Genomic DNA, 72,089 nt, shown 5'->3' on the forward strand with positions numbered 1-72,089 from the left:
TCCTACGCAAGTACGGGTACCAACATCCAGATGCAGCCTGAACAACGTTGAAACAAACAAAGACCTGATGCAAGACAACTTAGTCCTGACAGAAGAACTAAGAGACGCTGCCAAAATCAGGATGGCATCATACCAAAAAGCAGTTGCCAGGACTTACAATAAAAACGTCAGGGTCAGGGTCTTTAAAGAAGGAGACCTTGTTCTACGCAAAGTATTTCCAAATAAAAAAGAAAAATCAAGAGTAAACCTGGCTCCCACATGGGAAGACCCTTACTTAATTGATTCAATTGTTGGACAAGGAGCATACAGGCTCCAAACACTAGAAGGGGAAATGATCCCAAGATCCTGGAATGTAACTCATTTAAAACTATTCCATATGTAAAGATCAGGCTACAATCAGGTATAAATTCAATCACTACTCAACCCAACATGCTATGTGATGAACTACATGTTTTACATGCCTTGTCTGTATTTTATACCTGTTCAACTAACCCATCTATTTACTTTTTGAATCCTGAACAATTATACATAATAAAAGATTATATGCATAAATATTCAGGATTGAGGGCTACTCTACTTGTACATCCCTCAAAACAAAAATTCTGCACTTAATCGTGCCTAACGAGTTGGTAACCACCACCGATACGATGAAAGAGTCGACCAATCGTGCATGAAATAATTGCCTGACCGACTAGGTTTATCGCCACTTATTACAACCGGCTGGACGCAGCAAGACAGTGCAAGGGTGTTTTATCCCGACCATCGGTCTAAATGCCCTCCCGACAGCCGAATACCAAGCCCTCCAAACGGCTAGGCAGGGGACATAAGCCCTCCTGACAGGCCGGATTTTCCACCCCTTCAACCATTATAGCAAAAAACTATACTTGGTTGAAATACTCATGAGAAATTAAAATGAAAATAATGTGCAGGTTATTCAAGCAGAATAAAAGTGCAGATCATGCAAACGAAATACTTGACATGCCCAAACAAGATGAAACCCACAAAACAAGCAAAGACAAAAGCGAAATTAGCCAAAAGAAGGTCATCATGCCTATATTAATAAAAAACCTTTACCCCCTGGGGCAAAGGTGACAAAATATTCATAAAGGCCAGGGAGAGCCCCCCTGACCCAAAACAGGAAAATATAAATAATGTTTGTCCAGGGACATCCCCCCTGGATGGGCCAAAATACCAACTGAGAATTAAAATATATTATCGCTTCTCCTTAGAAGCAGCAGATCAACAACCCGCTCCCACTCTTAGCCGGCTCGGCCAAACGTCCCGCTCCCCTGGGAGTCGACCTCCTGTTCATTCTCCAAATTGTGCGGTCGGGATACTTTGAAGCAAAAAAGCCATCTCACTGCAGGGTCCCATTTTGCCCGACCTCGACAGTTCTCCGACATAGCAAATGCCCTTCCTTTGATATAGAAATAGAGGGTAGCGTCATCCAAATTAAACTCCAAGTCATCCCTCTCTTGGGTGAGCTCCTCATTTCTCGTCCGGGGCCTCCCGCAATGCCGCTTGCTCGAAGGCGCCTCGGTCTTAGCAAGATCCCTCTCACCGCACCCTTGTCAAGTCGGCGGCTTTAGCGAAACTAGGTCGGCTCACGCAAAATCCAAATTTCGGACTTTAGCCTATTATAATCTGATCTCATCGGTTCAATTCGCTACCAATGAAGTAGCCTGATAGGCATTATGGAGACAGGTCGCAGCACCCTGGTCAAAAACAAGAAAAGTATGAGTAATTTATACCAACAATAGAAAATTACCAAAACAAAACACACGTAGAAATTATTCCACTTACCTCCCTCACAAAGAGCCGGGCACCGACCAAGAGGTCGACGAGTGATCTCATCAAGCAACGCTGAGTAGCGATCTCAACAGGGTCAAGGGTGAGCATGACATCCGATTTAGAAGTCGCATAGTCCCCGATCTTCACCCTAGCGACCTCCATATTATCCAACCTGGCTCTCACCTCCCCGACCCAAGGCGAAACATCAACATCTTCAATTTTCCTTTTTTGGGCTGAAACTTGTCTCGGCGAGGGGCAGCAGAAAGTGCGAGTGACCTTGGCGAGATCGGATCGCTCGGTCAAGTCGATGACAGTTCGATCCCCGCTTCCCCGAGGACCTTCCTCCTTAATCTTAGCCAGTCTGGCTGAGAGGTCAGCCATACCAAACCTGGCAAGGCGAATAGACGACCTGGTGGCTGCAACACGAAATGCTATATCAGCAATATAAACCAAACATTATCAGGAAACCCCGTGTAATATTGTGTTGCAATACACGCCATTAATTAATCACACTTGCGACTTTGCGAGCGTTCTGTAAACCTCCGTGCTTTGTATATTGGAAAATAAATGGCCTCATGTTGACCATGACTGGCAAATATTTGTGGGAATTAGTCTTGCTGAAAACGGGTCGGAGCAAGTGACGGATAATGTCACTCATAAAACGGATAGGGGGGACAAGGTGGGGGCACCCTCATGTGATTCCCTCTCTCCTCTATTTGGGTCATTTGTGAGGGAACGGATATGTGCCGTCACAAATGAAATTTTGTGTATTTGTGGAAGGTTGTGGTAGATTTCTCTATAAAATTCTTTTAAAAGTAGTTACAATTTAAGATGATAAAATGGTTATTTTTTCTTTATCATAGAATGGTTAAGTTTCCTTGGTTGTACTATACGATGGTCATGCAATAACTATTGGTTAGCTTAGGTAGTATTATGTAGCTAATTAGCTATTGGATTTTGAGGTGATCGAGTAGCTTTTTGGCAATGAATGTATTTTACAAAGTATTTCCTAGAGGGATTTTGGCGAACTATGTAAGTACATGTGGCCTTGCTTAATTACGTCTTAACTTATTACCTCTCCCAAGATTCTTTTATGTTTACCCAAACGCAACTTGGATAACAAAGTTTAGTAGATATATTTCAATAATTATATTCATGTGTAAATAAGGAAACAATTGCACAATCCAAGACGTATATAACATGTGTTTTTGTTAGAACTTTTTGCGCTTTCGTACAGGAGTTATGCTAAAAACTTTCAAAACGTCTCATTATACCCGGGGTTATCCATCTATAGCTATAGACGGGCCAAATGTTACCACCTTAACGCCAAATGTCACAGTGTCATTTCTTAAGCTACAATAGGTAGTTTATCACATGAAAATGGTAATGATGACATTTGGCGTTAAGGTGGTAACATTTGACCCGTTTTACTTAAAGTAGGTGGATATTTGGCCCCGTATATAATGAGATTTTGTAAAAAACCTTATAGGTAGATTCGCTCATTTGTCCCCCTATTTCACATATACCAATGCTATAGGCATTGTCTTCATAATAGCAATGTATAATAACATGAAAAGATAAAATAAACCTTTCACAAGAATAAAATTTGATTACTACAACAATTAGAGTAAATCATTCGCTTTAAATGGATGAATATTGCTCCCACTAAATATAAATGTGATTTGTCTCATGTGTTAATAAAGCTACTGGTAATTTAGTTAATCAGCTAAGGAACTTTGTTTGTTTTATCAACGGAGGGAGAAAGACTCTTAGTGCAATTTGTTAATGGTAGCCGAGAGATCTTACGGGTAAAATGCGCAATAGTAATGTAAACCATGCGTGTTTGTTTAGGGACTCATTGGCTACTAACGATTTCTTCACTTACCATTTAACATTGTACTCCATAGTTACCTTTAACCCAATAATATTCTACTGTAATAACGTAAGATAATCTTATATGGAGTAGTTTTATTTAAGAACAACGTTGTTCTTTCAACGGCTTTGGATACTACGTGAAAATAATGTTGTCTATTATTAGAAAAACATCAATTTAACTAAAATTATGATATACTGAGTATAAAATTATATATATCCGTGCATTTTGCACGGGTACTAAACTAGTAACAAATAAAAATCAACACCCCATCGCATGGTAGATACTACTGAATATATTGATGTGTAGAAAATGCAATGTTTGTGAATAAATATGTTTTTGACATTATTTGAATAAATACAATAAAATAAAATCTCAATAAAAGAACACAACAGAAAGTTACAAAGTCAAGGCTACATATAATAAACGGATTAAACTTAATTACACATTTATAGAAAGGAAAAAAGTCATAGATTTATGAAGGAATAAAAAAATGAAATCTGATTAAAAAAACTAAAAAAAAAACTCTAAATTTGTTTTAACCATGAACAAAGACCATCGAAAATCTTCTGTGAAAAACATCAAAATCAGTATTAAAAAATAACGACGAAATACTTAAGAAAACAAAAAATTGTTGTAAATTATTGGTTTTTATAAAAGTACTATTATTAAGAATAAATTTGGGGATAATAATTACAAAATTTAAGATAAAAAACCTAAACATATATATTTCTTCAAGGTATGCATATACTCCGTATATAAGTACTATTTTTGAGATGGAGGTAAGCAAATATATAAGTTAATAAAGACGAGGTTGGCAGTAACTAAAAAATGGAGTATGGAGGCGTTGGGGGAATGATGGAGGGAGAGTATGTAGGTGACGGTGAATTAAAGCATGGGTTAATAATTTTTCACTACTAAGTACTATCATATTTATTTCACAAATTTTATTTATAGGGCTGGTAAATCATAAGGGCAGGGCAGCCCAATATTGTTTTTGTGTGTTCGATAATCACAAGTTCAAATTATCATTTAAAACAGGTATATTCATCTTACCATAAGACGGGTTAAATAGAATAGATAAGATGAAACAAACGTTCCTAGAAACTAGCAAAATAATTATCTTATTTAATGAAGTATTATTTGACCCTCTTACTCTTAAGACGGATATACCCGTCGTAAAAGACCAATTGTCATAGGTTATATATATTGAGTATAAACAATGTTATTTGGGTGCAGATGGTATATAGTAGTTAATTATTTAGAGGTAATACTTTTTTTTGAGTCAAATAAACTATAAGGGCAGTACAATATTAGGGATAATGGGATTTGAACTTGAGACCTATTGTTCGCTATACCTCATTCTTAACCAATAGACGAAGACATTTCCGTTATTTAGGATAATATTAGGATTTACAGTTTTCTTGACCACATTTAGAAATTGAACAATTATTTTTAAATACGTTTATTCAAAAAAGAGGATAATAAGTTATTAACAAGGGTTTGATACTCTTATACAACATCGCAACAGTTATCGTAGTTTGTTATCTAATCTTACATTGATAAGTTTCTCTATTAATTATTCACATATTACCATTCGATTCTTTGAAATTGCACTATTTAATTAAAGTATTCTTCGTAAATCATAAAAATTGTGCTATTCCAAAAAAAAACGGAGGGAGTAAAGCAGTAAAAAACATGAAATTTGATCATGAACATATCTAATTCATGAATATTAGCAATAAGTCCAACATGATTTTGCTAGTGAATTCACCTAAGGTTAATAACTTGGAATGTTGTCTGAAACTTAGAAAACTCTTCGACAACCATAATCTTCAATCTTACAATTAAATGGAAAATTGGAATGAAGAGCTTCATGATCGACAATGGTGACTTGAGATATTTTACTACCATCTCATACCTCTGCGGCTCTACGCTAAGTAATTGATTTTTCATATGTACATTAAAATTAAAAATAAATTAAAATCTGGAAAAAACAATTAATTTTAACACACTATGATGGATTAACATTAAACATGATATCCTTAATCACCCGTAAAAAAATAAGGGCAGAAAACAAACCTTGTTTACCAAATTATTCTTGATACCGTTGGTGGAACTAGAAGATATGAATTATAAGCTCAAAAGTTGGAGTACTCATAAATTTGTGGGGAAGATGAAAAGGGAGTTAAAATTAGACAGGAGTATAGAGCAAGTGACAATAGAAAGAAACCGTCAGAATCATGGTTTTGAAGAGATTTTTAATAATTAGAGAATATAATTTGGGCTTTTGTGGTTTGGACTGGTCTTATACTATAAGACCGTCCTTTCTAACAATTTGTGATATATATATATATATATATATATATATATATATATATATATATATATATATATATATATATATATATATATATATAAAATCCTGAGTTTGCACACTTTTCGTGAGTTACCCCACGTATATATACAATTGACCTAACAAAACCAATTGATCAAAAAAATTCATCGATAAAAAAAACAAACACGTCTCTCTGTCTCTTTCTCCCCTCCTCTCTCTCTCTCTCTACTTTCTCATCAAAATATCAGCTACTCTATTACGATCAAAAATCGCACAAAAATCGTCAAACCTGATAAAAAAATCATCGATTCTTTAGATTTTTTTTTGTAAAATCTCAAATTTACACAAAATTCATTCACTAGCTATTTCGATTTTGTTTTGCAAAATCGCACAAAAACTATCAATTTTTTCTGCAATTAATACTCAAATTTCCGAAAACCCTAACTATTGAAATCAAAACGAAGGTATGAATATTTCTTAAGATTTCTTATTTAATACTCGAATTACTTCAGTATTTGAATCAAATAACGAATTCTAATATGATTTATGTGTGTTTTTTGTAATCAAAACGAAGGTATGAATATCATTTATGATTTCATAGCTAACAATCGAATAACTTCAGTGACTTTCGTAGCTATTGGAATCAAATAACTTATGTGTTCTGATTCTACTCCGTTAGTATGCTTGTTTATCCTACCGTTGACATTTGATTGATGATTTATTATCATAATCCTGGAAAATTGTTTGTAATCTAGATTAGCACACCAACTGTTTGTTAAAATGTCTAGTTGACTTTAGAAACTCCGTTATTGTAATGAAGAAACGTGGTTATTTAATAGTTATTCAAATTCAGAACCTCAGTTATTGTAATGTACAAACTCGGTTATTGTAATGTACAAACTCGCTATTGTAATGTAAAACTCGATATATGTAATTATTGTAATGTAGAAACTCGAGATATTGTCTTATAAATCAAGTTATTATAGTTATTGTAATGTAGAAACTCAATTATTGTAATGAATAAATTGTGTTATTGTAAAACTCACAAATATTCAAACATTCATATGCAGTTGTTGTAACATTACATCTCAATTATTGTATTACTTTAACCCAGTTATTGTATTATTAAAACACAGTTATTGTATCGTCGAGTTACTTCTTGGATGTATATAATATATTCAATGAAATAATTCATTATTTTTGGTGATTTACAAGTTGAATCACGTTGAACACGGACAGACGTTCAATGGAATAATCGATGTATATATTTGGTCATTTAATAGTTAACCCGATTGTTTAGAAACTCCGTTATTGTAATGAAGAAACGTGGTTATTTAATAGTTATTCAAATTCGAACCTCGATTATTGTAATGTACAAACTCGGTTATTGTAATATACAAACTCGATTATTGTAATGTAAAACTCGATATATGTAATTATTGTAACGTAGAAACTCGAGATATTATCTTTGTATAAATCGGGTAATTATAGTTATTGTAATGTAGAAACTCAATTATTGTAATGAATAAATTGTGTTATTGTAAAACTCAAAAATATTCAAACATTCATATGCAGTTGTTGTAACATTACATCTCAATTATTGTATTACTTTAACCCAGTTATTGTATTATTAAAACACCGTTATTGTATCGTCGAGTTAATATAGCCATTCCCGATTTGTTGAGCGTGCTTTAGAAGAAGAAGGCGAGGAAGATGAATAAGAAGCTAGATGATAAAAAGCGGAAGAAGATGAATTGCAATCTGAATTTGACATAAACAACACTTTTTTACAGCATAAAAATAGAGTAATTACATCAGCGTCGTATAATAATTTCCGTAAATTATTACAATAACCGTGATGAACTTTACAATAATCGTGATTGAACTTTACAATAATCGGCCATGATTGAACTTGTGTACTTTGTCTCATACTTCATCCCTGAAGTTAAACATTAACAAGAAGTTGTCTTGATGGTGTCTTTTCCCCATTCATCCCAATGAGAACCATGTCTAGCTGATGAGGGTTGAACTAGCAAAAAGTGAAAGCTCGCTGAAAGAAATAAAAACAAAGAAGGGCGTGAGTTGAAAATTACTATGCAACTGAAATACAATAACGACCCATAAGTATTGAAATAACTGTAATATTCCGTATTTATGGTCTTGGGGGTACTCTATCGAGTAGCCCTTACTCTGTCGAGTAAGGGTATGTTGCAGAATAAAATAGTTTCTGACCTGTTGGGCACTCGATCGAGTAGTCAGGGGCACTCGATCGAGTAAGAGGGTACTCGATCGAGTACCTTGGGTACTCGATCGAGTGTCCCATTTTATCGGGGAGTTTTCTCGGGTTTTGTTAATTACGCGATTAAGGTATATAAACATATTCGTCTTTGTTTTAAAACACTTTTACAAAACCTAAAACCTGTTTAAGAGAGAAAGCAGTCAGTCCTTCTTCCTAATCGCGTTCTTGACAATTCCCGGAGTTCAGACGGTCAGTTTGCATCGTAGTTCGCGTCGTTGGATTCCTTGCGTCGAGGGTAAGCTTTTAGTATAATTTATATTATGTTTTGATAAGGTGGATGAAACCCTAATTTAGCAATTGGGGGTTTTTATGAGCAGTAATTGGATGGTAGTCTTTATATGTTATATGTTAGGAGGAGAATTCATAGAAGAGGCGTTTTGAGACAGCTGTAGATACCGTCTGCGTGTTGTGCTTTCCAGGTAGGATTTCCTACTCAGTATTAGTCCCATAATGGGATATTGGTGATGTGCTGTAGTTAGTTGATTGAATATGATGATTGTATTTGTGATTGTGGTTGTGTTCGTTGATGGCTCTCGAGATGCGTTCTCGGCTGAGTGGGGTCACTTGCGGGAGTGATCTCACGCCCTAGTTTCGCCTTCTGTGGAACCCGCCACAGAAGGGATGTGCACATTAATGAGCAGGGTTATCGCTCGTACGATGAGCGGGGCTTAGGTGGGAACGGCTGCGGTCCCCCACTGGCAGGGCTGGTCCAGTGGAGAGTCAGTGATTGAGACGGTTGGTTGGTTGGTGTGTGTGTGTGTGGCAGTTCAGCTGTCTATTTGTCTTATTGTTGTTATGTACATTGATTGTGTGATTAGTACTGACCCCGGTGTTGTTTTGTAAACCTGCGGTGATCCATTCGGGGATGGTGAGCAGATATTGAGCAGGTATTGAGATGAGTACTGGGATAGCTGGGATGGCCACGACATGACGATAGAGTCTTCCGCTGTAGTTTAGCATTTATTTATATTTCAGTTGAGAACAGCTAGTTTGGAATAATGTATCGTACTTTCAGTTTGGTTTCAAGGATTGTATTCATTCATTAAAGTATTTATAATAAATGTTGTTTCTGTTTTGTGTATTTGATTATCATGCCTCGGGCAACCGAGATGGTGATGTCTTCATACCTGAGTGGTCCTGGTAAGGCACTCGGAGTATGGGGGTGTTACAAATGGTATCGGAGCGACGATCCTGAAACCTGTAACCAATGAACTTAATGAACATAGGGAGTCAATTAAAATGAACCCGGGGTAAAAGTTGTAGGAGCTAGTGCAAAGGCTTGGGAGACGTCCTAAAGTCGCGAGGGGTCGCCCTACAACTTTGAACCGGTCACATGGGAAAGTGTTTGTCGAGTCATGTGTGTGCTTGATAAACTTGTTAACAATGTGATGAAGTGTGTTGGTTGTTTGGTGCTGAAATAGGAAGTTGAGCATGTGAAAGAGAAGAATATGTGAAACATGTTGATGTGGTAATAACATGTTGAGTGTTTACGATGTGGCTTTCATAGCATGATGGATTGATTTTGTTGATAAATAGAATTGTTGCGTAGCATATTGTTTATGATATCATGCGATTTTTATAAAGTTAGCAATGTTAGTATGTGACGTAATATGCGGGTAGCTTTTACGTATTAGTGATACTTGATCGAGTAAGACTAACTCGATCGGATAGGTTTTTGACGATTTTGGACCAGAATCGCGTTTTGGGGCACTCGATCGAGTAGCTAGGGTACTCGATCGAGTAGAAAATCACTCGATCGAGTAGCCTAGATACTCGATCGAGTGGGTTAGAGATCGAAAGGTCCGTTTGGTTCTGGAGTTTGGGTACTCGATCGAGTACATAGGGGCACTCGATCGAGTAGCCCGTTACTCGATCGAGTGGGTTTGGATACTCGATCGAGTAGGTTCTGGGCAGCGAGTTTTCGTGTTTTGAAGTTTAGTACGCATGTTCATGTTTACCCTTTCTTATATACGTATAGTTTCAAGATGCCGCCAAAGAGAAATGCCTTGTATGCGAGAGCTGAGCTTATGACCACTGATGACATCGTCAAGATGTTAGAGCACCAGGATGCTCTGACTGAGACCCTGAAGAAAGTGAATGAGGACAAGAATAAGGAAAAGGAGAAGGAAGTTGACCATGCTAAAGTCAGCCTTTATATTGCGAGGTTTAACCCGAAAGAGTACAAGGGAGTTGAGGAGCCTAACCTTCTTGATAGTTGGCTGAGGGAGATGGAAAACATACTAGACTTAGTCCACTGTCCTGATGAGATGAGAGTGGATCAGGCTGCATTTTATCTGAGAGAGGCAGCAGGCAAATGGTGGGACTCGGTGAAGGTGAGTGCTAAGGAATTGTATACCAACCAAGGGTTACCTGCTATACCTTGGGAGGAGTTTCGTAGGGCTGTGAGGAAGGAGTTTGTGCCGGAGCATGTGAGGAGTAAGTTGAGGGAGGAGTTTGATAAGTTTAAGATGACTGCTGAGATGTCTGTGGCTGAGTACTACAGGCAGTTCAATGAGAAATCTAGATATGCTGAGGACATGGGTTTGAGCGATGAGAACCTGGCTTTGAGGTTTGAGAGCGGGCTAACCACGAAAATTATGGATAAGTTACCCGTGGGAGTCCTTACTGATGTGAAGGAAGCATATGAGAGGGCTGGGAGAGCTGAGAGACTAGTGGAGATGGCTCAGGAGAGGTCTGGTGGTGAGAAGAGGAAGTCGGAGAGCGAGGGTGGTGGCCAATCTAATTACAAGAAAGGCAACCACAATCGATCCTAAGGGGTTTTCTTACGGATCGGGGTTTAGTCTTTGGGGCTTCCTTTGGGCGAGGCCGAGGGAGTGTGAGTAATAGCTGGGAGTGACTGCTTTGGTTGTGGTGGGGTAGGCCACAAGAGACATGAGTGCACGAGTGCACCGGATCTTTTCGAGACCCGCACAGAGCTTCGCGAGCAACGGACCAGGTGGGTCATGGCCAAACCGGGAGGTCGAGCTACCGAGTGGAGGCAACCGCAACGGCGGTAGTTCTTATCGAAGACACCGATGAACAACAACAACAATCAAGGGTCGGGGCTAAGCCGACCGCATCAGCTAATCTTGTCCGGGGAGGTGGGCGGAAGACCGATGGCAAGCTATTCATGATGGACAAGAAGGCAAAATGAGGAAGATGAGCATGTTATCACCGGTACATTCCTTGTTAATGGTATTCCTACGTTTGTTTTGTTCGATTCGGGGCTTCTCAGTCGTTTGTGTCTTCGAGTCATGTAAAACAGTTGGGTTTGAGAGTTTATGAGTCCGTTAATGAGCAAGTTTTCATACCTTCGGGTGAGTCCTCACTACCATGTGGGAGGTTGTTTAGAGATGTATCCTTGATAGTTGGGCAAGTTGATTTTCCTGTAGACTTGCTAGAGTTTCCTTTTAATGGTTTTGAGATGATAGTTGGGATGGATTGGTTAGGAAAGTATAAAGCTAAGATAGATTGTCATCAAAAGAAAGTGTCCTTGAGAGGTCCTAAGGGTGTTAGTGTGTCTTCTTACCGGGGTTTCTAGTCAAACCCAAAGTTAAGTTGATTGCAATTGTCACCTTGAAGTCTTATTTGAGGAAGGGATGTCCTTTGATCTTATGCCATGTGAGAGATGACCGGATAGAGAGTCCGACAGATTGATGAGATACCAGTGGTGGGAGAGTTTGCTTTGACGTTTTTCCCGATGAGATTCCGGGTTACCACCGAGGAGAGAAATAGATTTCACCGTTGAGTTGAAGCCGGGGACGGGGCCAATCTCTAAGGCACCGTTCCGTATGGGTCCTAAGGAGATGGAGGAGCTTAGGAAGCAGTTGGATGATCTGATAGAGAAGGGATACATTAGACCAAGTGTATCGCCGTGGGGAGCACCATTACATTTGTGAAGAAGAAAGATGGAACCTTGAGGTTATGCATAGATTACAGAGAGTTGAACCGTGTGACGATAAAGAACAAGTATCCTTTGCCAAGGATAGATGACCTGTTTGATCAGTTGAGTGGTGCAACAGTCTTTTCTAAGATTGATTTGAGGTCGGGGTACCATCAGGTGAAGATTAGAGATGTGGACATACCAAAGACAGCTTTCACGTCGAGGTATGGCCATTATGAGTATGTGGTGATGCCATTTGGGTTGTCTAATGCGCCAAAGATGTTTATGGATTTGATGAATAGGATCTTTAGACAGTTCTTGGACCAGTTTGTAGTGGTGTTTATAGATGATATCTTAGTCTACTCTAAGACTAAGGAGGAGCATGAGGAGCATTTGAGGATCGTGTTGCAGACGTTGAGGGAGCATGAGTTGTATGCTAAGTTGTCCAAGTGTGAGTTCTGGTTAGAGAAAGTTGCTTTTCTGGGACATGTGATATCTAAAGATGGGGTAGTCAGAGATCCTAAGCAAAGATAGAGGCAGTGACAAAGTGGGAAGCACCAAAGAATGTTGCTGAAGTTAGGAGTTTCTTGGGTTTAGCTGGATACTACAGACGGTTTGTGAAAGATTTCTCCAAGATAGCTAGACCGATGACAGCGTTGATGAGGAAAGAGAACAGGTTTCGTTGGGATGAGAGTTGTGAGACGGCGTTCCAAACATTAAAGGAGCGTTTGACCACGCCTCTCCGTCCTAGCATTGCCTGAAGGGAGCGAGAATTTTGAGGTTTATACCGATGCCTCGAAGAATGGGTTGGGATGTGTGTTGATGCAGAATGGTAAAGTGATTGCCTATGCTTCTAGGCAGTTGAAGCCTTATGAGGAGAATTACCCTACTCATGATCTGGAGTTGGGTGCGGTAGTGTTTGCTCTCAAGATTTGGAGACATTACCTTTATGGAGCAATCTTTAAGGTATTTTCGGATCACAAGAGTCTCAAGTACATCTTCACGCAGAAGGAGTTGAACATGAGACAGAGGAGGTGGATGGAGTTGATTGGCGACTACGACATGGAAATCATCTACCATGAAGGGAAGGCCAATGTTGTTGCTGATGCTTTGAGTAGGAAGAGTGTACATTCCTTGTGTACAGCTCTATCTTTGATGAGGTTGAGGGATGAGGTAGCGAGCTTTGGGATTCATATGATGCAGAAAGGAGATGCCATGGGTGATATGACAGTACATATGGAGTTTTATGATGACATTCGAGGTAAACAGGCTTTGGATCCTAAGATAGTTGAGTGGAGAGCTGGGGTAGAGAAAGGGGCAGTGTCCCGGTTTTCCATACATACAGATGGTAGTTTGAGGTTCGATGGTAGGTGGTGTGTTCCTAATGATGAGGAGTTGAAAAAGACAATCATGACAGAAGCACATTGCACACCATATTCAGTTCATCCGGGTGGAGACAAGCTTTACAAGGATTTGAAGAAAACGTTTTGGTGGCCTGGGATGAAGAAAGAGACAGCTGAGTTTGTGTCCCGTTGTTTGACATGCCAGAGAGTTAAAGGGGAACAGAGAAGACCACAAGGTAAGATTCAGTCTTTAGAGGTACCTGAGTGGAAGTGGGAATCCATTTCCATGGATTTTATTGTGGGTTTGCCAAAGAGTCAGCAAGGTAACAACATGATTTGGGTGATAGTGGATCGCTTGACCAAGTCAGCTCACTTTGTTCCAATGAAAGATACATGGACTAAGGCACAATTGGCTATGGCCTATCGAAAGAACGTGCTTAAGTTACATGGAGTCCCTAAGGACATAGTGTCTGACAGAGATGCGAGGTTTATATCGAGGTTTTGGAAAGAGTTGCGGAATCGTTGGGAACGACTTTGAAGATGAGTACAAGACATTTCATCCTGCGACAGAGCACAGACGAGAGAACAATCAAGACTTTGGAGGATATGTTGAGAGCTTGTGTGATGGATTTTGGTGGTAGCCGGGAGCAGAGGTTGGACTTGATAGAGTTTTCTTACAACAACATGCTTATCACACTAGTATTGGTATGGCACCGTTTGAGGCTTTGTATGGGAGGAGATGTAGGAGTCCAATCTGTTGGGACGATAGTCTTGAGGCAAGTGGTTTTAGGACCAGAGATGGTGCATGAGATGGTTGAACAGATTAAGATGATCAGGGAAAGGATGAGAGCAGCTCAGGATCGACAGAAGAGTTATGCAGATCTACATCGCCGGGATATAGAGTTTTAAGTTGGGGATAAAGTTCTTCTGAAAGTGTCTCCTATGCGCGGGGTTATGAGATTTGGAAAGAAAGGCAAGTTAAGTCAGAAGTTTATAGGGCCTTATGAGATCTTAGAGCGAGTTGGAGAGGTTGCTTATCGTCTGGCTGTACCTGCTGCGTTAGAGAGAGTGCATAATGTGTTTCATGTATCGCAGCTGCGGAAGTAGGTGAGTGACCCGTCACATGTGTTGGAGGCAGAGAGCTTGGAGCTAGATGAGTCTTTATCATATCTCGAGGTACCTAAGCAGATCCTAGACCGAAAGGTTAGAAAGACTAGGAGTGGTGAGACAGTTTTGCTTAAGATCCTGTGGTCTAACCACGAGACCGAGGAAGCTACATGGGAGGCCGAGGACATCATGAAAGAGCGTTACCCTTTCCTTTTTTATCAGGTATGTATGGTTACGGGGACGTAACCTTGTTTCTTTTAGGGGGGTAGGAGATGATCGCGAGAGTTTTTAAGAATCTATACACCTTTTATATGTTGCGTCGGGATGTTTGTCTTGAGTTGGCATCAAGTTTTTGTTTGATTGTTGAGTCGGGAATGTTGAGGGAGTACCTTTGTTTTTGTTGTGGTTTGAACTTCGGGGACGAAGTTCTTTTTAAGGAGGGAAGACTGTAATACTCCGTATTTATGGTCTTGGGGGTACTCTATCGAGTAGCCCTTACTCTGTCGAGTAAGGGTATGTTGCGAGAATAAAATAGTTTCGACTGTTGGGCACTCGATCGAGTAGTCGGGGCACTCGATCGAGTAGTAGAAAATACTCGATCGAGTACCTTGGGTACTCGATCGAGTGTCCCGGTTTATCGGGGAGTTTTCTCGGGTTTTGTTAATTACGCGATTAAGGTATATAAACATATTCGTCTTTGTTTTAAAACACTTTTACAAAACCTAAAACCTGTTTAGAGAGAAAGCGATCATCCTTCTTCCTAATCGCGTTCTTGACAATTCCCGGAGTTCAGACGGTCAGTTTGCATCGTAGTTCGCGTCGTTGGATTCCTTGCGTCGAGGGTAAGCTTTTAGTATAATTTATATTATGTTTTGATAAGGTGGATGAAACCCTAATTTAGCAATTGGGGGTTTTTATGAGCAGTAATTGAATGGTAGTCTTTATATGTTATATGTTAGGAGGAGAATTCATAGAAGAGGCGTTTTGAGACAAATTGAGATACCGTCTGCGTGTTGTGCTTTCCGGGGATTTCCTACTCGGTATTAGTCCCATAATGGGATATTGGTGATGTGCTGTAGTTAGTTGATTGAATATGATGATTGTATTTGTGATTGTGGTTGTGTTCGTTGATGGCTCTCGAGATGCGTTCTCGGCTGAGTGGGGTCACTTGCGGGAGTGATCTCACGCCCTAGTTTCGCCTTCTGTGGAACCCGCCACAGAAGGGATGTGCACATTAATGAGCAGGGTTATCGCTCGTATGATGAGCGGGGCTTAGGTGGGAACGGCCGTCCCCACGCGGGGGGTCCAAAGGAGAGTCAGTGATTGAGACGGTTGGTTGGTTGGTGTGTGTGTGTGTGGCAGTTCAGCTGTCTATTTGTCTTATTGTTGTTATGTACATTGATTGTGTGATTAGTACTGACCCCGGTGTTGTTTTGTAAACCTGCGGTGATCCATTCGGGGATGGTGAGCAGATATTGAGCAGGTATTGAGATGAGTACTGGGATAGCTGGGATGGCCACGACATGACGATAGAGTCTTCCGCTGTAGTTTAGCATTTATTTATATTTCAGTTGAGAACAGCTAGTTTGGAATAATGTATCGTACTTTCAGTTTGGTTTCAAGGATTGTATTCATTCATTAAAGTATTTATAATAAATGTTGTTTCTGTTTTGTCTATTTGATTATCATGCCTCGGGCAACCGAGATGGTGATGTCTTCATACCTGAGTGGTCCTGGTAAGGCACTCGGAGTATGGGGGTGTTACAATAACCATAAAAACACTCTAAAATAATTGGATCTTTTAGAGAAATAAAAGCATATTTTGTCAGAATGAAGTAACTAAGCAAAATGAAATACAATAATCCAACTAATGCATTGAAATAACTAAAACAACACAATACAATAACTGGTTATTTCAGAGAAATAATAATGTACCAAAAAAACTCAACTACATCAAAGCGCACCATTGTTAATATAAGATACTCTAAACAACCTCATTGTTCAGCCACCTATCTACATTCATAATAGTTTGATTGAACAACCAGAAACAACAACATCCAATTCAAAAATCAGGTGCAAAAACGCAAAATACAATTGCAAAACCCTAAAATTATTCGAAAACGAAAAACAATGTCATTTAACAACACAAATACAATAAATTGAACAACATAATGAAGATAACTGAATAAATTAAATATTACACACATAAATTCAAAAAAAAAGAACAAGAAGATGAAATGCAAAATTGAAAACATTCAATCGGAAAAAAATTGCGAAACTGTGAAGATAGAGAAGATGAAGGAGAAGAATAATTGAACACATTCAACCGAAAAAAATCGTTACAAAAAAGAAAAGAGTTACCTGCAAAATACAATAACTGAATTAGAATAATACAATAACTCGGTTAAAGTAATACAATAACTGTTATTTACAGATGAACACAATAAACAAGAAATAACTACAAAATACAATAACTGAGTTTGAATAATACAATAATTCGGTTAAAGCAATACAATAACTAACACCAGCAGACAAAGTAACTACAACATACAATAATTGAGTTTGAATAATACAATAACTCGATAAAAGTAATACAATAACTGTTGTTAACAGATTAACACAACAAACAAAACGTAACAAATCAACAAAAATGAAACGGATATTAGATAAGAACGATTATGAAAACGCACAAATCGGATCTAGAAAAACAAAATTAGTACTTACATATATTGAAATTGAAGAGAAATACGAAGATGAAGCGAAATAGACAACGAAATCAAATGACGAAATCTCCTTAATTGATGACAAATTCGAACGAAGATGATGAAGATTGAGTATGAAGATTTAGTTTGTAGCCTGCAACTTGAACGAATTTGAATGAATTTGATGAAGAAGAAATTTGATAATTGAACAAAATCAACGAAAAAAATAGTATAAAAGAAGAAATTTATTACCTAATTAGACGAAATTGAAAAGATGAAGTAGAACTGAACACGAAAAACAAGAAAGGCGGATAAGATCGAAGAAACAAGCACGAAAATCTGGAATTGAAATCGCAGTAGACAAATTGATGAAGATTGATTTCATAATTTTTATTGACTCTTTTTTTTTGTTCTGGTTTGTTACAGGGTGGAGGGAGGAGAGAGAGTGCTTTTTCTAATAATAGGGGAGATTGAGGGAAAAGGGGGTATTTATGGGTTAAGTAAGATCTAATCTCAGCCATCCATCTTAGATTAGATTAGTGATTCAGATTCAGAGGGGTAACTCACCAAAAAAACCAAACTCATATGATCCTATTTCTATATATATATATATATATATATATATATATATATATATATATATATATATATATATATAAGATCATCTAAGTCCTCCTCTTACACTTGAGTCCATGAGTTCCATTGTCTACCCTTAGATCATGTTATTGAATGGCTTAGATTAAAAGTAAAAAGCAACTAATAATAATATTTTAATGGCTAAAATAATTACCTCTCTCCTCCTACCACTCATAGGGTGGGTATTAGCATGCATGCAGCAGGTTGTCAATCAAAACATCACATACACACGTCCTAAAAACTTCCCCCCACTTACCATCTCTCAATTATTCAAAATTAATTTTCCCCCAAAACATTTCCCCCAAATTAAACCACATTCATTTGAAGACGAAACTTCTCTAAAAATCCCCCAAATTTATCGCTTTTTTGCTACCTTATTATCGTTTTTTTCTCCATTTTCTTTGCTCACTTGCAAACCGCCATTGTCGTCCTTTCAATCACTTCAGAAGGTAATTTTTTTTGGGGTTTTTATAGTTTTATGATTTTTTTCTGGGTTTTTAGAGTTTTATTATTTGTTCTCTTCATTAATTTAGACGTTTTTTTTAATTTATTGGACATTGTTATGCTATTGGACTGTATTTGATCACAGTACTTTGTCGCCATTGTTGATGTACTGTTCTATTTGATCACTGTTTTTGGTTTCTTCATTTTGATTAGCCAGTTATTTTTAGCACATTTAGGACATGTAGGACAGTTATTTTTTATCACTGTATTTTGTCAACTTACGTTTTGAGCATATATGTTCATATTCATTAAGATTAGTCATATTTTTTGCAAAAATCCTACTTTTGTTGCTTACAATTACTCTTTCTTTGTTAAAATTACAGTTTATCCATTTTTTGTTGGAGAAATCCCACTTTTGTTTACCCTTTTGTTAGAATCACACTTTTGTTTCTAAAATAACACTTTATGCTGCTACAATTAGACTTTTGTCAGCTAAAATCACACTTTTTTCTGTTAAAATGTCACTGTTGCCTGTTAAAATAACACTTTATTTTGTTAGAATTACACTTTCCTCTGCTACAATCACACTTTTGTTTATTAAAATAACACTTTGTGCTGCTACAATCACACTTTTCTTTTGCTGATAGTTTTCTGTTGCCTGTTAAAATAACCATTTATTTTATTAGAATTACACTTGTGGCTGCTATAATTACACTTTTGATGCTAAAATAACACTTTATGCTGCTGCACTCACACTTTTCTTTGCTAAAATTACAATGTAGTCTGTTAAAATAACACTTTATCTTGTTAGAATTACACTTTTCTCAGCTAAAATCACACTCTTTTCTGTAAAAAAATGTCACTGTTGCGTGAAAAAATAACACTGTATTTTGTTAGAATTACAGTTTTGTAAGTTAAAATAACACTTTATTCTGCTACAAATCCCACTTTTGACCCTTTTGTTAGAATCACACTTTTGTTGCTAAAATAACACTTTATGCTGCTACAATTAGACTTTTGTCATCTAAAATCACACTTTTTTCTGTTAAAATGTCGCTGTTGCCTGTTAAAATAACACTTTATTTTGTTAGAATTACACTTTCCTCTGCTACAATTACACTTTTGTTTATTAAAATAACACTTTGTGCTGCTACATACACACTTTTCTTTTGCTGATAGTTTTCTGTTGCCTGTTAAAATAACCATTTATTTTATTAGAATTACACTTGTGGCTGCTATAATTACACTTTATGCTGCTACAATTTTAATTTTTCTTTTTGTCTTATTATTTTTTGTATGTAACAATTAATTTTGAGTAATGTTAACAGATGTCAAGTGGAAATGAGGGTAAATCAGGCAAGTCCAAAAAAGCAAAGGTGCCTGTTAAGTTGAGTAAGGAGCTTGTTGTTGCCAAACCAGCCAAACCAGACACGAAGAAAATAGCAAAGGTGGCTGTCAAGTGCCGGCCGAAGCAGCTGGTTGAGCTCGTTGAAAAGCTTAATGATGCACAGCGAGATGCGGTACGGAGGATTGGTTTCGGTGGTATTCTGGAGCTTAAGCTCAAAACATATCCGATGGGTTATGTTAAAGATTTTCTGAAAGCATTCAGTGATGAATCGTATATTTTTCGGACCAAGGATAAGGAGTTCATGGTCACCAAGCATGACGTGTATGACTGTTTTATGTTACCACTTGGTCCTAAAACTCTTGATCTAGTACCTACGGGCCGCCAAAAGGATTCTCAAGCGCCGGAGAACAAGCAATTGAAAGATAAATGGCGAAAAGCGTACAACATAAAAGGGGTTAATGAAGGCATTAATTTAGGAATTGTCTTCCAAGATATTTTAAAAATAAATACAAAAAGGAGGTCCGCACTCGCAGTCGTTTGTTCTCGCTCGCAATGTCATCATTCCTAACTCCAACATCATACAAGGGATTGACTTCAAGCTTTTGAGAGTCGTTGAAGATGTGGACTCGATTACGGAGTACGATTGGTGTACTTATGTCTTTGGAAAATTTGGTCAAGGTCACGGCAGACATCGGTGAAAATAAACAGACGCCGGGGTGTATCCCCTTCTTAATGATTACGTACTTTCAACGGTTCGATTTCCGTGGTGAGAGTTGTCCCCACACCCCGCCCCTCATTAAGCACTCGGGACCGCAGACGCTTTTACGACGGACTACATGGTGAGCTTGACAAGAACCGTTTGGGTCGGCTAACTTGGTCCGTGGTCAAGTATCCTCGGTGCCTTCAAAAAGAACTGTTAAGCATTGGTGGGGTGCCTAATGACAGCCAAGTGTTGGCCATTGGAAATGTTTTTAGTGATGCGGCATTACAAGTGACTTCAACTTCATCGGGAAGAAGTTCATCGAGATTGAACTCCCTTCCGGTGTGTCGATGATGACGAGGAGTTGAAAGCTCGTCTTTGTAGATGTAAGTGCTATTTTAATGTTTTAAAGTTACTTTTTCTTTCACTACAATTACACTACAATTGTAATTGCGATATTAATCAGTAATTGCTTAAATTACAAGGTTGTCAGTTAAAATTATACTTTTTAAAGTTAAAATTATACTTTTGTATGTTACAATTACACTTTTGTCCGTTAAAATAATACCTTTTAAAGTTAATATTTTATCATTGTAGCTTGATTACACTTTCGTCCGTTAGAATTATACTTTTTGACCTTAGAATTACAGTTGTTAAGGTTAAAATTATACTTTTGAATGAACACTTTTGACTGAACAATTGTCCAATTATCTTTATTTTAATGTAGGATGTGCATGAGCTTTACTTGAAGATGCAAAGGAATGCTACTGTCTTCTATTCATGGTATGCAGATGCAGCCATGACGCTCAAAAGGTTAACAGGAGGGATGAACCATCCTAGTGACCCCGTCGCTACACAATGCACGCAATCATTCTTTCAAAGCCAAAGGATGAAGGATTATGCTGTGGAAATGCAGAGATAGCTGAACGAATAAATCGTTAAAGTGAAATCGCACTGTTCGCAACAAAGTCCAGGTGATCGATATCAGAATGATGAGGTAGATGACGACGGGTACGAGCAGCATGTTGGTGACTATGATGAAGAGGAGGACAATGGTGATGAGGACGAGGGAGATGACGAGGATGTTGATAATGCTGACGATGAGGAGGATGGTGATGACATGGAGGATGATGGATCCGATAATGAGAAAGAGGTGACTGTAGATGTTGGTACAGACCGTGAAGGCACGGTGGCCGCCTCAATTGTTTCGGATGAAGCAGCTAGTAAGAAAGCATTGGAGGTGTCTACACAACAGATAATGGAGGCCGTGCAATTTTACGGCTCGGCTGAATTTACGGACTCTGCTCACAGAGACGAGTACAGTAGGGACACCGACGTGGATGTTGGTAGTACTCGTGAGATTTCCGTTATTTACAGAAGGAGGAAGGACAATAGAAAGCAGGTGGTTGTTAACGAACCACCAAAATTTGACCGGGAAATTCTGGAAGATATATATTCAAAAGAAGAGCTTGATGAGGCTGAGAAGAAGTTCTATGCGAATGCTGCAGCTGCAAAGGAAGAAGAGCAGACGATGGATCTGGACGTGCATGTGGCCGGGGATAGTGAGATAGCTGACAATAAGAATGAGGCCGACGAAGAGCAGACGATGGATCTGGCCGGGGATAGTGAGATAGCTGACTATAAGGATGATGCCGACGAAGAGCAGACGATGGATTTGGACACGCATGTGGCCGGGGATAGTGAGATAGCTGACAATAAAAATGGGGACGATGGGCCCACCGACGCTGATCCACCCGTCACTCAACTGCTGATTTCGTCTGCGGAGATTATTGAAGCAGATCGCCGAGCAGAAATGTCGGCCAGAGAAGACCATGGAATGGGAGAGGTAAGAGAATTGGTGAATGTGGCCTCCGACGCTACGGGAGCGGTTGTGCATGTGAGTGAAGTCCTGAATGCCGAGGCGGTCAAGGATCATGACAAGATTGGGAAGGGTAATGCTGAACCTGGTCTCCAATGTTCAAGTTCAATAGTGGTTTCTGCAACACTAGACGATGCTGTACAAGTGGACTCTAAATCTTTGGAATTTAGTGGGCACGATGCGGGGAGACCGAGAAGGCGGATAATGCTTTGGCGGAAGTTCATAACACGAAGTTCCCCCGCCACTCGCCTGTTCTCTCATCGCGAGATATGTGATGCGAGAGCGCGCACAACAACATTATCAAGAGGGTGCAGGAAACGGCGGAGGCGCAACCACCGCCGAGCGGTTGTTAAAGGAAAACGAGCGGCGGAATGGAATCAGATATGCGTTGCGAGCAAAGGAATTTATGGACGTAGAATGGACAAGTACTGTATATTCTTCTGCGGACGTAAACGCGCTGTTCCAGGAGCACCCAATATCTGTGCATGCTGAAAATGAGGAGGGTCGGAATAATGATGAGCCAAATTTGGATATAAGTTCTCAGACAGTGGTAGAGAAGATGGTGGATGGGGCTGCACTGCAGGATCACGGAGGTAATGCCGTGGATGAAGTTATTTATTTAGAATTACATTTTTCTCTTTTAAAGTTACACTTTTGTTATTTACAGTAACACTTTTTTGGCTTAGAATGACACTTTTCTCTGCTGCAATTAGACAATTGTTAGTTAAAATCACACTTTATTCAGTTAGAATTACAATTTTCTCTACTAAAACTACACTTTGTTAAGTTAAAATTATACTTTTGTAGCTTACAATTACACTTTTGTCTTCTAGAATTAGACTATTTTTAGTTAAAATTAGAGAAAATTGTTGATTACAGCCTTTTAAAAATCACTTTTTGAAATTTACAGCCTTATATAATTTTTTTTGAAAATTACAGCCATAATATTACTTTTCTTCTAAAATTGCACCAACTTGAGGTTTTCGGTGAATTTTGATGATGTTTTTATGATTTTTGGGGTGATTAATTGGTTTGTATTAAGGAGAGGTAAGAAATCTGGGTAAGTAGGCTCTCAAATAATAAAGGGTACATCATAAAAACATCATCAAAATTCACCAAAAACCTCAAGTTGGTGCAATTTTAGAAGAAAAGTAATATTATGGCTGTAATTTTCAAAAAAAATTATATAAGGCTGTAAATTTCAAAAAGTGATTTTTAAAAGGCTGTAATCAACAATTTTCTCTTAAAATTACACTTATTTATGATAAAATAACACTCTATTTTGTTTGAATTATAATTTTGTCTACTAAATTATACTGTCTTCTCTGCCACAGTTACACTTACTTACTGATGATGAAATAACACAATTTTGATTACAGATGCGGCAGTTGAGGATGTTGCCGGGAAGTCTTCGGAAGGGACTATCGAGAGAAGAGAGGAAACAGCTGACGTAGTACCAGAGGCAGAGAACGCCGACATTCCTATCCCGGTCCCGTACGTCCCTCACAGTGATCTGAGCTACCATCCTTTTTTACTTCACTCGAGTGAGCCCTTACCATGCATGGATCATGTCATTGAGAACCTTGGGTGTTCTATTGATTGTGGGGCTCCTAATCCTGATTTGTGCTTTGCGACGAGAAACCTAGCATTCAGTCAGGAGCTCCTAGTGCCAATGTTCAGTGACAGGAAATATGTGATTGACTATGCGTTCAATCAGTCGGACGTGTTTAACGAGTTGTAAGTGTATTATTCTTTACAAGAGGCTCTTAACATTGCTAATTATATATATATTTGTTGGCTTAGAATGACACTTTTCTTAATTACAGTGTTTTAATTACAGTGTTTTAATGTGAATGTTTCACTTTAGTTCTTTGAATCCACAAAAGTGTAATTCTAACCGTGTGAAGTGTAATTTTAAGGGACAATAGTGTAATTTCGGGTGACAATTTAAACACATTAATCATGTTCACTATTGCCTTTTCAAGGAGTTACTGTTGCGTATGCTCGGGACGTTTGAGCAACCAGGCACACAATCGGACAAAGAACTATGACGACTGCCGATCCGGGACACCTTCATCGTCGACAGTGACCGCACCGTTAACTTGAGAACCGACTTGCTATTTGTCCCGTTCTGCATTGACGACCATTTTGCATGCGTATGTATCAATCACAAATCAAATACAGTCGACTTGCTGGACGGGCAAAGGCATTCTGACTTGAAGAAGTCGCAGTTTGGCAAAGCAGCGCGTTTAATTGTAAGTTATTGTCGATCGCTATCTTCCGAATGCTATCTTTTTTGTTCAATCAGTTTTTTTACGGTAATTACGTACATTTGCAGTCTAGCGCAGTGAGTGATTATTTAGAATCACGGGATAAGGAAAAGAAGAACACTAGGGCACGGGAAATCACGGCGCTATTTGGTGATCCAGCTGGTAGCAATCCTCGTTCTGGCAGACATGAACATTTTGCGCGAAGGTGTGCTTGAGAAGGTCAAAGCTTTTGTTAGCACGAAGGACAAACTGTGGAAGGTATTACAACAGAAGCGTAGACAGCCCCGTGCCAATGTGAAAAAATAACAACCTTAATTTAGTAGTTCTGTTTTTGTGGGAATATTCCCTTGGCTATGTAAACACTTATTTCATACTTTGCATTATTTGCATATGTTAGCAAACTTAATGTAGACAGTTAGTTTTTGTGTAAATAATCTTACGACATTCTATAAAAGAATGCCTTTTCCTCTCAAGCAAGATGCAGCCTCAACTGTCTTTCAATGTATCTACTTCAACAATATAGAGTACTATGTTAGTTAAATCAATCAGAAGAAAGTGTGACTGTAATACACAAAAGTGTAATTCTAACCGTCAGAAGTGTAATTCTAACAGGCCATATCAGTGACAGATTTACCTTACATTACATAAAATATAAATGTAATTTTAAAAGGCAAAAGTGTCATTTTAGTAGTTTTATTTATGAAAAGATAGTAATGTTGTTTTACCTATCTGAAAGATGTTGCAATAATAATTATGTGTACTTTGAAGAACATAATTTGTCATAATAGTCAAGAGGGAAAATTTCAACGTTCTGACTTTGCACATTATAACTGTGTCGTCTAATAAAGAATACTGCATCAAAATACATTCTAATACCAACGGCGACCACTTGTCTTCCTGGCAGTTTGATGTCTAAACACAATACGAAACATCATGTCGTACCTCGTATTTTGTGTAGACATCCCAAAAAATTGTACTACTTATTACGTCTTAAATTCATTATTCTAAGATGCCTTCTTCTTCTTCTTCTTCGTCTTCTTCTCCTTCTTCTTCGTCTTCTCCATCTTCTTCTTCTTCCGACGAGGTTTCGACGATTGCGAGTCCAAGCGGGTGCTCTGCGAATGGATTAGGCGATTCCTTTTGTCATGGTTAGCTAATCGCTTGCAATTTTTACACATGCGTTTTGGCTTCCTTGCCAAAGCAACTGCTTTTTCCTTCTTCGACAACATTCTCTTTCCGCTCCCTTTGTTCTTGGATTTCTTGGGCGGCAAAATGGTTATCTCCTCACTAGGAGAACATCCAAGAATTTTCTCCAACTGTTGTCGTTTATTCAATGATGATCCTAATGGTGAGAGTTTCTCCTTAAACTGTCTAATTAGACAAGAGAAGTTATCGACATCATTCTTCAATTTGCCCATGAGCAACCCAACTGTCTGATGAATCTCCGACCACATTACTGACATCGCAATCTGTTTTCCATCTATTATATCAACGTCCTCAGTTGCTTCACCATTACAATCGAACATTTTAGACAACCTTGCATCTTTACACCATCTTTTAACAATACATTGTTCTGGAATCCTCTTCAGTCCGTTTGATGAGTAAATCCATATGACATGCCGGCAAATAATGCCTTTCCTCTCAAGCATTCTGCAGCTACAAGTGGCTTTCAGTGTATCTAGTTCAACATTATAAAGTAATATGTTAGTTAAATCAGTCAGATGAAAGTGTTGCTGTAATACACAAAAGTAGCATTTTAATCAATAAAAGTGTGATTGTAACGGATAAAAGTCTAATTTTAATCAATTTGTAATTCTAACTACCCACAGTGTAATACTAATCAATAAAAGTGTAATTTTAACGGATTAAAGTATAACTTTAGCAACCCAAGGTAATATTTTAACAACCCAACGTATAATTCTAACAACCCTAGGTGTAAATCTAATCAACAAAAGTATAATTTTAACGGATAAAAGTATAATTTTAGTAAACAAATGCCACAGAATGATACCTGGGCAGTATGTGACCTCATAATTTCTCTCCCTGCTTGCATCTCTTACAGTGGTCACTTCTAAAGAGCCACACTCAGTGAATCCTCTACTTTTACAAGTACCAATTGAGCACTTGGCCTCTTCTTTAAATTCCTCGAATACTTTATGACTGTACACTTCTGCCCCGTGCACTTCAATAGCTAGATGCGTTGATATTTCAGGGAAACGTGTCACATTACGATTGTCAATCTGTTTCTGTGTATGTCTTTGCTGGTCCATCGCGCTGTCAAAACGCATCGTAAACTCAACTAATGTGCCTGACTTACTCTCAAATCTCTTAAAAAAACAATTTTCGCTCTCTGATCTTTGGGTTGTCCTCATAACACCTCCCATATCTAGGTCCCTACAATGAGCCATAACCCAGTGCCTCCTTGTAGCGTACATTTCTTGGAACCAGTCAATGTTATTAACATTGTGTTCCCTGCCAATTTCCTCCCATTTTGCATCGAACTCTGCCGGTTCAATGTCTTCATCCCATATTATGGCATTCAATTTCTTTAGAAACACTGAATAATCATCTCTCGCCATTCCATACTTACTTGGAACCTTGTTCATGATATGCCACATACAATAGCGGTGGCGCTGTTGTCTTGAACACCAACGGACCTTTGCTTTAAGAATACCAAAGATCCCGATCGGTGATAATATACTTAGGCTCTTTGCCACCCATCGCACCCAGAAAACGGGTGAACACCCATTTAAACGAGTCTGCATCTTCATGAGCAACAAGCGCTCCACAGAAAGTGACTGACCGTTTATGATTATCAACCCCCGTGAAAGGTGTGAATGACATGTCATACTTATTGGTGGAATACGTCGGATCGAATGACACTGCATCCCCAAAAACTGAGTAGTTCCTTCTAGCGATCCCGTCGGCCCAAATAGCTTTACTAAGGCTACCGTCAGAATCAACATCATAGTCAAAGAAGAACCCTGGTCTAGTAACAGCCAATTCCTTAAAGTGGTCCACGAACATCTGACCGTCCCGTTCATGAATGTAGCATTTCACATCCCTGTGAAAGTTCTTAAAAGAATTCAAACTAGCACCGATGTTTTCAAACCCATTAACATGTTCCTTCAGAATCTTGTAAGTCTTCGTAGCTCCTATCTTTAGCTGTTGATTAATGACAATCTTTTAGATGTACAGATTTTAATCATCAAAAACATAATTAAAACAGATACAAATAGAGCAGTTCAAAAAAAGAAAAGTGTTGTTTTAACAATAGAAAATGTAATTTTAATCAAGAAAAGTGTAATTCCAATCAACTCAGCCTTGAATTATAAAGGATTATCATTTTGTGATAGTGTGTTATGTTGCATTACAACTTTTGAAACTCTCTATCTCTTGCTGATAGAGAAAACAGATACAAATGTATAAGTTCAAAAAAACAAAAGTGTTCTTTTAACAAGAAAAAATGTAATTGTAGACGCAAGAAGTGTCATTTTAGTTGACAAAAGTGTAATTCTAACAAATTAAAGTGAAATTATAACATAAACAAGTGTAATTTCAATCAAGACAAGTGTAATTTTAATTAACTCACCCTTGAATTATAAAGGATTATCATTTTGTGATAGTCTCGTTATGTTGCATGCCAACTTTTGGAACTCTCTATCTCTCGGCGATACGAGTTCATGGTTGTGCCCACCGTGGAATCACAATTCGTTAATTCCCCTTCATCAAGAACAGCCTAATCCTCGCTTTGCAACCAACACGCCCGACTTTGTGTCTCCTACCCGAGTCCCGCCCGCCACTACACTCCAATTGTCCCTTCGTTTGAACCCCTCTCGGTTGCAAACCAACGACTTTAGATTTGATCTCCCCTCCACGCCATCTCTTAGTCGTGTACTTACGCACATCAAAACCACAAGCAACAAAGATAAATTCTATAAAATGTCACCGCTTCCTCTATTTCCGTGAATTCCCGACCAACATACGGGGTGAACTTAGCTTCAACATCTTTGCAAAATTCTTCTTCGTTCGGCTTTTGTTTTCCATTGTGCTCAATATTATCTGACAATAGCGTAAGAATTATCAATTGTTTTGCATATATTTGTTCAAATTATATATTTCTTAAAATTACACTTTTCGTAGTTATAATTACACTTTTGCCTGTTAGAATTACACTTTATACTATTACAATTATAGTTTATAAACTTGCAGCTTTTCTGTTACAATCAACCCTTTGGTTGTTAAAATTACACTTTTCTGTGTTATAATTATACTTGTTTTTAATAGAATTACAGTTTGAAAACTTACAGAAATTGTCTTTTGCAATCACACTTTTGCCTGTTAAAATTACAAATCCAATCTGTAGAATTATGCTTTTTATTATTACAATTACGCTTTCAAAACTTGCTTTTCTCATTAAATAAACCATTTGGTTGTTATAATTACACTTTTGTATGTTACAATTATACTTGTAATTATTACAATTACAGTTTGAAAACTGACATATTTTGTCTCTTACAATAACACTTTTACCTGTTAAAATTATACTTTTATCAGATATAATTACAGTTTTATAAGTTATGCTTACGATATTGACAATTTCAATTTAAGATACAAATATTACACTTTTGAAATTCAATTCTACCATAATAATTACAATAATACTTAGGTGGCTTACATTAACACCTTTTGCAGTTAAAATTACAATTTCATCGAATGCACTGTTATAAATTTCAAGCCTGACTCTATGATGTTGAACTTATTATTCACAGAGTTCAACTTCCATCATGGAGCAGTTTAACTTATTATTCACAGAGTTGATATTTAACTCCACAATGATGGAGTTCATGATAAAACAGTGGATTTACAGATTTTACATAATAAAATACAAGCTTCAAAAATAACCTAAAATACACTTCCTCATCATATTTAAAGAACTGTTAATATCTAACCTAATGTTTTCATAACAATATGATATATAAACTAACATGAAGAAAATAAAAAAAAAAACAATCCAATAATTACCATGGCCAAATGGAACCATTTGCAAATCCGTCATTTTTTACGTTGGACGTTGGTCTTGTTGTTTGTTTCTCAGCTTCGAGGATAATAATGGAAGATACTCAAGGATAATAATGGAAGATGAACAAGGAAGCTGATATAGGAAGATGGGAAATGAAGAAAGTAGGATTTGCTCTCAATTTTCGCCAGTCTGATGAGTTTTTTTTTTTCAAATTGTGTTTTGGTGGAGTATGTCTAAGAAATGTGTTGAGGAAGGTTGATGATTGATTATGCATGTGTTTGTGTGTGCACAGTGGGTAATCGCAAATTGTACTGACACAGCCCTTCTCTCTCCTGCTCACCCTATTTCTTTTTTTTTTTCACGCCTATAATGGCCTTAAAGTAGGCAAATCTCCACTCTCCATTCTTCTAATCCAAGGGCCCTAAAAAAGACTTAGGGACTCAAAAGATATTAAGGACTTAGAAGAACTTATCACATATATATATATATATATATATATATATATATATGAGCAAAGTTCTTCTAAGTCCCTTTTTTTTTTGAGTCCATAAGTCCCTCCCACAACCCTTGGATCATGCATGGTGGAAGGTTGAGATTGAAAGCAAAAAACACACTTAACACTAATTAATTCACTTCTCTCTCTAGTTTTAATAATACATTCACTAATTCATTATCATACACAATTAACACCATATTTTGTCTTATACTTCAAAGTTTATGAAAATTTTGTTAATATTTTTCCTGTTTCGATTTTTTTCGTTTTTTTTTCGAGACAAGTTTTCGACATTTTAGGATTTTACGAGTGTAATTCTAACAGCAAAAAGTGTAATTTTAAGGAATATTTTCGAAAATTTAGCGTTTTACAAGTTTAACTTCAATCTTTTCCGAGTGATTTTAACGAATAATATTTTGAATTTTTGTCATTTTATCACAAGTTATTGTAATTTAGCATTTTACAAGTGTTATTTTAATGACAAAAAGTGTTATTTTAGTCCAGGTAAGTGTAATTTCAGTCCAATGTGATTGTTATTTTTAGTCAAGGAGAATGTAATTTTAGTCCAGAAAAGTGTAATTATAGTCCAGAAAAGTATAATTTCAAATCCGAGAATGTAATTTTAGTCCATTGAGAGTAACATTAGTCCAATGAGAATATGAGAATATGACCAAGTCCATGGAGAATGTAACATTAGTCCAATAGTAGTAAGTGTAATTCTAGCAGAAAAAGTGTAATTTTAGCCTAAAAAAGTGTTATTCTAGCAGAAAAAAGTATAATTTTAACAAAAACAAAAAGTGTAATTTTAATGGAGAAAAGTGTAATTTTAACAGAAAAAAGTGTAATTTTAATGAAGAAAAGTGTAATTTTAACAGAAAAAAGTGTAATTCTAACGGAAAAAAGTGTAATTCTAACAACAAAAAGTGTAATTTTAGCCGAAAAAAGTGTTATTCTAGCAGAAAAAAGTATAATTTTAACAAAAACAAAAAGTGTAATTTTAACAGCAAAAAGTGTAATTTTAATGAAGAAAAGTGTAATTTTAATGAAGAAAAGTGTAATTTTAACAGAAAAAAGTGTAATTCTAACGGAAAAAGTGTAATTCTAACAACAAAAAGTGTAATTTTAGCCGAAAAAAAGTGTTATTCTAGCAGAAAAAAGTATAATTTTAATAGAAAAAAGTGTAATTTTAATGGAGAAAAGTGTAATTTTAATGGAGAAAAGTATAATTTTAACAAATTATATGAGAAGTACTTAGTAAATGCAAGACTAAAATAAAAAAATTCACAAAAAAAAAACAAGAATGCGATTTTTTTTTATGTATAGAGAAAAGTTGTAACAAGAATGCGATTTTTTTTTTATGTATAGATGATAATAAACAAGAATGCGATTTTTTTTAAAAATATACATAAAAACGAGATCTGAAAAAAATAGATCTATTACCATCTATACATAAAAATGATATTTAACTTTAATAATAGGAAAAAATGTAATTTTAACAGAAAAAAGTGTAATTTTAATAGAAAAAAGTGTAATTTTAATAGAAAAAAGTGTAATTTTAATAGATAAAAGATTAAAATCTAAAATTTGAAAATTTTAACAATAATGTAAGATCTATTTAATAGATCTAAGATTATAATACAAAGATAGCATAAAATAATTAAAATTATAATTTAAGATCTAATAATAAAAAGGAGATTTCACCAAATAAAAACAGAAAAAATGAAAACGAAAACCCGAGCCACCACCACCCCACAACAACAATTAACCTTCGGATCTGTTAAAAAAAAAAAATATATAAGATCCATCACCGACAACACCCCCAACCATTAAACACCCAAAAAATCGAAAAAATTCACCCGTTTTTCAATCAACCAGCCTGAAAGATGGATTTGTTAAAACAATTAAATAAAAATGAAAAAAATCGAATGGTTGTGTTTGAGGCAGATCTGAGAGAAATAGATTTAGATCCGTGGTGAGCAGCCGGCGTGTGGTGAGCAGGCGACATTAATTTTGTTTGTTTGTTTGGAGGCGGGTATGAGGGTGTCGGGTGGTGGAGTTGTGTGCACTGGTGGTGTCGGATGGAGGTGTGTGGGTGGTGGTGGTGTCGGCTGGTGGGTGTGGGTGGTGGTGGGTCGTTGGGTTGTGAGTATGTGGTGTCGGCGGGTATGGGGGTGTCGGGTGGTGGCAGTGAAGAGCAGAGAGGAGGGGAAGATGAAGATGGTGGGTGGTGGGGTTGTTGTCGGGTGGAGGCAGGTGGGTATGGGGGAGGCCGTTGTCGGGTTTTAAGGGGTAGTGGTAGGTGGTGATTTTTTTTTTTGGTTTTGATTTATTTGGGTTTTAGAGAGATGAGAGATTTATTTGGGATTTTAGAGAGGGGAGAGGATGATATTGTGAGGGATGAGTGAGAAGTGTGTGTGAAAAAAAATGTTATATAGTGAATTAATATTTAATTAAAGTGGATTAGTAAAGTAGAGAGGGGAAGTGTTTAAGTATGCATTAATCCCTTTTTTTTTGCTTTCAATCTCAGCCCTCCAACCCCCTCATCCAATGGCTCTAAAGAGAACTCATGGACTCAAATGTAAGACATGGACTTAGATGATCTTTACACTATAAATATATATATATATATATATATATATATATATATATATATATATATATAGGATCCTGTGCGAACCTAAAGTTCGGTGCGAACTGTGCGAACTAAAAATCCCAACCCCTTACTCAATCAGATTTAGACACTCCCGTTATTTTCCTTTCTCCCACTAAAACTCACTCTCACTCTCTCTCATAACTAACGACGACGGCGACGGATCTTCGTCTTCTCTGCGACGGTGACGGCTCTACGTCTGCTCTGCGACGGTGACGGCATATCTTTCTTCGATCCTTACTGTATGTTTCCCCCTTTTGCAACCCTAATTTTTCCCGATTTTCATTGTTCAACTGCAGTTGTGATTATTTTTCCCTTTTTCATTACTATAATAATGTTAAATTTTCATTTTCACAAGCTATTAGTTGGTACAACTGTTCAATCCTTTATTGCTTTGTGCATTTGTTGATACAATTTTAGTTCCGATTATTTTTCAAATCGATTGTCCTGGAACCTAGGTAGTGAAAGCCTGAATTTATCTTGTCAAGCTACATAGAATCCTTTATGTTGTCGTATACACTCATTCGTTATGCTAGATACACCCTATTAACTTGTATATTTCCTCAGATTTCATCTCATTCTCTGTATTTTTGTCTTGGGGTACGTAGATACAGTTTGAAATGCTTTTAGAAACACACCTTCAGCTGGCTATATACACTTTACTTTGTCATTGTTAGACATTGTTTACAATGTTGATTTTTGCCTTACTTTTCTTTTTTTCATTTGTTTTTTTGTATTCCTGTCTAGAGAAAATATTGGCCAACATGGACAATGTAATTTACCTTTGACTCAATGAACCAAAACCAAAAGCGTCGTCTATATACAAACCCCGCAATTTATTTGCTCAACCTAGATACAATCCTTCACATATGTATATACACTCAATTCTCAAGCTAGATACACCCCTGTTAACTTTTGTTTGGGTAGCTAGATACAGTTTGAAATGCTTCTAGAAACACACATTTAGGTGGCTATATACACTTTTTAGTCCATTTTTTATATTCGTAAACTTACACACATTTTCGTAATTTTTTGTGTCACTAATAGTTCTATTTTCAGTTGTTTCATATCCAAGTATGCCAACTTGGTGCAATGGTTGTGTTGTCAATCTTCTTGATGAGGATCAACATCGTTTCGTGCCCTTTATGTCGTGAGAAACAATCACTATGGGTTTCTCGTTTTCTCCGTTAAAGGACGTTATAGTGACTGGCCGTCACTATCAAGCATATGATTCTGTGTTTAATAATCAAGATCTTATGCATAAAATCTTCTCTAAAATTGATCTTCATGAAGATAAAGCACATATGGCGCTCGTATGTCAAAATTGGGCTCAATCAAGCTTCGATACACCCAAGTGCACCTGGTGTTAGCATGGCTTATTGGCTTATCGTAGACATAAATGATGTGAATGGTGTTCGCATTATTCGTAGGGGTCCTAGAATAGTCTTCCAAACATGCAAATGTTTCTTAACGGAGGATATGATTGCCAAATTCTTAGTGCATTTTCAGCAAGCAAAAAATCCATCTCAGAGTACTCATCTTAATGTTCTTGATGATGTTGCACGCGCCAAAGTGAATGAGTCGTTGCATGCTTTAGCCTTCCGAAGAGGAACGAGATAGAGCCATTGGCATTGCTGCGGACTTACTAGTCACTCGTGACAACATATCTTTTCTTGATTTACCTTTGATGTTGTATATATAGCTCATGTGTTCCCACTTTTTATAATTAGGATTTTGCATGTTAAGGTTTTAACGTGGCCCTTTAGGTAGCTGTCTACTTGTTTATTAATTATAATCTGATGTATCAACCTTCTTAGTTTAACATTTTGGATAATATTAAATTTCATGTAATCCCTGTACTTTATTTTCAATATGGAATGGTTCACTTTTTCTATGAACTTGTTATGTATTTCCAAATGCAATGTTCTTTACTTATGAGTTTTCATTGACTTTTACATCTGTTATACTTCCTTCTGTTGTTACAATTTTATTTTGTTACATTTTTTAGGATACCCTGCCCCTACTTTTCTTTTTGTATTCTGCCGCTCTTAACTAGATACACTTTTTTGATGTTGCTAGACACACACCTTCACCTAGCTAGATACACTTTATCCCCTCTCCATTACTAACGAGTTCCGCTTTAGTTAATAACTAGGTACACATCTTTAATCACCGCATACACTTGTTTTAGATCCGCGATACACACCCATAAGATAAAGTTGGCTAGATAACCTTTTCTCTATTGATTTGTTTTAAGATACATACACTTTGTGAAGTCACTAGTTACACATCTTCGGGCTGCTACATACACTGTTTTGCCAGCTAGATAGACTTACCTTAGTTCTGAGATACATGACTTTTGGCAGTTACATACACTTTTCTAAACTGCTAGACACACATATTTAATCAGCTACATACACTGTTTGAATGTGCTAGCTACACAACTACGAGATAACGCAATATAATCTGGAGATAGAAGATAAACTTGGCTAGATAGCCTTTACTCTGTTTATTTTTTTAAGATATATACACTGTTTTGAGCTGCTAGTTACACGACTTTGGGCATTTACATACACTGTTTTTGATCTGATAGATATAGACCTTCAAGACAAAGTTGGCTAGATATCCTTTACCCTGTTGATCTGTTTTAAGATAGATACACTTTGTGGAGTCACTAGTTACACATCTTCAGTCTGCTACATACACTGTTCTTAGTTCTGAGATACACGACTTTTGGCAGTTACATACACTTTTCTAAACTGCTAGACACACATATTTGATCAGCTACATACATTGTCTTAATGTGCTAGATATACAATTACAAGATAAAGCAATATAATATGGAGATAGAAGATAAACTTGGCTATTTAGCTTTTACCTTGTTTTATCTGTTTGAAGGTATATACATTGTTTTGAGCTGCTAGTTACACATCTTAGGGAAGCTACATACAAGGTAAAGAAAGTAGTTGTCGGGTTCACGACTTTGGGCATTCCCATACACTTTCCTACAACACTAATCTCTTGTTTTACATATACAGAAATGATGGATTTAACGATCAGCAATCATGGTGCGAGTACAAGCAAAGAACAAGCTATTACTGAGGCAAAACTATGTAAGAGAACCACTAAAAGGAAGAGAAATGATGATGATGGTGGTGGACATTGTTTTCTACGTACTCGTATGTCTCCTAAAATGCTGATGTCATTTATCAACAGTGGTTTAAGTGAGAAACAAGTATCTGATATTAAAGACATGGGATTTGGTGGCCTTCTCACTCTCAAGACAGATATGGCGCCGAGTGCTCTTGGTCATTGGCTTGTTACCCGTTTTAATTCTGCGTCTTGCTCTTATATGAAAGGTCAGTTTTATATAACAGATGAAGATATTCATTTGACGACCGGTATTCCAATCAGTGGAAATGAAGTCCAAATAGCTTCCTTAAATGATAAAGATAAGGATTTTCTTGAGTTGAAGAGTAGTTGGATGAAACAATTTGATAAAGAACTGGCACATGGAGACTAAGGACATCCTTAGTCTGCTTATCACGCAAAAGGAGGGCGGGGAGCAGTTTAAAAGGAACTTCATTGTATTTGTTGTTTCTACTTTTCTTATGGGTGTAAAGGGGACCCTTGCAAGTCTTCGAGTCCTGAAATGTCTTAAGGATGTTTCATCTGTTCAAATGTTAAACTGGAGTGGGTTTACCGTAAAACATTTATTGAAAGTGTTGACTCGTGGAGAAGTTCGAAGAATGATTGGTTTGGAGGTCCCATCATGGTTTTTGTCTTTTGTTATTTAGATAGGGTGTGCTACAAGTTTTTCTCAGTTCCTCGTGTCTTCCCCACGCTAGCAAATTGGACAAAAGTTAAAATTTCAGAGAGGCTTAAGAATGAGATGCAAGATGGGTTTGGAACAGGAGCTGCTCTTCCTCGGATTGTCAAGGGTGTAGTTAAGGAGATAAGTTTCATTGTTCCATCAGCAGTGCTGAGTATTCTAATCAAAGAAAAACAGAGTCCGGTGATGAATTGAAGGCTTCCTCAAAGGTGGTCGACGATACTAAGCGGATAAATGCTATCAAGGTTAGCGCAGAATCCGCAACTATTCTTGCAGATTCTTATGCAATGTTCACAAATTCTTTGAAGCGACCAAAGTTGTTCAACCTGACTCTAAACTTTTACAACATCTAGCTTTAATGGATGAAGCTCTTGGTGCATGTCTTGTCCTTCATCACAACCAACGATGACACCGAAAAAGATAAAGAAAAGGAAGCAGTTTCTAATTCAGATGAACATGACACTCATAAATCTAATCCATGGTCTAAGCTAAATGGCAAGTCATTTGAATCTGAAGATGATTTGTGGGCAGCTGTTGTAAAATTAGAAACTGCCTTGGGAAAACGGCCGGTTAATGTTCAAAGTAATGTTAACAAGAAAGGGAAATCTACTATCAGTTTCTGCCAGTCACAAGAGGAGTTGTGTGAACCGTTGAATATTGATAAAACAGCTAAAGCTTCAACTTTGTTCCGTCGATCACCAAGGTTTACACACCAGTCCCCTTCATGTAAACTACAAAGTTCAGAACCACCACAAGTTGTTGAGAAAAAGTTACATGAGGATGGTTTACACATTGCAGACGAACATATGGAGAGTAATGTTCTGAAGAAATCAAAATCAGTTAACCTTTTCGATTCCAAGACTCCACTCCGGACTTGCCAAAGTCAACTTCTCCTATCCTTCGGACTCTCGTCACAAAAGGACTTGTTTGAACCGCTGAATTTTGAGAAAAGAGCAGAAGCTTCAACCTCAATCCGTCGATCACCAAGGTTTACACACCACTCCCCATCGCCTTTTACACCACCTTCATTCAAACTACTAAGCTCGAATCGAAGAAGATGTTGTTAAAAATATGTGTGATGGTTTACAAGTTGGAGATGAAAACGTTGTAAAGAAAGCAAAATCTGCTAACCTTGTGGATTCCATCATGGTGCGTATGAAGAAAGCGAGAACTGCTCCATCCGAAAAATTGTCTAAGTCAACTTCTCATATCCTTGTGGAATCTGAGTCACAAAAGGAGGAGTCTCAACCGTTGAATGTTGAGAAAACAAAGACAAGCGGAACCTCATTTCGTCGATCGCCAAGGCTTATACACGACTCCCCACCAGTGTTTACTCCTCCTGTGTGTCCATCACCTGATCCCTTAACCCCAACTGAATTCCCACTAGTTATTAGCTCAGAATCACAAGAAGATGTTTTGCAAAAGATCGTTGATGATGCTTTAAATATAAATGTAAATGTGGAGCCACTTGAAGTTGTACCACTTTTTTCTTTGCCCCCAGATGAACCAACAAGGGCTAAGAGGGTTAGAGTTCGAGACAGAGCTTTTCGATCTCCTTTTCTTCAAAGAAGTATCAGACTTGATGGCAAGGTGAATAAAAATGAGAGAGAAGCACTGGACTATGTATTTTCAAATTTTCTCGATGACAGTTTGTACGGTACTTCAAATTTCTTGCTAGATACATTCCAAACAATTCTTCATTTCATATTTATAGTTAGGTAGATACAGTCATTACTTTTCTTAATTTATTTTCTCATTTCATTTTGATTGAACAATTATGTATGCATTGAGATCCTGTTCAAAATTGGTACAGACATTTCAGTTACTCGGGCAAATTTGAAGATGCTAGTATCAGGTGATATAGTGCCTAAACAAGTGATACATGCCTGGTGTTGCGTTTTGAATAAATGTGAAACAATTAGAGCACATACTTCACCTTCTAGGTTGTATCTCCCACTGTCTAGTGAAGTAAGTTCTCAAATTGATGACAATTTTACAGGGGCATCTTTGGTAAGTATTTACATTTGCTAACCTTCTTGTATGGTTTTCTCGATATAGACATTTTTAAGAAAAATATTATACAATTGCATATCTTTGTGCCTATAGTTTCTGAGAAGCCATTTGCAATGTGTTTCAACTTCCTAACAAAGAAGTTGGAAATCTTGCATTTGATGAGGCCAGAGATGGTAAATTTTGCACCAAGTATTGAGCCTACGGTATCCACATTTCAGCCTACTTGTTTTGTTGATGCTATCATACGATATTAATATTATTTGCATTTTTGAGAAATGTTTGAATTTATATATCCTATGCAGAAAGACTTTGTTATTAAATGCTTTCTCAAGAAAATGCCGTCTATAGTAGTCATCCGTGACATGAAGCCAGAGGAGATTATTCTGAGGTCAAATCTTGGTAATGGAAGTGATTCATGAATTTACCTCATGCGGTTGTTGGAGAAATACAAAGGAGAAAGAAGGACTTGTGTGTTGGGACTCCAAGATGTAAGTTGCTTTACAATGTTTTTCCCTATTTATTTACTTGTATGTATATGAGTAGTATAAATCAATGTTCCTTGTTTTGTAGAACAACCAAGTTAAGGTTTTTGGTACAAGGGCATGCTATGAGTTGTTGTCTTTTCTTTGGTAATCAAGACTTCCAAAATCTAAGAAAGAATCCCGGAGGTGCCACCAAGGATACCCACAATGTCGGTTGTTAGACACGAAATATTGGCTCGGGTAATCAATGCCCGCAAGGATGACATGTAATTTCTAAACTTTTATTACATATTTGTTTGATTTTTGTTTTAGAAGTTGTGCTAATTGTATTGGTTTGTAGGTATTTGGATGAAATTATCGTGGCCCTTGAATGGATGAATGTCTGTAAAAAGCAATGAAAAGTTTGCAAAATCGTCAATGGATAAGGGATACGGTTAGTATATAAACATTTTTCATTTAATCGACCAGATAGGTGATCAAAATTTTGTAACAATATTTACATTTGTAGGTGATTGACATGTTTGGTGTGATGTGTACATATAATCGACCGGATATTCTCAGTACTTGCCTTCAACTGTGAGGGTATGTATCTAAGTAGTACATTTTGAATTTACTTTTTACTTTTCCCTTTTTTACTTCATTTTTGTGAGGAATCATATGTCATCTCAACTATGTTCCAAAAGAAAAAACAGATGTCATATATTTGTTAGTATAGTTTATTAACTTATTTTTTTAATTTGTCAGTATGCTAAGCCACAATTAAAGGTTAACGAGGTAAACTTTGTTTGGTTCCCTCATCTTAAGATGCACTACACGCCAAAAGATGGAGCTACTATTGAGAAGGTAAAGTTACTAATGTCCAAACTGTGATAATATATGCATAAAATACTAATTACCATGCATATCCTAGTTACTTACCTATGTAAATCATTTTGCTTTTATGTAGGTTTTTTTCACAATCGGCAAAGATGGTAACCATTGGTTAGCTTGTGTGTCTGATCTCAAGGAGGAGAAGAACTACATTTTGGACTCTCTCAAGAAATATAAGAAAAATGATAAGAAAGTCATGGAGGAATATAATACTTATGTGGAGGATATTGTATGGTCGCCATTTTTTATTTTAATTCAGTCTAGAAGTCACAATCTAAGATATTCATACAAGTATTTTTGTTGATTGTTTGTTGTTCACAGATAGTCAATGTTGCAAATCGGACCGAGCACCAATGGTTACAAGCGCGTCAAGGCCATCGGTTTGTTTCCTCAAGTGAAGGATGTCCCCAAAGCAAGCAAACACGTTAGTTTGTTATATATTTTTGTGTTATTTTTTGCTTAATGTTAATTATTTTAATATCATTTTCAATATCATATGTTGCTTGAATAGTTTTGACTCATGGAGTATATGTCATGAAGTTTCTGGAAGGTGCAATGTTCAATACAGATTTGTGGACGGACAAGAAACATTACAAAGTGAGTTTAATGGACTTGATAATTCATATATGTTTTATCTTAAATTTTCTGCCATTTTATCTTAAATTTCTGTCATTTCTGTCCCATGTTTTAAGAGATTCGACCAGCTTTACATTACCTGTTGTAGACGGACTGTAATGATACCCTAAATGCACCCATGCTAAACCGTTATGTGGGAAATGCACCCTGTCTTTAAGAAAAGCACATTAGCGTTAATACACTCAGGGAAGAATTATGGGAACAACTTTAATATCCCTAGTCCAGTCAACAGAATCACTAACAATGAAGACTGCTTGGACCCTGGTGGAGGATATGTACTTCATTCGGGCTGCCATTTTATCTTAATTTTCTGCCTTTTTTTTTGTTTTGCAGGACTTGATTGCTTATCGTCGACAAATTATGTTGCAGCTGATAAAATGGGAGAAAAACACTTCTCAGGTATCCTTTTTCTGTATTTTTATATGTTTGATTTGTCATCTTAGGATTCGTTCAGGTTGGTACAGTTTTTTTAATTGCTAGATACACTCCTTCAGGTTGCTACATACACTTTTTAAAATTGTTAGATACACTTTTTAAACTAAAAAAAAAAAGTCAAAAACTTGAACAAGGGGTAGTTTAGTCATATTAGGTGCAGTAGCAGAATTAGGATTTCGTAGTCAATATTTTTTCATTGTTCAGGGAGATGATCTCCCATGATAGTCTCTCGTTTCGCGTTATCTTTGCTTGTAAGTTATAAGTCTTAATTCCGTTAGTCTCTTGAAAGACGTATCACGTTTGAATTATTGTGTCGGAATGCTCAGTAATTAATTTAATGGTCAACTGAAAGGAAGAAACAGTAGGAAGGAAAAGACTAAAACTTCAATCATGAGGTGATGAGAAAAAGAGGGAAGAGTGTGAACCTTGCGGTTTTCTGAGATGCCTACTGTCAGCCAGCAATTGCGATTACGTTTTTTGATATGTAATCTTTATAAATTAAATATGAAGTTCCGTTAGTCTACTGAAAGACGTATCACTTTTTTCAGGTTGGCTACATTATGTTTTTTGAACCGCTAGATACACTCGTTAAGATGGCTACATACACTATAGTCTGTCCCTACATATACCTTACACTTCCATATGTTGCTTTAAAATAATTCAACCTCATGTCATTCTTTTTTTAATCTCCAGGCGATTTTTCACAATGGTTGATGATGAAGATTATTGGATCATTTTTTTTAATCAAGCCTTATTTCAAAGGATTCGGCATCAGTTCACATTTTTATTTTTCTTGCAAGAGTGGTTGTACTTTGAAGAGGTTGATTAAGTCGGGGTGACTTTTGTCTAGTATTTCACATTTTTTAGTTTCCTTGTGCTGTTTGTATCCTTTCAAAGGAAATAACTTGGAACATCGGTGGGCAACTAGATACACTTGTTTGGACTGCTAGCTACACTTGTTCGTACTGCTAGATACACTCCTTCATTATTTTTGTGGATACACATCCCCGACTTTGTGGATACACATAATGTTCCTGGTATAGGCCATTGGACAGTTACACTTCAAAATAAAAGTAAAAGGGCAATGGCTGGCTGCCGGAGATTAGGATTTTGCCAAAGCTCGGAGAAAGGGAAGCATAACATCCGGACATCCGGTTATTGTTGGCGAATACTTAACCAACCGGCTAATTGAAATTCTGTTATTAGTATTAAATTATCATACGTGACACTTTTGATCAAGTTGTCTATAAAATCGAGTAATGAGAATGAGGAAAACTTGGACTATAATGCTTGACACTTAATAACAAATAAACAACACAAAAAGTGAAGAAATTTGAAATGTAGTACAGAGGAAAAAAACAGATATGGAAAGTCGAGGCAGCGATGAAGAAGATGTGATATAACAAAGAGACCTGACATTCGATCTGGTAACTCAAAACATACTTCAAAATAAAAGGATGTGTGGATACACATACCCGGCTATGATTTAAAGATTCCGTTACTATTGTCCTCGGTTTGATTGCCTACTACTCCGTAATAGTTTTAAATTGTAAAATTTGGATTGTAGCCCATCTTTGAAGTTATAAAATATAACCAACATTATAAAAAGTGCAGTACAAATTAATAATCCGGAAAGTAATTGCGGATTTCAAAACGAATATCACTGAAAACATCATTATCACCTTCAACCCAATCCACCGGGTCGTTTTCCCATGCAAGCGGAACTGTCCTGAACTCAAAGGAAGGCCCCTGAGCATACAAATATGCGACCAGTCCCAAATCATCTCTATTAGCAACCCATAAATATGGTCCTGACGGAGGTTTAACGTTTTCAAACCACCACCTCGAAGCTTCATTATTAGAAAAAGCGCGCTCCAGTTTGCGAGCTTGACGGAAGCATTCGCGCTCATCTCCCGCTCCAAACTCAATCATTGCATGTCCCTTGAACGACCCATTAGAAGAAATAGCCGGGTGGATAGCTTGAACTAAATTTAATCCAAAGACCCGAATAACTTCTACTAATCATCAAGATCATATGAGAGAGTTTCCTTTCCAAACCCATCTCGTGTGCTTGGCAAATTATAAAGAATACACATCACAGGTTTGACGTACAATATTTCGGAATGGCGTCCGAAACTTTCTACTGAATCAAAGGATTCTACATCAGATTCATAGGATGCATCAGATTCATAGGATGCATCAGACATAATTAGTTTATAGTATAAGAATGGTTGAGAGGGAATTCAGTATAGATTAAGTTTGAAGTTTTTTGAAACAAACACATGAAAACCTATTTATATAGAAATAATTAAGGCAGATGCAATGCATCCGATGAATCTGATGCATAGAAACGTTTGGTGCATCCTATGAATCTGATGCACAGAAATAATCTGATGCATAGAAATAATTAAGGCAGATGCAATGCGTCCAATTAAGTTTGAATTTTTTTGAACAAATGAATGTTTGGTGTGAAACCAAGAGAAATGTGTAAATGTGTGGTAAATAGAAACGTTGTAAATAGTCAAGGTTTTTATCAAGTTGTTTTTATAAAGATCAACCAAAAAGAATCCAAAAAGAATTGACACAAATTCTTACTTAAGACGGGCACTATTCGTCTTAAGTTGTAGACGGATACTATTTTGTGAGACAAAATGCCCAAATAGAGGATAGTGGGAGGCACATGGGGGTGCCCCCACTTGTCCCCCATATTCGTTTTGTGAGTGTAACTACCCGTCTTAAGATTCGACCCGTCTTAAGCAATACCTACTCAAGAATTGAAACTACACCAATTCACTATTCCCATGGTTTCATCAATTTTTTAAAATAAAGAACTTAATCTTCAATTTGTATTTATATTTTATTTTTCATTGTTCAGGGAGATGATCTCCCATGATAGTCTCTCATTTCGCGTTATGCTCCTTGTAAGTTATAAGTCTTAATTCCGTTAGTCTACTGAAAGACGTATCACGTTTGAATTATTGTGTCGGAATGCTGTAATTAATTTAATGGTCAACTGAAAGGAAGAAACAGTAGGAAGGAAAAGACTAAAACTTCAATCATGAGGTGATGAGAAAAAGAGGGAAGAGTGTGAACCTTGCGGTTTTCTGAGATGCCTACTGTCAGCCAGCAATTGCGATTACGTTTTTTTGAGTTGTAATCTTTATAAATTAAATATGAAGTTCCGTTAGTCTACTGAAAGACGTATGTTTTTTGAACCGCTAGATACACTCGTTAAGATGGCTACATACACTATAGTCTGTCACTACATTATGTTTTTTGAACCGCTAGATACACTCGTTAAGATGGCTACATACACTATAGTCTGTCACTACATACACCTTAAACTTCCATATGTTGCTTTAAAATAATTCAACCTCATGTCATTCTTTTTTTAATCTCCAGGCGATTTTTCACAATGGTTGATGATGAAGATTATTGGATCATTTTATTTTAATCAAGCCTCATTTCAAAGGATTCGGCATCAGTTCACATTTTTATTTTTCTTGCAAGAGTGGTTGTACTTTGAAGAGGTTGATTAAGTCGGGGTGACTTTTGTCTAGTATTTCACATTTTTTAGTTTCCTTGTGCTGTTTGTATCCTTTCAAAGGAAATAACTTGGAACATCTGTGGGCAACTAGATACACTTGTTTGGACTGCTAGCTACACTTGTTCGTACTGCTAGATACACTCCTTCATTATTTTTAGAAAAGGATGTTCGATACAAACGCCATCTTTGTAGGAGAATTCAGAACTTTTTGTCCATTTTTTCATCTAAGAATATGAAAAATTTAAGACTAAATTTATATAAAAGAGATGATGTGTTTTCCTAGTTTATATAAACAAGTATACAATGACGCATTGTGACCATACACTTTTCCTGGACTTTGGTAGTTACATTCCACGAGTCCATAATAAAGAAAAAAAATGATTTGGTTGGAGTAATTTGATGTTCAAGAGTTTATTGAAATGATGTTGCATCTTAAATTTTGGCTTTTTCAATTTTTCGAATCCTATTTTTTTAATCGCTAGTTTCACTTGTTCAGTTGGCTACATACACTTTGTTTGCCTCCTAGTTACACTCCTTCCGCAGCTACATACACTCTAGTCAGGCCACCTCCCTATTTGAATACAATGTATACACTAACCCCCTCTATACTCCGTCAATCCATAGTCAGTATAAAAAACAAAAAAAAAACAACGTAAAAACGTAAATAAAAAAAAAAGTTGGAAGTTTATACAAAACCAGTCTTTCCAAAAACTACATAAACCAAAAACCCATTGAAATCGGTTTTTTAAGTGAGTACATAACATTACAAAACATAACAGACTTTTTTGAGTGACATCTACAAATGCCACATAAACCAAAAACCCACTGAATTCAGTTTCAAGGGAGTCGACTCGGGCAATTTCTACTATCATGGTTACTCATTTCACCGCAAGCACGGCATTTTCTCAGAGGCTTTGCATTTTCCAAGACTGCCTTTTCCTTGTTTGATGTTATCCTCTTTCCCGATCCCTTATTCTTGCACTTCTCTGGTGGTAAAACAGTAACTTCAGTTGGAATTTTTGACCCAAGAAGCATCTCAGTCTCAGCTTTCTTATCTTTTGACTTTCCCGACTTAATTGAAATAATCAACTTTTCATTGAAACTCCGGAGCAATTGAAATAGCGCATCAGAATGTTTCTCACTATCCTCAACAAGTGAGACTGCACTAAATACCTCCGACCATAATTCACTTATATTGTTCTGGCGACTTTCGATTGACACACAATCAGCTAGTACAGTTTTTCCAACAACAGTAGAAAGAGGGTGGGAGGTTGCAGATTTGCTCCATCTAAGTGCTAAATACTCTTTAGGTATATGATAAAACCCCCTATCTTTCAACACCCATAAAATGTGCCTACAGAGTATCCCAATTCTTTCAAACATCTTACAAGAACAAGAGAACTTATTATCACTTAAAATCAATTTTGTATTCCTTGTCTTTCTCACGATCAATTATTGAAATATTATCATTCGCACCACTTGCATTTGGTGATGGTAAATGCCCACAAGTATAACATGCTGCTTGGACTTCTACTTGGAAAATATAAAATATAATGATTGTGTAAAACTCAGAAGCTTGCTTTTCTAAAAGGAGAGGGGTTGTCAATTTTGGATAACAATTCTTATCATCAGCCATTACCTTAGAATATTTCCATCTCTGAGCATCCATTGCTGTTTGGAAATGCATCCAAAACTCGACAAGTGTGACATGTGGGTTGGTGAAGTTTCCAAAGAAGCTATTTTCAGACTCTGATCTTGATGTTGTGTGCAAAATCCCACCCAAATATGTGTCTTTAATGTAAGCATGAATCCAAAGAGCACGGTGCTTAAACATTTTCTTCAACCACTTGTTATCACAAAGCTCATATGAGGAAATTATCGAATTCCATTTCGATTCAAAATCTTCTGGAGTGATTTCTACATCCCAAACAACTGAGTTAATTTCCTTCAAAAAAGTTGTGTCTTGGGAAATCGATAGACCAACCTTGTTAGGCAACTTCTTCATTATATGCCACATACACAATCGGTGGCGTGTTTTGTCACCAAACACACCCTTAACAGCTTTTTTGATGCCTCTACATTGATCAGTTATTATAGTAATAGGATAGCGATCACCCATAGCCGTTACAAAATTTTGAAACAACCACGAAAATGATTCTCGCATTTTCGTTTCGTATCAAACCCGCCGCAAAAAGTAACGCAACCCTTATGGTTATCAACACCCGTGAAAGGGACAAACACCATTTTATATTGGTTGAAGTTATAAGTGGCATCAACAGAAACAACATCACCAAAAAGGGCATAATTTTTAAGTGATATTGGATCTGCCCAGAAAAGCTTAGTTATTCTGCTTTCATCGTCCACATCAAAATCAAAATAGAAAGATGGAGACATAGCCTTTTTCTGCATGAAGTTCTCTATTAACATCTGGGCATCATATTCTTTGATGTATTTCTTTACATCCCTTGAAAATTTTTTGAAATCTTGTAAAGAAGCACCCACATTTTTGTATCCCTTCACATACTGTTTGAACATCCTAAATGTTTGCACAGGACCATGGTTTACATGAGCATTATCCATTATCATTTTTTTGTGAACCAAGTTTAAATCCCTACATGGTTTCAAATGTATCATAGTTATTGGCGTATTCATAGCATGTGAGTGAACCTCAACAAAATCATAAATCTCGTATTCACCCGTTTGAATTCTTCTAAAACTAACCTTAGCCTGACAACCAATTCGCGTAAGGGTCCTCTTCTTTTTTGTACCCTTGTGATTACTTTTGCCTTGTTTATTACACACGCACCACTTGTGTGTAACTATCCCGTCAACTAATTTTGTTGAGTCTAATCTAGTAAGGAACCCACAAACCTTGGCATATTCCTCATAAAAATGTATGCCTTCTTCCAAAGTTGCAAATTTCATCCACAATGCTGGTTTTAATTCTGCTAAGCATCTTGGCAATCCCACTTTTTGATTATCGAAATCAACTTCTGGGGTGGCTACAACATCAAAAAAAAAAAACAAAAGGAAATGATTTTAATTTTATCTGTTACCACCTACACAAGCTTCTTAGACAATACATTACTTAATTAGAAGCTACAATTTAATACCTGGTACATTAGTGGCAAGCAATTGATTTTCTTTTGAATTACTTGAAGACGCTTGCACATTAGTAACTTCTACAATGTCTGCACAGAAAATCAAAGAAAAGAACTGAATTCTGGAATCAAACATAATCCCAAAATCCTAGGTAGTGGAACACGTAATTTTAATTTGTCAAGTTACATACAATCGTCTACGTAGTTATATACACTCATTTGTGAAGCTATATACACTTTGCTACCTTTTGTTTATTGCACTATTTTCATCCCATTCCCTCTATGCTATCTAAGGGTAGCTAGATACGCTTTAAGTGCTTCTACAAACACACCTTCAGTGTGGTGTATACACTTTTTAGACCATAATTGATAGTCGTTGCTTACAAACAAAAACCCAGGATCCTGAAATCAACTACGACAGTTTATCCAAACAGAATCTCAAAATCCAAACAGGGCCTTAATATCTAAGTCGATCAAAGTAATACTCCCCGCAAATTTACAATCATACATTTTTTAATATTGACAAAAACACATCCTCAACTACCTAGATACACACACCAATGAAAGCAACTTATTTTGGGTCACAATTAGCAAGAATAATAAAATAATGTATCACGATAATTCCCTTCTTCAAATTATATGTAAATAACAAGATTTGAAGACACATTCATACATCTACATACATACACATCTTTAACTTGCTGGATACAAAGAACATGCAACAATGTTACCTATAACTTCGCCATTACCGAATCTTCTTCTTCAATTATTACCATCCAAATAAAAATTCGTTCTTGTTAGATTATTACCCAAATCAGATGGTTCTATCATCAAAGAAACTCTAATTTTTCGATCACAATAATTTTAATCAACTAATGAACCAACAAATCTAGAATCAAAACCACAAAATACCATCTTAAACCAAAAAACTAATCAAGTTAAATTTTTAAGCAAACCCTAAGTTTTTAAATTGGATTTGTTTCAAAATCTGAATTAAAACTTACCTTGAATTTGTATTCCGAGGTGCAATAATGGGGTTTGATTGATGCGCAAAGAATGGTGTCGGAAAGAGAAACGAAAAAATCAAGATGAGAATTTGTTATCGCATTAATGGTGTCCGAAAGAGGAACGAAGAACGAGAATTTCGTCATTATATAGGGGGGTTAAATGCGGTTCGCACCGAACTTTAGTTCGTAACCCCCGACCCTATATATATATATATATATATATATATATATATATATATATATATATATATATATATATATATATATATATATATATATATATATATATATATAGAAGAAGGATCAAGTGAGTCCACCCAAATTCATGAGTTTCAGACACCACACTTACCATCCCTCGCCCTAATCTACCACCACCACCATCATCGGCCGCAGCAGCCTAGACGACCGCCGGAGTCGGCTCTCTCCTACACCGGCGACGCTGACCACGCCAATGAGCCACTCTCTTTTTCAATCGCTTCCTTCACCGGCGACCTCGTATGGATTTACCGACAATGGTGACGAAGACCACTTTTTGACTCTAAATTTCCTGATTACATCGCCCGCATAGTTAGTTTTATGAAATTCTACTTCCTTTTTTGTAGATCTAGCACTCAGAAGAAATTTCGAAGTTATTGGACAGTGTTGCGTGGTGGGTCAGGTGTTAGTCGTGGGTACGGTTGGTCAGTGGTGGTTGCATAATATATGACTGCAGATACACAAGCTAGTACTACAAGATACACAAATCGACTTGTGTATCTGGAGTATTAATTTATGATACCGCATGAATGCGTTGACGGGAATGTATCAAATAGCATTTTGGCTTACAAGCTGTTGCTTCTGGATGCAAGTTGTTGCTTTCTCAAGCTCGGACACGAGAGTACTGTTAGATGTTGCAAATTGGGAAAATCAACAGGTAAACGATGGTCGATTATATTTATCATCTTATTCAAATGAATTAGCTTCATTGATTGTAGTTCCGGAAAAAGAACATTGGTTTGTACAGTTCTGAGATCTGCAATTCCTGATTCTTCATTGCTGATCATTACCTCCATTCCATCGCAGTTTGTGATTTCTAAAGTCGATTGGGTTAACGTGTAGCAGCAGAGACAGAAAAGTGTCTTTATCTCCCCACAAATTCATTCTTGAGATGTTTTAGACTTGGAAAGTTTACACTTCTCCATAATGTCACAACCTAGGGGAGTCTTTGATATGTATAGTTTAGAGTAGCCACTTTACGGAAGAAGTCTCGTAGTTTTTATTCTTGTCGATGACTACGATTGCGAGTTTATACCTTGCATACTCTATTGATTTCAATATTCCAATGTTTCATTTATTATTACGTTAATACAATATAATCTTAGTTACTCCCTCCACTCAATTCATTGTCATACATTTATTCAATAAATGCGAGTCGAATTCTGAACAAATGTATGAAAATGAAATAGGCAGACGGAGTACCATATTTCCGTTCAATTATCCTTGTATATTATTTATATATGACATTTTGAAAAAAATAAATGAAATTATTATCCTTATCTATTTCTTATATAGACCGTAAATAGTAGAGCATTTTTACATGTCGTATGTTCTAGTATCTAAGAAGTGATGAATTTTGTTTTGTTTAAATTGAGAATTCCTAATTAAACAATTAAATGTACATGTTTGTAGTAGTTTCGGATGCAAAGACTATAATCAAACTAATGAGTGTATCTAGCATTCTAAAGAAGTGTATCTAGCATTCTAGAGATATGTATCTAGCAAGGTAAAGAAGTGTATCTAGTAAGGTAAATGAGTGTATCTAGAAATATAAAGGAGTGTATCTAGCATTCTAGAATGCCATAGATGTGTTTTTAGAAAGGTATAAGAGTGTATCTAGGTTGCGAGAGATATGCATCTAGCAAGCTAAATGAGTGTATCAAGCAATATAAAGAAGTGTATCTACGGAAATTTGAAAATGTATCTACGCTAGAGAAGCGTATTCCTTACTACTTTAGGGCAATACCAGTGATTCAAATAGCTAATGATTCTAGAAATCAGAGTTTGAAGGAAACCCTATATGGGGATAGCCTAAGGATGAATAGCGTAATTCTAGCTGATTTTCTTTCAAACTCTGTGAATTTTACACCTGGGAGGTCACATCGAATTCTTTGTTCACTTAGCAAAGGATAATATAGGAGACTCTGTGCAGCTTGCAAATTTTGAATTCAGGTAATGAATCACAATTCACATAAGAATGATAATACTTGTATAATTATTTGATTTAAAAGGCCTAGTGAGTAGTGAACATAGTCTATCCGGAAGTATCTACATTCTACCATCATCGAGTTTTGGTAAGGCCATATTACAATAAGCTATGATAAAAATATGGGGAGGTTTTTGAAGCTGTAAGGCCATACTGCGGTAAGTTATGACCAAGTGGTTGTTTTCCGAGTAAAATAGGACTGATTGTGAGCATGTCGTTTCAGGATAATGCACACAGGTGGAGGGATATCGGAAGAATTGCTAAGCCAAATGTTTGAGAGTCGAGAAAATGGAACGGAAGAGGGGATAAGTTTGCTAATAAGCGAAAAACTAGTGAAGCTAATGAATGGAGAAATCCAAAGATTGAAAATGTATCTACGCTAGAGAAGCGTATTCCTTACTACTTTAGCAAGGTATAACTGCACCACCTCACGTGCAAATACCAGTGAACATTTAGGGCTTCAAGGATTACTTATATTTTCAAGACTAAAACAGATGTTATGCTTATATTACTCTTTTCAAGTTCCTTTCTCAAATCGCAAATAAATGCAGGCTAATTTTTGTTTAGTCTTGCTTAAGACAGTCTTAAGCTAAGACCTCTCACAACGCCTTTTACATTTTAACATTATTTAAATTGGTTGCGAGTGTTGTCTTAACTTGGGAGTTAAGACGGTCTTAACCAAGAGTTTGTGATTTCTGTTTATTGAGTCAACTAATGTGTTCCGAAGCAAAAGATGGTGGCATTCTAAAGAAAACAAATACTACTACCTACGTCCTAAATCCTAATGAATAGTTATCGATTGTCCGTTTTTGTGACGGAAAATTTAAACATAAGTAACTATTAATTAGGATGGAGTAGGTAACATTATGATACCTTCAGAAGAAAGGCATTGCAAGCCTTTTTCTCAATTGCTTCGGCTATTCTTTTCGGATTAGTTACTTAAGGGTCCGGAATACCTTAAAATTGGTTCAGGGGGCCAATTTCTTATAAATTGATGTGATTTGAAATTATATGATACTGATGCTGCCTAAATTTTATTGATGAGCGGGCTAGAAGTCATTTGACGAGATAGGTTGAGGGCTTGGTAAATATCGAAAATTGCGTTATATATAATATTCGGTCGGTTTGGTTTTCTTTTTCGTTCATCTTTCTTTTATGTGTGGAAATTTGGTGTCAATTCACGGAGTTTGTTCACATTATATTTGCATATGCACAACGAGCACACCAGTAAAAACCTTAGTTGTGAACATTCTTTTGTGCAGAGGACATTCTAATCAATATCTCCACATTAACAAAGTATTTCTTCGAAATTAAAAGTTAACTACTTGTATCTAAGGTACTACATAATTCCCCTGATCTTGTGAACTGATGGATGAAAATGGCAGCTAAGGTACTACATAATTCCCCGATCTCGTCATTTTATACCGATTCATCGCTTTACGGATGCTAAAAGAAATAGATGTGGTTGGGTAGTTCATTTATGTATGCTTTTGGGTTTTGTCTTTATTTCTCGTACGTTATTTGTATTGCTTATTGTTTTGTAAATTTATAGTAAACTATTATTAATTTTATGCGATCATCAAGCTATGGGAAGGTGCTTGTTCTTGATGGCATTTGTATGCGAGAGAGAGAAGGATGGATGTGCATATCAGAAGATAACAAATCATCTTACCCTTTGTTCCATTGAATCTACTAAAAATGTGAGTGTTGATGTTTAAATGGCTCTTTCTTTACATATGTCCTTAGAGGAAACTCATGTTTCTCAAGTACTTTCGAGTTTCGTTCGCATTTTTCCCAAGGTTCTCAAGGTGAGTCTTTTTTTGGGCATTGGGGCGTATCCATCCGGCTATTCCCGCCGGTATGTGTGGCACTTCCAGACCGGTCGAAATATTTGGATCCTTTCAAAGATGCCAAAGTTTCAAACTCCTTTGTGTATTATGGAGCCCCATTCACGGCCTCTCTGAACTATGGGCCTCCATCTACTTTGGCCATGAGGCATTACTCCGCGATGGACTGAATCAGGCTTCAACCGATGCAACCGATGCAGTGGCACTGTTCTGCTATGATATGTGCATATTCATATGAGCAATTCAGGCACTGAGTTTTTCAGGTAGGATGCACTATCCAAATCTCCTTTACATTGAAGCGCAGATTAGAATTGCGGGAGAGAACTTTTTCTCCACTTGTGGTTTATTGTTGCAGGTTTTTTCGGGTTCAAAATAGCAGGCCGGATACACATGGTATTACTACTAGATACACAAAACGATATGTGTATCTAGTAGTAATACCATGTGTATCTAGTAGTAATAGCATGTGTATTTGTTGTATCTGGCACTTTTTAAGACGATTTACATGGTTTATTTATAGCTGTGTGAATCAAGATAAGACGTACACCTGTGAAAGGATTACGAAGATAAAGAAAGGTATATATTAATGTCCATGGTACTTTGGTTACAGGAACTCATATAAATAGGGTAAATATATACCATCACAGAGCTTCCTATATAGGTGCTTTCTTGTCTATAAGCTTCCAAAAATAATTGTTATTGATACTGATGAATGGCGTGACTTTTTGTTGCCACCATCACAATGGAATGATTGTTTATTGATATTTGACCTGCACTGATGTCGAAGATTTAGAGTGCTCAAAACAGGATCCTCCTGAAGAAATCAGTGTCACATAAGCATCGAGATCTTTTGAGGCTAGCTGCGTTTCCGAGTTGGATATTGTCTTTGGTCACCGGAGTATTCAAATGGTGGTGGTTGGAGATTTACGATTTTGCAGGTGGGTCGAATGTTGGTGCTGCTGCGGTGGTCCGAGACATTGCCTCGACACTAGGGTCGCTCGACGTTGGTCGAAGGACCGTACGGGATGTGCCGACTAGAGTGCGGGGGTGTGAGCTCGGAGATGGAGGCTATCTTTGGTGCTGGTTCATTCCTATTTTATTTGTTAATTATCTAATTTCTAATGTTACTAGCTCGGAAAATTGAAAAGAAAGGTCAATATTTAGATGTAACTCAATTGTCTTTGAATGCAGTCCCTAATTTAATGGGCGATCCGAATCCGCATCTCCAATTCAAGGCTCATTCACCAGTTTTCTGAATGCTGTCTGTCATTCTCCAAAGCCATTGTCGCGGCTCCGCTAGCACGAACATTGACTGCAGAAACTCTGTCTTTGAGCTCAGGCTTTTCCTCTATGGAGCATACTACCTTTCGCATATTTGTTATTGCTGGCAATCCTGATACATGAATGGATTTTACACTTACCTTTTTAAGGAGCTGAAAACTTTGCTATTATTTGGATTTAATTTGAAGCATAATGGAATAAATTTACAAGTCATTCAACCCTTTGTACTTGTGACGTTTTGATAGAGTGAAGTAGGTCAATCGAAAACGGTTACCTAATTATTTTCGCAAAGGCGTACGACTACATAAATCCAACCTACTGTCTCGATCTTTGTAATAACAAGATGATATCGTACATATGGCTAAAAATTCGTCATAGCATCTGCATATGTAACTCCCTCGAGTGCTATGAATAGGGACTCTCCAAACCAGTAGAGCATTAGGCAATATGAAGGCAAAAAAAAAGGTTGGAGAGCGAGAACAATTAAACTACTTCTGACTTCTTATATTGTAAGGCAATGTAAGCTATGCGTTGTTCAATTCAGATCATACACATAAGAACCATATTAATGGGTTATCGATTTATCGTGCTTTAGATTGACACAAATTCTCAAATGAGACGGTTTCGTAGTAGTAGTAATAATAATAATAATAATAATAATAATAATAATCACATATTCACATCTAACCCATATGAGAATTAAGTGGGATAATTATTCCTTAATAAGTTAGGAAGTACATAAATAAATGACTAATTAATAATTTAATGGACTCATCTAACACAAATATATCAGCATGAGACAGTCTTTTAGCATATAGTCGAGAGCCTTCAAACATCGAGGTAATGCAATCACTTGTTGCGAATAAAAAAACAACAATGGTTACATATAATTAGCAAATACTAAATTTTTCACGAAATCAACACCCCGATAGGCGATATCAAACTATGGTACTAATAAGACTACTTAGGTGCTTGAATAACATAAGGAAATACGAAGAAGTACAACGAAAGAATGGTTACAAAACATTAGAAAAAAGAGTAACGAAATGTAAAAGCTTAATTAAAGTTTAAAACATATTTTACATAACTCTCTAGCGAGCCATTCGAGTGTAAGTAATTTGATTATGAAGGGCCATAAATGTGTATTTAGCCATTTAAAGAAGTTTATCTAGTATGTCAGAGATGTGTATCTAGCAAGGTAAATGAGTGAATCTAGTTTGCTAGAGATATGTATCTAGTAAGCTAAAGGAGTGTATATAGAATGCTTGAGATCTGTATATAGCAAGGTAAGGAGTGTATCTAGCAACTTAATAGGATCTAATGAGGGGGACGCGTTTCTAAATTTGGGAAAGGATTTAAGGATGGATAAGGCAGCTCCGCCAACCCTAAACTCTTTCCCTTATTATCGGAAAGAGAGTGGAAACAAAAACTAAGCCCTAAAGAGATAGGGTGAACCCTATCCGAGGGGGAATGAGATCGATCAAAGGAGGGAGACAGGTATCCTTAAGTAAAGGTGTGTATCTAGCAATTTAATAGAGTGTAGCTAGCTAGCTAGAGGTATGTATCTAACAACTTAAATGAATGTATCTAGCTAGTTAAAGATATGTATCTAGAAATTTTAAAGAAATGTATCTAAATAGCAAGAGACATGTATCTAACAATTTAAATAAGTGTATCTAGCGGGTTAAAGGTTTGTATTTAGCAACTTAATGGGATCAAACGAGAAGGATGATAACCCTTTTAGATACATTGTTTTATGTATTCAATATTTCTAAGTTGATACAAAACAGCCTCTAACATGATAATTTTATGAAACATTAATGAGTTTCACGCACATGAAACATGAAACAATTTGGCCAGCCGTTTACCTCTTCGTGAGAGCACGCGCGGCGAGGGTATTATACACTGTTGTCGACGGTGGACACCCCGGTTCACACAAAAAAAACATGAAACAAGACAGTGGATACATTAAAAAAATACAGTAGATACATTTCTTAGATATATCAATTTTAGCTACCAGTGCGCCGCTGTATGTCCGCAATTATCACTACACGCTGCACACAACCACCGCCATAGCCACCTCATCACCACCTCGAATGCCGACAATTAGGCGACACAACGTCAATCACCAACGTCATGCACTTACTTTTACCAGTGACCCCCAAATTAACCCATCATCATTCTCATTTCCCCTTGCCTTCGACACATTTCCCCGACTCCGCCGCAACCTCTCAGCACAGTGATCACCATAACGACCACCTATCACCGTCGCCTTCGATTCACAATCTCATGTCACTGACCGAGCAAACCACCGGATCTTCGGCCATTTCTATTTGCAGGTGCTCCCTTCTCTTCCCGACAATCACCTTCACGCGCCACCATGGGGATCGATGCGACTTAACTCAGTGGCAACTCACTGTCGGACTTCAGTCGCTAAACCACATCACCAAGCGGCCACCCCATACATCTACCGAACCTAACGGGAGACCCACACCGCCATTCAACCTCCCGAAATCCATGGCTGACACAACCACCATTGACGTGAGGAGTTGTCTCGATTTGGTTTGAATGTTTTTCATTGTACTCGACCAGATTTGTGACTTTGATGATCGGAGAAGGCGAGGGCAGTGGCAAATAGGTGTGGTTGACTATCACGACTTGAAAATGAGGTGGTGGTGGTGCGCCAGCAGGCCAACGACGAGAATAAGGTGAAGATAAAAAAGAAAAAGAAACGGCCGGCGAGCGGCGACGGTGGAGTAATGGAGTGCGCTGGTGAAGTTATGACGGAGTTCCGACGACATTGGTGGCCTATGGTGATGACGAGTAATGGTCGCCGGGTGGGTAAGGGTGAGAGAGGCTAGGGGTCAGGGGATTAGTTTAGGAGAGAGAGAGGGGACTAGTAGTGTTTTAAGGGGTTTGTTTTTAACCTTTGATTAATATGATCAAGGGCTGAGATGAAGTTCGTAAGTTCGCACCATAATTTAGTTCGTACCGGATCCTGATTCTATATATATATATATATATATATATATATATATATATATATATATATATATATATATATATATATATATATATATATATATATATATATATATATGCAAGATCCGGTGAGTCCACCTATATATTTGAGTCCCATGAGTCCACTTATGTATCACGCACTACACATAACAATATCACGGATATTTTTCTTTCGAGTTAGCATACTAGACGTTTCTTTGTTGTGGGAGTTGCAACTGGCAAGTAAATATGACATGTATGAGTACCAAGTAACTCATTCGAATTTTTCAATATAAACACCTTCCGGTTTGAAACATACCCATCTACAGGCCAAAATTGCACATCTGCACAAATTCCATGTCATTGTCCACATACTTGGTCCAGAGCTCTTTGTACTGATTCATCGCAATGTCTAGCCATGGTTTCATGCTCCCACTGAAATGAATGACTGCTGCGTTTCTTATCTCATCCATGCTCACACTTGGATTGTAACCCAGCCCAAGTACATGCCATGATTTGTCCAACGACTTCGTCTTTGAATAGAATGTAACAAGGCCAGCAGGAAGAGTTCCCGACTGCCACAGGGCATGATCTTCGTTCTTGTATCACAACAGAAGAGAAAATGTTAGACATTGAATTCACTTAATATCTAGCTAAGTACCAAAATAAGGCCATAACAATATATTTGACGTGAAATTTTATTAATTATAGAGTTGAAGTTAACATACGACGAAAGCATGGCCAACAATCCTTCATCTCATTCCACATTTGCTAGTAAGTTTCTATCCGTTAATATTCAATTTTGTGTTAATCATTTCAATTGAAGTCAAAGTGATGAGTCAAAGATGATCGAAGTTTTAATTTGTTGTTAATTTGGCAGATATAGGCATGTACAAGAACAAATTGCAAGAGTATACGCAAAAGCAGTGTCAGCCATTCCCGGCTTATCGAACAGCTAATGAGGGGTTTCAACATGCACCCAAGTTCAGGACGACAATCTATGTGGATGGAGTGGAGTATACATCTAAGTCTACCTTTCGACGCCTAAGAGAAGCTGAGCAAGATGCAGCCAAACTTGCTTATGAATGCATCTTAAGCAAGAGAGAGGCTGAACAATTTGCTGCACGTAAATTAGGTTCAGTGGTGTGATATTGTATAGTATAACTCGTGATATTGTTTAGTACAACCAGTGATATTATTTATCGTAAATTGTGATATTGTTTTGTATAACTTGTGATACTCCTTTACTGAACTCACAAACCTATATACAATATCACAGGTTATACTAAACAATATCACAGCTTAAATTTTTTTTTTTTTAAAAAAAAGTTTTTTTTTTTTTTTTTAAAAAACGTGATATTTTTGTGTATAACGTGTGATACATAAGTGGACTCACTGGACTCAAAAAGATAGGGTGAACTCATGTGATCCTAATTCTATATATATATATATATAGAAGAAGGATCAAGTGAGTCCACCCAAATTCATTGAGTCCATGAGTCCTCTTAAGGGCCATTGAAAAGATAGGATGGAGGGTTGAGATTGAAGGGGAAAATGGAGGGATTAATGCTAAATGGAGGGGATTGAAGCTAATTAATCACTTTCCCTCACTACCTTCACTAATCAACCACTAATTTTACTACTCCCTCCGATCCAGACAGATGGTAACACTTACCTAAAATGGATGAACCACACCAATGGTAACATACTATATTTGGCATGAAAAATAACTAAATTACCCTTACATCCACTACCTATTTACAACTTTATCATCCACTCACCAACTACTTATTTAATCCACCTAAACTCATGTGGCCCCAATCAAACATTCCTACTTTACCCCTAACTTTTCCACATTTTCTTAAATAACCACTTTTTCCCTATGTTACCATTTGTCTGGATCGGAGGGAGTATATATCATTTATTTTCCACTCACTTCTCTCTCATCTCACACAATTACATTTCTCTCATCTCTCTAAAAACCCAAAAAATTCAAAACCAATCAAAAAACATTTCCCCCCTCATTCTCCTCTTATCCTCATCAGTCTTCACCATACACCACCGTCACCACTAAGTCCACACCCCACTCCTCTCATCCTCACCCCCGATACACGAACGACCACCGCGCACCACAACCACTACCCGACGGCACCAACCGACCGACCAACTCCCTCCCTTTCTCCCTTTTTCTTCAGATCTGAGCCACCACAACCCGATAAAAAATACGGCCACCACAACCACCACGACGTACCACCATCACCCACAACAACCTCTGACCCACGACCCACCACACACCACAAAAACCACCGCCACTACCCTAATTCCTCCTTCTCCTATCAGATCTGCCACCACGACCCACCACGCACCACATAAACCACCTCCACCACTGCTACTACCCTACATCCTCCTCCTCCTATCAGATCTACCACCCCCTTCCACCATAACCGTCACCAGCCGACCACGACCACATCCCCTATCACCAGTCGACCACGACCACCAAGCCACCACCACAAGCCGACCACCACCAACCACGCCACACGCCACACACCACCACCTTCCTTCTTCCTCCTTTATTCATCACCCAGATCTGCGACAACCACCACCTTCAATTTTTTTTTTAGTTCCTGCTGTTAATAATGGGACGATTTCTAAGTGGGCATTAGAGTAGAGACATAAAAGGGACACACTGTCTAATTTCTACATTGTTTCATACTGTCGTTTGCCATCTTAGACCAATACACATACACCTATTTCTACTCTCATCCACCCAACTTCTTTGACAATTATTGTTTTTTTATTTCAATTTTTTGTTTTTTTGTTTTCTGATTTTGATTAATTTTGGTGTTTTTGTGAGTGTGGTCTTTTTTATTGCGTTTGATTTTATTGGTCTTTTCTTTAGTGTGTTTCTTTTACTGCTCGTGTTTGTTGTGGTTTGCTTAATTCATTTTTTTTTATTAAAGTGGTGTTATAATAACATAAAAAGATGGTGTTTTGTTAGTTGTCGGTTTTATTCATATTCAAATCCAGATCTAGAAAATAGGAAGTATGAGTACATTTTTCAGATTTCGTATTTTAAATATCACTTTGTCTTGTTAAATTTACACTTGTATCACATTTCTTTAAATTTACTTTATTTTCTCACATTTACACTCGCATTTCTTTAAATTTACACTCGTATTTCCTCACATTTACACTCGTATTTCTTGAGTTTACACTTGTATTTCCTCACAATTACACTCTTATTTCCTCACATTTACACTAGTTTCAGATCTGGGTTTTTTTTGTTCTTTTACAGTTACATCGTATTTCTTTAAATTTACACACTTATTTCTTTACATTTACACACTTATTTCTTTACATTTACACGCATTTTTCAGATTTACACTCATATTTTATTAAAGTTACACTCGTATTTCTTTACATTTACACTCATATTTCTTTACAATCATATTTCTTTACATTTTCACTCGTATATCTTTACATTTACACTCGTTAAAATTACACTTGTATTTACATTTACACTACACTCATATTTCTTAACATTTACACTCATATTTCTTTACATTTACACTCGTATATCTGTACATTTACACTCGTTAAAATTATATAGATTTGCATTCATAGTTTTTGTGGATATGAGTTGGTGGTGGAGGATGATGGTGGTGGTGTTTGTTGGTAGTCGGACTAAAGTTTTACTCGTAAAGGACCAATGTTACACTTATAAAAGGCCAAAATCACACTCAAAGGACCAAATTTACACTCTTAAACCTTCAAATTTACACTTAAAATACTACATTTACACTAAGAAAACATCACATTTACACTCGAAAAACATCACATTTACACTCGTAAAATGTTAAAACTATATAAATTTAAAATTTCCGTCACAAAAAAATCAAATTTACACTCTTAAAATGTTACATTTACACTCGTAAAACATCACATTTACACTTGTAAAATGTTAAAATTATATAAATTCAAAATTTCCGTCACAACAAATAAAATTTACACTCTTAAAATGTTACATTTACACTTGTAAAACATCAAATTTACACTTGTAAAATGTTAAAATTATGTAAAATCAAAATTGTCGTCACAAAAAATCAAATTTACACTCTTAAAATGTTACATTTACACTCGTAAAACATCACATTTACACTTGTAAAATGTTAAAATTATGTAAATTCAAAATTTCCGTCACAAAAAATCAAATTTACACTCTTAAAATGTTACATTTACACTCGTAAAACATCACATTTACACTTGTAAAATGTTAAAATTATGTAAATTCAAAATTTTCGTCACAAAAAATCAAATTTACACTCTTAAAATGTTACATTTACACTCGTAAAACATCACATTTACACTTGTAAAATGTTAAAATTATATAAATTCAAAATTTCCGTCACAAAAAATCAAATTTACACTCTTAAAATGTTATATTTACACTCGTAAAACATAACATTTACATTTGTAAAACTCATACAACATTACATTTACACTTCTGAAATCTGAAACTCAAAACTGATTAATTAGGGGCTAGAGAGAGAAAGAAAAATTAATTAGTGTATAGAAATTTGATTAGTGGTAATTTTTTTTGGTAATTTTCAATCTCAACCACCCATCTCAATCCAACCATCCACATTTTTTTCCTTTTATTTTTAATAGCCCTTAATCAAATTCATCTCAATCATCCAATGAGTCCATCCAATGGCTCTTAGAAGGACTTATGGACTCAATTGGGAAGAAGGACTCATTAGAACTCCTATATATATATATATATATATATATATATATATAGAGAGAGAGAGAGAGAGAGAGAGAGAGAGAGAGAGGGAGAGGGAGAGGGAGAGGGAGAGGAGATCTAATGAGTCCTTTACCTCATTTGAGTCCTTAAGTCCTTATAAGGACCTTTAGATGGACAACATCTAAGGTGGAGATTATTTACAAAATATAGGCAAAAAAAAAGGGAAAAGCTTGGGTAGGAAAGAGGAGAACATTTCCTGCAAGTTGTCCTTCCCAATGATCAATACAGGCGGACAAAAGGATATATCCTTTGTACTATGTTTACACTCCCACATTCTTCCTTCCTTAACACACTTATTTCCAACTGGATTCTTTCTTTCTTCTCTCTAAAACTGGATTCTTTCTTTTGAAAACGAACTTTTCAGCTAAAATTCTCTCTAAATCTTGCAAATCAGCGTAAACATGTAAATAATAGACGACATCAATGGTATTTCTTCATTTTATTCATTGTTTTCAGTCACGTTTTAATATTTTCAGTTGAATAGGATGGATGAAGGTCATGATAAAATTTGCATGTCATCGAATTTGTTCATTCTTGTTATTATTATTTGTTACTGGGTTTGAAATGAAGATTGTTAGAAGTAAATCTTCATGCTGGGTTTTCATTAATTTGAGTTTTGAGTAGTATCAACGCATTCTGACAACATTTACATGAACACTTTTGCTATAATTTTACATTTACACTTTTTAATTGTTATAGTCACCTTTTAATTGTTATTATTATAGCTTTAATTTGAGTTAGCATTCTGACAACATTTACACTTTTGCTGACATTTACACTTTTACACCATCACATTTACACTGCATTTCTGCTGACATTTACACTTACACTTTTGGATGTTTACTTTTGCTATAGTTTTACATTTATACTTTTTAATTGTTATAGTCACCTTTTAATTGTTATTATTATAGTTTTAATTTGAGTTAGCATTCTGACAACATTTACACTTTTGCTGACATTTACGCTTTTACACCATCACATTTACACTGCATTTCTGCTGACATTTACACTTACACTTTTGGATGTTTACTTTTGCTATAGTTTTACATTTACACTTTTTAATTGTTATAATCACCTTTTAATTGTTATTATTATAGTTTTAATTTGAGTTAGCATTCTGACAACATTTACACTTTTGCTGACATTTACACTTTTACACCATCACATTTACACTGCATTTCTGCTGACATTTACACTTTTGGCGTAGTTTTACATTTACACTTTTTAATTGTTATAGTCATCTTTGCATTTTTATTGTTATATTTTTTATTTGAGTTAGCATTCTGACAACATTTACACTTTTGCTGACATTTACACTTTCGAACAAAGACATTTACACTTCGTTTCACGACATTTACACTTACACTTTTGGATGTTTACATTTACACTTACACTTTTGGGACATCATAATTTGGACATTTACACTTTTGGAACATTTACATTTATGGAACATTCCCTTTACATTTACACTTTACTTCGACTTACATTTACACTTACACTTCATATCTGATGACATTTACACTTAAACTCTATGGACATTTACACTTACACTTCATATCTGATGACATTTACTTTTACACTTACACTCTGTGCACATTTACAGACTCGCTAAAACAGAATGGAGTTCAACCTGACAGGCAGGAGCTGTGTAGGGAGGTCGAGAAGAGGTTTACACCGTACATCGGGCAAGAGTTTGGGGGGGGGGGGTTGAGGACGCGGTGACTTTTTATAAGATATACGCCATTGCTTGTGGGTTTGATGTGCGTAGGTACAAAACAAAAAAATCGCGTGGCGGTGAAATCAAGTCAAAGCTCGTCGTCTGCAATCGAGAAGGTTTCGCTCACAAGACGCCCAGTAAAGATCGGATGCCGGACTGGTTGGGGTGAAGTCACAGAGGATATTCAGGGTCACTAGAGTGGGGTGTAAAGCGAGGATACGACTATATATGAAGAATGGTCTTTTATTAATTGACCGGCTCCATATCCATGCCCTGCACAGCCCCGTCCTATTCTCTCGATGCACCACCCTGTGCTACTTCACCGTCACCGCTGTCTGACAACTTATTCAGCGCGTTATCAATATCAGCTGTCGCTATAAATTTCAACTGAAATGAAGATGAACCATCTTCAATTGACGGGACTACCACATCCGCATCCACCTTGTTCGCTACTTTTGAATAAGACACTTCCCCTTCACCAGTAACATGCCCTTGTTCTTGAGCCAACTCCATATCCATACCCTGCACAAACTCATCCTGACCTCTCTGTACGCAGCCCTCTGCCCCTTCACCATCACCAATATCTGTCAAACCTTGCAGTGCGTTGTCAATATCAGCAGTCGAAATAAATTTTAGTTGAACTGAAGATGAACCATCTTCAGTTGACTGAACTAACACATCCGCATCCACCTTATTCGTTGCTTCTGAATTACCCTTCTCAACATGTTCAGCTTTCTCAGGGCACCACTAGTAACAGGCACTTCCCCTCCCAAACTTTTATGCTCCTCGTTCAATGAGGGCTTTGTGTAAGCTTCTTGAACTTCATCCGGGCTATAAATTCTCTCTAGAATCTGTCGATCCGTTAATTGAGTCAAGTCGTCGGTTAAATCTAGCTCGCATTCCTCTTCCTCTTGCCGAGAGGCTTCGTTAAGTTCAGTGGTGTTGTAGAAATCAGCGGTCTCCATTACCTGTGACATCGCCGCATCACCTGCTTTATCACCCAAATCAGAATCTTCTGCAAGTGATATAGGCTCTACAGTAGGCGTAAACTCGAACTTAGGAACCTTGGTCTTTTTTTTTCTTGCTTGCCTTTGTTTTTTTTCTTGGCCACCTTCCCAACATCTGACAATGAGGGAGCGTTATCATTAGATTTCTTCATTTGGGAAGCTAAATTTCCAACTTCTTCAACATATTCCTTCACCTTTGCATTTTCAAAAAAAGCTTGCGTCGCTTGTGACGGAACAAGACCAGTTGAAGAAGTAGCCCCTGTTGTTAAATTCTTAAGCATTGCAGCTGCATCCGCATACCAGGAATAGAAGGCCACAGCGTTCCTTTGAATCTTCAAGTACAGCTCGTGTACACCCTACAGTTGGTAACAAAAAAAGATTTAAGAGTCTAGATACACAAAATATACACTCAATATATATATATATATATATATATATATATATATATATATATATATATATATATATATATATATATATATATATATATATATAGAAGAGATCAACTAAGGCCATTAGATATATTAGTCCATAAGTCCTAATGTGGGCTGTTGGATCAAGCAAACCAATGGCCAAGATTTCACAGTCAAACCCCACTAAACTAATATTTTTGATTTACCTCTCTCCTCTTACCCACTAACCCATGCATGCTACACTGTTTGTCCATCAGTCCATGATCATTTCCCTCCTCATTTTCTAGGCAATTCAAAACAACTTGCGGGTATTTTTCCCTCTATTTCCTGTCATTTCGTCTTCCTTTTCTTTCTTCACATTGCTGATAACTCAATTTTCATCACTACCAATTAACTCCATACTAACAAACGCCATTTTCATCACTACAAATTAATTCCAACTCGCCTGCAAACTCGCCTGTCTCCATTTTTTTATAAGGTATTTTTTCCATTCCTTATTTAGTGATTTGTAGTTTGTTTTTTGTTAATTATTGCCTTTGTTAAACTATCATAAAAAGAGTTCATTTGATTTTTCAATCATCAATTATGGGTTTGCTGATGTTGATTTGTTCAATTGTTAATTATGGTTGTGCAGATCAAATTCGAGGTCATTTGATAATTAACAATGGTTTTTGCCAAGAAAAATGCCAAGAAATCTTCCAAGAAATCAATCGAAGGTAAAAATCTCGTCTTGTTGGTATAACTCTTATAGAATGATGTGTAACTTCAATTAAATATCTGTATAACTCTAATCCCAATTGTTTGTCATCTACAGATGGATGTTGTAGAAAGTATTGACACGGGAGTTGATATCCAGGTTAAAAGTTTTGATTTTGATTTATACGTTACTAGATGTCTAACTCTGCTTACTAGATGTATAACTTTAGTACTCAATATGTATAACTCTGTTTACTTAATGTAAAACTCTGGTTACTAGATGTATAACTTTAGTACGCAATATGTATAACTCTGGGTTCTAGATGTATAACTCTGGGTTCTAGATGTATAGCTCTTTTGATTCTGTGACCAACTTCTTTTTCATAATGTCAAACTCTAATTGTTATATGTATAACTATACTTCTAATTAGTTTTCATGCATAGAGTTATACAATATATGCCTACAGTTATACAATTTATACCTGGATTTATACAATGTATAGCTAGAGTTATACAATTTATGGCCAGAGTTATACATTCTATGGCTAGAGTTATACATTACATGGCCAGAGTTATACTCTCTATTGCTAGAGTTATACATTCTATTGCAGTCATTTGTTATATAACTATGATTACATGTTGAATAACTTCTGCTGTCATAATGTATAACTGGAGTTATACAATATTTGCTCTGAGTTGTACATTTTATTCCTGGAGTTATACAATATATGCCTAGAGTTATACAGTATATGCCTAGAGTTATACAGTATATACTTGAAGTTATACATTTTAATAATAGAGTTATACATTCATGGCTCGAGTTACACATTATATAATTTTAGTTTCAGATTGTCCACTTTTGTTATTATATGTATAACTGTAGTGTTATTCTGTGACCAACTTCTTTTTCATAATGTCAAACTCTAATTGTTATATGTATAACTATACTTCTAATTAGTTTCCATGCATAGAGTTATACAATATATGCCTACAGTTATACAATTTATACCTGGATTTATACAATGTATAGCTAGAGTTATACAATTTATGGCCAGAGTTATACATTTTATGGCTAGAGTTATACATTACATGGCTAGAGTTATACTCTTTATTGCTAGAGTTATACATTCTATTGCAGTCATTTGTTATATAACTGTGATTACATGTTGAATAACTTCTGCTGTCATAATTTATAACTGGAGTTATACAATATTTGCTCTGAGTTGTACATTTTATTCCTGGAGTTATACAATATATGCCTAGAGTTATACAGTATATGCCTAGAGTTATACAGTATATACTTGAAGTTATACATTTTAATAATAGAGTTATACATTCATGGCTCGAGTTACACATTATATATAATTTTAGTTTCAGATTGTCCACTTTTGTTATTATATGTATAACTGTAGTGTTATTCTGTATAACTCTCCTGATTATCTCTTCTTTTGTTTGTCAGCTACAGATTATATGTATATGTATAACCTGTATCGTTAATCAATCCCTTTTTGTTTGTCACTACAGATGGATGATGCACCAAGTCTTGAGAAGGAGCCGATTCCCAGGTTCAAAGTTTGACCGTTTTATAACTCGTTGTCATTTGTTGTATAACTCGATTACATTTTGAATAACTTTTGTCATCGAATGTATAACTCTTGATATTTTCTGATTAACTCTATTATCAGAATGCATGACTTTAGTTATATTTTGTATAACTCTGACTATCTATTGTATAACTTTATTTCACAGTATGTCTATTTCTTTGTTGCAAATATCTCTAATTGCAACTACAATATGTCTAATTTTGTGTGTTGTCCTTGTTTTTCCCAGATGGTTGAGGCCAAGCCAAAGGTGAAGAGGGTGCATGAAATCACGGTTTCGTGTCGACCTCAAAGGCTTGTCTCTGTCATTGAAAAGCTTAATGAGGATCAGGTGTCCGCTGTTAAGAAAATTGGGTTTGGTGGCCTTTTGGAGCTCAAGATTAGCAGACTTCCCACTTGCACACGTTCGCTTTTCTTGGAGTCCTTCTCGACGGGTCATATGTGTTCAGGGCTTCGCGGAAGAAGGAGTTTATGATCAGTAAGCATGACGTGCATGACTGTTTCTTGATACCTTTCGGACCCAACCCGCTCCCTTTGGTGCCTGTGAGCTCGCAGAAGGGGTCCAACGATCCCGAGAATAAGGAGCTGAAGGACAAATGGCGGCAAGCGTACGGGGTGGCGAAAGGAAATTCTGCAATACCCTTAGGGAAAGTTCACAAGCAACTTATGGAGTACGAGGAGGCGGACGATCAATTTTGCCGGCTATTTGTTTTGTTCTGTATGTCTTCATTCCTCGCACCCACCCCAAACAACGGGATAGATTGGAAGTCGTTAAGGGTCAGAGAAGATCCTAAAGCCATCCCGCATTTTGACTGGTGCTCTTATATTTTGGACATGATGGTGAAAGCGGGGACAGACTGTAAAAAGGGGGTAACAATGTTGAACGGGTGTATCCCCTTCCTCATGATAAGCTACTTTCAGCGATATAATTACAAGGGTAAGCCGTGCCTCCACGATCTACCTTTGATTAAGCATTGGGATGAAACTTCGCTTGTAGAGAGGGTAAAATTTGAGGTGGGTCAAGGGGGGTTGGGTACTTTAACCTTGTCTAAGACCAGGTATCCGAGGTGCCTTCAAGACCCCTCTTATGGAAGGAGTGTGGACAGTAGCAGCCTCAGCGACCCGCGTGAACCCAAACTACTGTTGCTATCAGGCCCCCACCCCCTGTCTCCTGCTCAACTTCTGAGAAGAAGTTCATTCAGTTAGAATTACCAGTAGGTGTCGAGGATGACCAGGAATTGAAAGCTAGGGCTGTGGATGTAAGTGCAAACTATTATATATTTCTGCAGATGGATTCTGTTTCAGCTGAACGTACCCATCTATTATAATATAACTAACTTATTGTACTTCTTGAATGCAGTGTACTCACGAGCTTTATCTACAAATGCAAAGGAACGCTATTGTGTTCTATTCATGGTACGCAGATGCAACCGCAAGGATCAAAGATGTAACTAGTGATCCGACGGGCCTAAATCCTAGTCAGGCCTCTCAAGAATTCTTTGAGGGTGAAAAGGTTCAAAAGTATGTCGCTGAAGCAAAACAGATTGCAGAAAGGCTGAAGGTTTCTGTTGGTAACGCTCCTGCATTTGGAGAGGTAGTTAGTGAGTTGCGCAAAAAATGTGACGGAATTGATGCATCTACGCGTCAAATAAGTGAAGTTCTGTCTAGTCTCGCCACTGATGGGGGTGGGAGGGGTGGTAACCCTCATGCTGAGCCGCGTGGAGAGCCTGACAAGGCTGACGCGCCAATGAAATCAGTGGCAGTTTCATGGTCAAAGATTATGGAGGAAGTGGGAGGTGATTCAGTAGTTTCTAATCCGTTGTCAGATGCTAGCCCAGGGTTAGAGGATCAAGTCGTGTGCACCCCCGTCCAAACTGTCAGAGAACTGTTGTTGGAAACGAGTTACACCGAGGAGGAAATTGACCAAACCTATGGACCGTCAAAGGACGATGAGGTTCGCCTCTGGGCAGGTGATGAGGTGCATGAGCAAGTTCATGGGGAGCCTGATAAGGAGGTGGAAAAATATACGGTCCCAGAATTGGGTTTGGAGACACAAGAATTGATGGAGTGTATGTTTTCTACTGCTGAAATGAAGGAAGCTTTATGTGGACTTCCAGCGTACGGGAGTGGTCCTGGTGGCGAGGTAAGTTTGTTAATTTGCGCTAAATACTTTTTATACAATCGTTTTTTTTATTGGTCGTGTATAACTCTAAGTTGATAAAGTATAACTTTGTTGAAACTTATGTTGAAGCCTTGTAACTGTAGTGCCACTGCAACGGCCGGTTGGTACAACTCTTAACCAAGATATATGACTACGATTATACAAAGATATGACTAGAGTTATACAATATATGCTTTGGAGTTATACATTAGATAGCTGGAGGTATATCTAGTTATAACTGGAGTTATTCCTGGAGTTATACATTATAGTGTATATGCTTACAGTTATACATTTTATGGCCAGAGTTATACATTCTATGCTTACAGTTATACATTTTATGACCATAGTTATACGTTTGGTGTTAATTTTATGGCCATGTAAAACTCTGGTTACTAGATGTATAACTTTAGTACGCAATATGTATAACTCTGGATTCTAGATGTATAACTCTGGGTTCTAGATGTATAGCTCTATGCACAGTCTGTATAACTTTGGGTATATAATGTATAACTCTTACCATATCTAGGTAGATACTGTATAACTCTAGTCATACAATGTATAACTCTAGTCACAGTTTGTATAACTCTAGTCATACAATGTATAACTCTAGTCATTTAATGTATAACTCTAGTCACACTGTAGAACTCTGGGCACAGAATGTATAACTGTAGGCAGATAATGTATAACTCTAGTCACAGTATTTATAACTCTAGTCATACGATGTATAACTCTAGCTACACAATGTATAACTCTAGGCAGAGATTGTAAGATGTATAACTCATTCAACACAATGTATAACTCTTTGCATATAATGTATAACTCTAGGTATATAATGCATAACTCTAGGCATACTTTATATTCTAAGAGTTATACATTTAATTAAACGGCACAATATATGGAATGCGAAGGGTTATAAGATTTGAAGCAGGGATATGGCACAACTTCCTAAACAAAATTCGTATTAATTTAAGCATCAACCCCCAAACATATTAATTAAAAAACAACTCAAAGGACACATTACTAATTATAATTTCATTCCACTGCACTATCTCAATAACCAGTCCATTATCCCTATCTCCACCCTAAACTCCAAACCCTAAATCTTTAAAACCTAATAAACTCCAAACTTACTTCAATAATGAATGATACCATTCGTTTAACATGCATTATGACCGAGTACAACAAAAGTTTCATAAGCCGCTTGAGGGAAATCGAGAGGAAGTATAGGGAATTCCTTGAGGATGCTCGGATCGCACTCAAGGACGCCAAAAAAATGGCTTGTTAGAGCAGCAGATACTGCAGCTATTAGAAGATATTGCATCTACGGAACGAAACCTCCAAATAGCAAAGGAGGAGAGGATGAATATCATAGAAGAGACTGCATCCCTATGTGAACATCTAAGAGCTGTATTTTTAGCAATGCATTAAGTTTATGTATCTATATATCTATTAATTAAGTTCATGTATGTTAAATGTGGATTTGTTTTACTATCCTCTCCATCATCTTCTTTGTTTTATTTTATTTAATTTGTTTTGCTAACAAACGCAGAAAAACTATGCGAATAACAATTACAGAAAAAACCCTGACGGAGAAAAACACAAGCAAAGAACATGTATAACTCTGGGCACAGAATGTATAACTGCAGGCATTTAATGTATTACTCTAGGCATAGTCTCTATAACTCTAGGCATATAATGTATAACTCTAGGCTATAATGTATAACTCTAGGCATATAATGTATAACTCTAAACACAGTCTGTATATGCTAAGAGTTATACATTATATTTTAAGAGTTATACATTATATGCCTAGAGTTATACATTGTATAACTCTAGTCAGTCCGTATAATTCTAGTCATGCAATGTATAACTCTAGTCACAGTCCGTATAATTCTAGTCATGCAATGTATAACTCTAGTCACACTCTGTATAACTCTAGTCGTACATTGTATAACTCTAGGCATTTAATGTATAACTCTAGTCATTTAATGTATAACTCTAGTCACACTGTATAACTCTAGGCACAGTCTGTACAACTCTAGTCATATGATGTATAACTCTAGCTACACAATGTATAACTCTAGTCATACAATGTATAACGTTTGGCATTTAATGTATAACTCTAGTCACACTGTATAACTCTAGTTATACGATGTATAACTCTAGCTACACAATGTATAACTCTTAGCATAAAATGTATAACTGTAGGCATATAATGTATAACTGTATGGATATAATGTATAACTCCAAACACAGTCTGTATATGCTAAGAGTTATACATTATATGCCTAGAGTTATACATCGTAGAGTGTATTACTGTAGTTTTAGAATGTATAACTCTAGTCATACACTGTATAATTCTTACCTATATATGGATAACTGTACTTCACAGAATGTATAATTCTTGTACACAATTTGTATCACTCTTGTTATTTTTTGTAAAACTCATAGCTGTCAGATAAAATTTGCCTTTTTCATAACTGCAGTGATGTGTTGTATAACTCCTGTACAAAACGTGTATAACTGTAATCATACAATGTATAACTCTTAGCATATAATGTATAACTCTATCCACGGTCTGTATAACTCTAATCATACAATGTATAACTCTAGAC

The 72,089-nt window shown here is 36.6% G+C and overlaps 3 protein-coding genes across 3 annotated transcripts; all 3 read right to left on the bottom strand.

Moving 5' to 3' along the window:
• Positions 1–24,748: 24,748 nt before the first annotated feature.
• Positions 24,749–27,192, bottom strand: LOC141642006 (protein FAR-RED IMPAIRED RESPONSE 1-like). The gene is made up of 3 exons (XM_074450664.1): positions 26,625–27,192; positions 25,810–26,291; positions 24,749–24,862 (listed from the first exon to the last, which is right to left on the bottom strand). The coding sequence occupies exons 1-3, from the start codon at positions 27,190–27,192 to the stop codon at positions 24,749–24,751; spliced, it is 1,164 nt and encodes a 387-aa protein (XP_074306765.1).
• An 18,239-nt stretch (positions 27,193–45,431) lies between these two features.
• LOC141642015 (uncharacterized) lies at positions 45,432–45,977 on the bottom strand. Its single transcript, XM_074450675.1, has one exon. The coding sequence runs from the start codon at positions 45,975–45,977 to the stop codon at positions 45,432–45,434; it is 546 nt and encodes a 181-aa protein (XP_074306776.1).
• A 25-nt stretch (positions 45,978–46,002) lies between these two features.
• Positions 46,003–46,713, bottom strand: LOC141642023 (protein FAR1-RELATED SEQUENCE 5-like). The gene has a single exon (XM_074450688.1). The coding sequence runs from the start codon at positions 46,711–46,713 to the stop codon at positions 46,003–46,005; it is 711 nt and encodes a 236-aa protein (XP_074306789.1).
• Positions 46,714–72,089: the final 25,376 nt, after the last annotated feature.

This window comes from Silene latifolia, chromosome 1, assembly GCF_048544455.1.
Source record: "Silene latifolia isolate original U9 population chromosome 1, ASM4854445v1, whole genome shotgun sequence".
Lineage (NCBI taxonomy): Eukaryota > Viridiplantae > Streptophyta > Magnoliopsida > Caryophyllales > Caryophyllaceae > Silene > Silene latifolia.

Coding starts and splice junctions, on each gene's coding strand:
- LOC141642023 (XM_074450688.1), bottom strand. CDS start 46,713: ATGGGTGATCGCTATCCTATTACTATAATAACTGATCAATGTAGAGGC.
- LOC141642015 (XM_074450675.1), bottom strand. CDS start 45,977: ATGTTTGAAAGAATTGGGATACTCTGTAGGCACATTTTATGGGTGTTG.
- LOC141642006 (XM_074450664.1), bottom strand. CDS start 27,192: ATGGCGAGAGATGATTATTCAGTGTTTCTAAAGAAATTGAATGCCATA. Junction 26,292..26,624: donor TGAGGTCACATACTGCCCAG/GTATCATTCTGT, acceptor ATGTTGAACTAG/ATACACTGAAAGCCACTTGT. Junction 24,863..25,809: donor AGGAAAAAGCAGTTGCTTTG/GCAAGGAAGCCA, acceptor TACCTTCCACAG/TTTGTCCTTCGTGCTAACAA.